Source organism: Arachis stenosperma, chromosome 6 (genome assembly GCF_014773155.1).
Source record: "Arachis stenosperma cultivar V10309 chromosome 6, arast.V10309.gnm1.PFL2, whole genome shotgun sequence".
In the NCBI taxonomy this organism is placed as follows: domain Eukaryota; kingdom Viridiplantae; phylum Streptophyta; class Magnoliopsida; order Fabales; family Fabaceae; genus Arachis; species Arachis stenosperma.
The window spans coordinates 31,066,131-31,138,219 of NC_080382.1; the positions used below are offsets into that span (position 1 = coordinate 31,066,131).

Sequence of the window (72,089 nt, forward strand, 5' to 3'; positions counted from 1 at the left end):
TTAGTAAGTTCAAGCTACTTTTAGGGATGTTTTCATTAGTTTTTATGTTAAATTCACATTTCTGGACTTTACTATGAGTTTGTGTGTTTTTCTGTGATTTCAGATAAATTCTGACTGAAATTGAAGGATTTGAGCAAAACTCTGAAAAAGGCTGACAAAAGGACTGCTGATGCTGTTGGAATCTGACCTCCCTGCACTCAAAATGGATTTTCTGGAGCTACAGAACTCCAATTGGCGCGCTCTCAACAGCGTTGGAAAGTAGATATCCAGAGCTTTCCAGCAATATATAATAGTCCATACTTTATTCGGAAATTAACGACGCAACTTGGCGTTGAACGCCAAGTTCATGCTGCTGTCTGGAGTTAAACGCCAGAAAAACGTCATGATCCGGAGTTGAACGCCCAAAACACGTCATAACTCGGAGTTCAACTCCAAGAGAAGCCTCAGCTCGTGGATTGATCAAGCTCAGCCCAAACATACACCAAGTGGGCCCCGGAAGTGGATTTATGCATCAATTACTTACTCATGTAAACCCTAGGAGCTAGTTTATTATAAATAGGATGATTTACTAATGTATTGGACATCTTTGGTCTCAGTTTTGTTTTATTCTTCATCCTAAGAGGCTATTGATCACATTTAGGGGGCTGGCCATTCGGCCATGCCTGAACCTTTTACTTATGTATTTTCAACGGTGGAGTTTCTGCACACCATAGATTAAGGGTGTGGAGCTCTGCTGTACCTCAAGTATCAATGCAATTCTATTTTCTTTTATTCAATTCTCTTTTATTCTTATTCCAAGATATTCATTCGCACCCAAGAATATGATGAATGTGATGATTAGATAACCCTCATTATCATTCTCACTTATGAACGCACGTGATTGACAACCACTTCCGTTCTACATGCAACAGAGCTTGAATGCGTATCTCTTAGATTCCCCAACAGAATCTTCGTGGTATAAGTTAGATAGATGGCGGCATTCATGAGAATCCGGAAAGTCTAAACCTTGTCTATGGTATTCCGAGTAGGATTCTAGGATTGAATGACTGTGACGAGCTTCAAACTTCTGAAGGCTGGGCGTGATGACAAGCGCAAAAGAATCAATGGATTCTATTCCAACCTGATTGAGAACCGACAGATGATTAGCCATGCGAGTGACAGCCGCAGTGGACCATTTTCACTGAGAGGATGGGATGTAGCCACTGACAACGGTGATGCCCTACATACAGCTTGCCATGGAGAGGAGTAAGAAGAATTGAGTTGAGGCAATAGGAGAGCAGGCGTCCTTGAGCCATACAGTATCTCCATATGCTTATCTGAAATTCCCACCAATGAATCTGCATAAGTGTTCTATCCCTTTTTATTATTTCATTTATTTCTTATTATTATTAATTTCCGAAACCATAAACAATTTTAATCTGCCTAACTGAGATTTGCAAGGTGACCATAGCTTGCTTCATACCAACAATCTCTGTGGGATCGACCCTTACTCACGTAAGGTTTATGATGAGCGGATAATTTATACGCTTTTTGGCATTGTTTTTAGGTAGTTTTTAGTAAGTTCAAGCTACTTTTAGGGATGTTTTCATTAGTTTTTATGTTAAATTCACATTTCTGGACTTTACTATGAGTTTGTGTATTTTTCTGTGATTTCAGGTAAATTCTGACTGAAATTGAGGGATTTGAGCAAAACTCTGAAAAAGGCTGACAAAAGGACTGCTGATGCTGTTGGATTCTGACCTCCCTGCACTCAAAATGGATTTTCTGGAGCTACAGAACTCCAAATGGCGCGCTCTCAACGGCGTTGGAAAGTAGACATCCGGGGCTTTCCAGCAATATCTAATAGTCCATACTTTATTTGGAAATTGACGACGTAACTTGGCGTTGAACGCCAAGTTCATGCTGCTGTCTGGAGTTAAACGCCAGAAAAACGTCATGATCCGGAGTTGAACGCCCAAAACACGTCATAACTCGGAGTTCAATTCCAAGAGAAGCCTCAGCTCGTGGAATGATCAAGCTCAGCCCAAACATACACCAAGTGGGCCCCGGAAGTGGATTTATGCATCAATTACTTACTCATGTAAACCCTAGTAGCTAGTCTAGTATATATAGGACCTCTTACTATTGTATTAGACATCTTTGGTCTCAGTTTTGTTTTATTCTTCATCCTAAGAGGCTATTGATCACGTTTTAGGGGGCTGGCCATTCGGCCATGCCTGAACCTTTTACTTATGTATTTTCAACGGTGGAGTTTCTGCACACCATAGATTAAGGGTGTGGAGCTCTGCTGTACCTCAAGTATTAATGCAGTTCTATTTTCTTTTATTCAATTCTCTTTTATTCTTATTCCAAGATATTCATTCGCACCCAAGAACATGATGAATGTGATGATTAGATAACCCTCATCATCATTCTCACTTATGAACGCACGTGATTGACAACCACTTCCGTTCTACATGCAACAGAGCTTGAATGCGTATCTCTTAGATTCCCCAACAGAATCTTCGTGGTATAAGCTAGATAGATGGCGACATTTATGAGGATCCGGAAAGTCTCACCTTGTCTGTGGTATTCCGAGTAGGATCCTGGGAATCCGGAAAGTCTAACCTTGTCTGTGGTATTCCGAGTAGGATTCCGGTAATGAATGACTGTGACGTGCTTCAAACTCGCAAGTACTGGGCGTTAGTGACAAACGCAAAAGAATCAAGGGATTCTATTCCAGTAGGAGCGGGAACCAACCAGTGATTAGCCGTGCTGTGACAGAGTGCGTGAGCGTAGTTGTCACTGCGAGGATGGGATGTAGCCATCAACCATGGGTGATGCCTCCAGACGATTAGCCATGCGAGTGACAGCCACAGAGGACCATTTTCCCGAGAGGATTGAAAGTAGCCACCGCTGATGGTGAACCCCTATACACAGCTTGCCATGGAAAGGAGTAAGAAGGATTGAGTTGAAGCAAGTAGGAGAGCAGGCGTGCTTGAGCCCTACAGTACCTCCATATGCTTATCTGAAATTCCCACCAATGAATCTGCATAAGTGTTCTATCCCTTTTATTATTTCTTTTTATTATTTTCTATTTATTCCATTAATCAAATTTAAACTAATAATCCAATTATTCTTGAATCCGCCTGACTGAGATTTGCAAGGTGACCATAGCTTGCTTCATACCAACAATCTCTGTGGGATCGACCCTTACTCACGTAAGGTTTATTACTTGGACGACCCAGTACACTTGCTGGTTAGTTGAACGGAGTTGTGGATTCAACCAGTGCCATAATAGAAGCCTTCATCTCAAAATAGTTAGAACATGGATCACAATTTCGTCCACCAAGTTTTTGGCGCCGTTGCCGGGGATTGTTCGAGTATGGACAACTGACGGTTTATCTTGTTGCTCAGATTAGGTAATTTTCTTTTCAAAAAAATCTTTTTCAAAATTTTTTCTTTTTATTTTTCGTTTTTCTAATAATGTCTTTCGAAAAAAATTAAAGAAAATACAAAAAAATCATAAAATCATAAAAACCAAAAATATTTTGTGTTTCTTGTTTGAGTCTTGTGTTAATTTTTAAGTTTGGTGTCAAGTGCATGCTTCTAAAATTTTTCTTGCATTTTTTTTCGAAATTCCCATGCATTCATAGTGTTCTTCATGATCTTCAAGTTGTTCTTGATAAGTCCTCTTGTTTGATCTTGATGATTTCTTGTTTTATGTTGTTTGTTGTTTTTCATATGCATTTTTGGTTTGTTAGAGTCCATGCATTAAAGATTTCAAGTTTGGTGTATTGCATGTTTTCTTTGCATTAAAAATTTTTCAAAAATATGTTCTTGATGTTCATCATGATCTTCAAAGTGTTCTTGGTGTTCATCTTGACATTCATAGCATTCTTGCATACATTCATTGTTTTGATCTAAAAATTTCATGCATTGAGTATTTTTGTTGTTTTTCTCTCTCATAATTAAAAAATTCAAAAATCAAAAAAATATCTTTTCCTTATTTCCCTCCAAATTTTTGAAAATTTGAGTTGACTTGGTGAAAAATTTTTAAAATTAGTTGTTTCTTACAAGTCAAGTCAAAATTTCAATTTTAAAAATCTTATCTTTCTAAAATCTTTTTCAAAAATCACATCTTTTTCATTTTTTCTATTTTTTCGAAAATTTCAAAAATCTTTTTCAAAATATTTTCAAAATCTTTTTCTTATCTTTACATCTAATTTTCGAAAATTCACTAATAATTAATGTGATTAGTTCAAAAATTTGAAGTTTGTTACTTTCTTGTTAAGAAAGGTTCAATCTTTAAGTTCTAGAATCTTATCTTGTAGTTTCTTGTTAGTGAAGTAAATAATTTTAAAATTTTTGAATTAAATCTTTTTATCTTTTATTTTATCTTTTTCAAAAATTTTATATTTTTCAAAATTTAATTTCAAAATATCTTATCTAACTTCTTATCGTCTTATCTTTTTAAATTTTGATTTCAAATCTTTTTCAATCAACTAACTAACTTTTTGTTTGTTTCTTATCCTTTTCAAAACCACCTAACTACTTCTCTCTCTTCTATTTTCGAAAATATCTTTCTCTTTTTCAAAAATTCTTTTTAATTAACTAATTGTTTCAAATTTTAATTTCAATTACATTTATCTCTAATTTTCGAAAATCACTAACTCTTTTTCAAAATTATTTTCGAATTCTCCCTCCTCTTTTCTTCTTCTATCTAATTATTTAATTACTAACACTTCTCTCCACCTCTCTTCATCCAAAATCCGAACCCTCTTCTTCATTCTTCTACCCCCTTCTTCTTCTACTAACATCAAGGAATCTCTATACTGTGACATAGAGGATTCCTCTTTCCTTTCTTGTTTTCTTCTCTTTCATATGAGCAGGAACAAGGATAAAGGCACTCTTGTTGAGATTGATCCAGAACCTGAAAGGACTCTGAAGAGAAAATTAAGAGAAGCTAAATTACAACAATCCAGAAACAACCTTTCAGAAATTTTCGAACAAGAGAAGGAGATGGCAGCCGAAAATAATAATAATAATGCAAGGAGAATGCTTGGTGACTTCACAAAGCCAACGTCCAAGTTTGATGGAAGAAGCATCTCCATTCCTGCCATTGGAGCCAATAACTTTGAGCTGAAACCTCAGCTAGTTGCTTTAATGCAACAAAACTGCAAGTTTTATGGACTTCCATCTGAAGATCCTTACCAGTTTTTAACTGAGTTTTTGCAGATCTGTGAGACTGTAAAGACGAATGGAGTTAATCCTGAAGTCTACAGACTCATGCTTTTCCCTTTTGCTGTAAGAGACAGAGCTAGAATATGGTTGGATTCACAACCCAAGGATAGCCTGGACTCATGGGATAAGCTGGTCACTGCCTTCTTGGATAAATTCTTTCCTCCTCAAAAGCTGAGCAAGCTGAGAGTGGATGTTCAAACCTTCAAACAAAAAGATGGTGAATCCCTCTATGAAGCTTGGGAAAGATACAAGCAGCTGACCAAGAGATGTCCATCTGACATGTTTTCAGAATGGACCATATTAGACATATTCTATTATGGTCTCTCTGAATTTTCGAAAATGTCATTGGATCATTCTGCAGGTGGATCTATTCACCTGAAGAAAATGCCTGAAGAGGCTCAAGAGCTCATTGACATGGTTGCAAATAACCAGTTCATGTACACTTCTGAGAGGAATTCCGTGAACAATGGGATACCTCAGAAGAAAGGAGTTCTTGAAATTGATACTCTGAATGCCATATTGGCTCAGAACAAAGTGTTGACTCAACAGGTCAACATGATCTCTCAAAATCTGAATGGATTGCAACATTCATCCAACAGTACTAGAGAGGCAGCTTCTGAAGAAGCTTATGATCCTGAGAACCCTGCCATGGCAGAGGTTAATTACATGGGTGAACCTTATGGAAATACCTATAACTCATCATGGAGAAATCATCCAAGTTTCTCATGGAAGGATCAACAAAAGCCGCAACAAGGCTTTAACAATGGTGGACGTAATAGGCTGGGCAATAGCAAGCCATATCCATCATCTTCTCAGCAACAGACAGAGAATTCCGAACAAAACACTTCTAATTTAGCCAATGTAGTCTCTGATCTGTCAAAGGCCACTTTCAGTTTCATGAATGAAACAAGATCCTCCATTAGAAATCTGGAGGCACAAGTGGGCCAGCTGAGTAAGAAAGTCATTGAAACTCCTCTCAGTATTCTCCCAAGCAATACAGAAGAGAATCCAAAAGGAGAGTGCAAGGCCATTGACATAGTCAATATGGCCGAATGCACAAGGGAGGAGAAGGACGAAAATCCTAGTGAGGAAGACCTCCTGGGACGTCCCTCAAGCAAGAAGGAGTTTCCTATTAAAGATCCAAAGGAATCTGAGGCTCATATAGAGACCATAGAGATTCCATTGAATCTCCTTCTGCCATTCATGAGCTTTGAAGACTATTCATCCTCTGAAGAGGATGAAGATGTGACTGGAGAGCAGGTTGCTCAATATCTAGGAGCTATCATGAAGCTGAATGCCAAGTTATTTGATAATGAGACTTGGGAAAGTGAACCTCCCTTGCTCATTAATGAACTAGATACTTGGATTCAGAGAATCCTACCTCAAAAGAAACAAGATCCTGGCAAGTTCTTAATACCTTGTACCATAGGCACCATGATCTTTGAAAAAGCTCTGTGTGACCTGGGGTCAGGGATAAATCTAATGCCACTCTCTGTAATGGAGAAGCTGGGGATCATTGAGGTACAACCTGCCTTGTTCTCATTACAACTGGCAGACAAGTCATTGAGACAAGCTTATGGAATAGTAGAGGACGTGTTAGTAAAGGTTGAAGGCCTTTACATCCCTGCTGATTTCATAATCTTAGACACTAGGAAGAAAGAGGATGATTGCATCATCCTTGGAAGACCTTTCCTAGCCACAGCAGGAGCTGTGATAGATGTCAACAGAGGTGAGTTAGTCCTTCAATTGAATGGGGACTACCTTGTGTTTAAGGCACATGGCCATCCCTCTGTGACAGAAGAGAGTAAGCATGAAGAGCTTCTCTCAGTTCAGAGTCAAGAAGAGGAGCCCCCACAGTCAAACTCTAAGTTTGGTGTTGTGAGGCCACAACCAAACTCTAAGTTTGGTGTTAAGATCCCATATCCAAACTCTAAGTTTGGTGTGGACAACTATACAACATTGACCTGATCACCTTGTGGCTCCATGAGAGCCACTGTCAAGCTATTGACATTAAAGAAGCGCTTGTTGGGAGGCAACCCAATTTTATTTATCTAATTACTATTTTATACTATTTTATTGTTATTTTGTGTTTTATTAGGTACATGATCATGAGGAGTCACAAAAAAAAATCAAAAAAACTAAAAACAGAGTCAAAAACAGAAGAAAAAAATTTTCACCCTGGAGGACGCACAGGCTGGCGTTCAACGCCAGTAAGATGCATCTGGCTGGCGTTCAACGCCAGAACAGAGCACCATTCTGGCGCTGAACGCCAGAAACAAGCAACATTCTGGCGCTGAACGCCAGGAATGTGCCCAGAAAGGAAAAGCTGGCGCTGAACACCAGTAACAAGCATGAAACTGGCGTTCAACGCCAGAAACATGCTTTACATGGGCGTTGAACGCCCAGAATGTGCACCAATGGGCTTTTAAACGCCAGAATGATGCACGAAGGCATTTTACATGCCTATTTGGTGCAGGGATGGAATTCCTTGACACCTCAGGATCTGTGGACCTCACAGGATCCCCACCTACCTCGCCCTCTCTCTTTTCATTCAAGATCATCCCTTCTATTTTTCATTCATCACCCACATTTATCCACTCTTCCCCATACACCCCACCTACCTTTACAATTCAACTTATCTTTCCCACCCATATAGCCGAATCCATTTCCCCTCACTCACCTCCATTTTCTTCTTCTTCCTCTCTTCTTTCTTCTCTTGCTCGAGGGCGAGCAATATTTTAAGTTTGGTGTGGTAAAAGCATAGCTTTTTTGCTTTTCCATTACCATCAATGGCACCTAAGGCCAGAAAAACCTCAAAGGGAAGACAAAAGCTTCCACCTCTGAGTCTTGGGAGATAAAATATAAGCCGTCATAGCTCAGTGGTAGAACATGTGGCTGCAAATCAAGAGATCCCTGAGATACCTCAGGGGATAAGTTGTCCTCCACACAAACATTGGGAGCAACTCAACACTTCTTTAGAAGGTTTGAGTCACAATGTGGAACAATTAAGGGTGGAACATCATGAGCACTCCATCATTCTCCAAGAAATAAGAGAAGATCAAAGAGCAATGAGGGAGGAGCAACAAAGGCAAGGAAGGGACATAGAAGAGCTAAAGAACATCATTGGTCCTTCAAGAAGAAGACGCCACTAAAGGTGGATTCATTCCTTGTTCTTTATTTCTTTCTGTTTTTCGGTTTTTAATATTGTGTTTATTTATGTTTTGTGTCTTTATTTCATGATCATTAGTGTGTAACCATGCCTTAAAGCTATGAATAAAATCCATTAATCCTTCACTTCTCTTAAAAGAAAAATGTTTTAATTCAAAAGAACAAGAAGTACATGAATTTTGAATTTATCCTTGAATTTAGTTTAATTATATTGATGTGGTGACAATACTTTTTGTTTTCTGAATGAATGCTTGAACAGTGCATATGTCTTTTGATCTTGTTGTTTATGAATGTTAAAATTGTTGGCTCTTGAAAGAATGATGAACAAAGAGAAATGTTATTGATGATCTGAAAAATCATGAATTGATTCTTGAAGCAAGAAAAAGCAGTGAAAAGTAAAAAAAAAAAAGTGGCGAAAAAAAATAGAAAAAAAAGAAGGAGCAGTAGAAAAAGCCAATAGCCCTTAAAACCAAAAGGCAAGGGTAAAAAGGATCCAAGGCTTTGAGCATCAATGGATAGGAGGGCCCAAGGAAATAAAATCCAGGCCTAAGCGGCTAAACCAAGCTGTCCCTAACCATGTGCTTGTGTCATGAAGGTCCAAGTGAAAAGCTTGAGACTGAGTGGTTAAAGTCGTGATCCAAAGCAAAAGAGTGTGCTTAAGAGCTCTGGACACCACTAACTGGGGACTCTAGCAAAGCTGAGTCACAATCTGAAAAGGTTCACCCAGTTATGTGTCTGTGGCATTTATGTATCCGGTGGTAATACCGGAAAACAAAATGCTTAGGGCCACGGCCAAGACTCATAAGTAGCTGTGTTCAAGAATCAACATGCTTAACTAGGAAAGTCAATAACACTATCCAAATTCTAAGTTCCTAGAGAAGCCAATCATTCAAAACTTCAAAGGAAAAAGTGAGATGCCAAAACTGTTCAGAAGCAAAAAGCTACAAGTCCCGCTCATCTAATTATAATTAATATTCATTGATATTTTGGAATTTATAGTATATTCTCTTCTTTTTATCCTAATTGATTTTCAGTTGCTTGGGGACAAGCAACAATTTAAGTTTGGTGTTGTGATGAGCGGATAATTTATACGCTTTTTGGCATTGTTTTTAGGTAGTTTTTAGTAAGTTCAAGCTACTTTTAGGGATGTTTTCATTAGTTTTTATGTTAAATTCACATTTTTGGACTTTACTATGAATTTGTGTGTTTTTCTGTGATTTCAGGTAAATTCTGACTGAAATTGAGGGATTTGAGCAAAACTCTGAAAAAGGCTGACAAAAGGACTGCTGATGCTGTTGGATTCTGACCTCCCTGCACTCAAAATGTATTTTCTGGAGCTACAGAACTCAAAATGGCGCGCTCTCAACGGCGTTGGAAAGTAGACATCCAGGGCTTTCCATCAATATATAATAGTCCATACTTTATTTGGAAATTGACGACGTAACTTGGCGTTGAACGCCAAGTTCATGCTGCTGTCTGGAGTTAAACGCCAGAAAAACGTCATGATCCGGAGTTGAACGCCCAAAACACGTCATAACTCGGAGTTCAACTCCAAGAAAAGCCTCAGCTCGTGGAATGATCAAGCTCAGCCCAAACATACACCAAGTGGGCCCCGGAAGTGGATTTATGCATCAATTACTTACGCATGTAAACCCTAGTAGCTAGTCTAGTATATATAGGACCTCTTACTATTGTATTAGACATCTTTGGTCTCAGTTTTGTTTTATTCTTCATCCTAAGAGGCTATTGATGACGTTTTAGGGGGCTGGCCATTCGGCCATGCCTGAACCTTTTACTTATGTATTTTCAACGGTGGAGTTTCTGCACACCATAGATTAAGGGTGTGGAGCTCTGCTGTACCTCAAGTATTAATGCAGTTCTATTTTCTTTTATTCAATTCTCTTTTATTCTTATTCCAAGATATTCATTCGCACCCAAGAACATGATGAATGTGATGATTAGATAACCCTCATCATCATTCTCACTTATGAACGCACGTGATTGACAACCACTTCCGTTCTACATGCAACAGAGCTTGAATGCGTATCTCTTAGATTCCCCAACAGAATCTTCGTGGTATAAGCTAGATAGATGGCGGCATTTATGAGGATCCGGAAAGTCTCACCTTGTCTGTGGTATTCCGAGTAGGATCCTGGGAATCCGGAAAGTCTAACCTTGTCTGTGGTATTCCGAGTAGGATTCCGGTAATGAATGACTGTGACGTGCTTCAAACTCGCAAGTACTGGGCGTTAGTGACAAACGCAAAAGAATCAAGGGATTCTATTCCAGTAGGAGCGGGAACCAACCAGTGATTAGCCGTGCTGTGACAGAGTGCGTGAGCATAGTTTTCACTGCGAGGATGGGATGTAGCCATCAACCATGGGTGATGCCTCCAGACGATTAGCCATGCGAGTGACAGCCGCAGAGGACCATTTTCCCGAGAGGATTGAAAGTAGCCACCGCTGATGGTGAACCCCTATACACAGCTTGCCATGGAAAGGAGTAAGAAGGATTGAGTTGAAGCAAGTAGGAGAGCAGGCGTCCTTGAGCCCTACAGTACCTCCATATGCTTATCTGAAATTCCCACCAATGAATCTGCATAAGTGTTCTATCCCTTTTATTATTTCTTTTTATTATTTTCTATTTATTCCATTAATCAAATTTAAACTAATAATCCAATTATTCTTGAATCCGCCTGACTGAGATTTGCAAGGTGACCATAGCTTGCTTCATACCAACAATCTCTGTGGGATCGACCCTTACTCACGTAAGGTTTATTACTTGGACGACCCAGTACACTTGCTGGTTAGTTGAACGGAGTTGTGGATTCAACCAGTGCCATAATAGAAGCCTTCATCTCAAAATAGTTAGAACATGGATCACAATTTCGTCCACCAGTTTATTACTTGGACGACCCAGTACACTTGCTGGTTAGTTGAACGGAGTTGTGGATTCAATCAGTGCCATAATAAAAGACTTCATCTCAAAATAGTTAGAACATGGATCACAATTTCGTCCACCAAGTTTTTGGCGCCGTTGCCGGGGATTGTTCGAGTATGGACAACTGACGGTTCATCTTGTTGCTCAAATTAGGTAATTTTCTTTTCAAAATCTTTTTCAAAATTTTTCTTTTATTTTTCGTTTTTCTAAACTTTATTTTCGAAAAAATTAATAAAAATTCAAAAAAAATCATAAAATCATAAAAACCAAAAATATTTTGTGTTCTTGTTTGAGTCTTGAGTCAATTTTTAAGTTTGGTGTCAATTGCATGATTAAAAAAAAATTTTTTTTCTTGCATTTTTCGAAAATCCCATGCATTCATAGTGTTCTTCATGATCTTCAAGTTGTTCTTGACAAGTCTTCTTGTTTGATCTTGATGATTTCTTGTTTTGTGTCTTTTCTTGTTTTTCATGTGCATCTTTGCATTCATATTTTTCATGCATTAAAGATTTCTAAGTTTGGTGTCTTGCATGTTTTCTTTGCATTAGAAATTTTTTCAAAAATATGTTCTTGATGTTCATCATGATCTTCAAAGTGTTCTTGGTGTTCATCTTGACATTCATAGTGTTCTTGCATGCATCTTGTGTTTTGATCCAAAATTTTCATGTTTTGGGTCATTTTTGTGTTTTTCTCTCTCATCATAAAAAAATTCAAAAATAAAAAAATATCTTTTCCTTTTTTTCTCCTAATTTTCGAAAATTTGAGTTGACTTAGTCAAAAATTTTAAAAATTAGTTGTTTCTTACAAGTCAAGTCAAAATTTCAATTTTAAAAATCTTATCTTTTTAAAATCTTTTTCAAAAATCATATCTTTTTCATTTTTCTATATAATTTTCGAAAATTTCAAATTATTTTTAAAATCTTTTTCTTATCTTTACATCTAATTTTCGAAAATTCACTAATAATTAATGTGATTGGTTCAAAAATTTGAAGTTTGTTACTTTCTTGTTAAGAAAGGTTCAATCTTTAAAGTTCTAGAATCTTATCTTGTAGTTTCTTGTTAGTGAAGTAAATAATTTTAAAATTTTTGAATTAAATCTTTTTATCTTTTATTTTATCTTTTTCAAAAATTTTATATTTTTCAAAATTTGATTTCAAAATATCTTATCTAACTTCTTATCGTCTTATCTTTTTAAATTTTGATTTCAAATCTTTTTCAATCAACTAACTAACTTTTTGTTTGTTTCTTATCTTTTTCAAAACCACCTAACTACTTCTCTCTCTTCTATTTTCGAAAATATATCTCTCTTTTTCAAAAATTCTTTTTAATTAACTAATTGTTTCAAATTTTAATTTCAATTACATTTATCTCTAATTTTCGAAAATCACTAACTCTTTTTCAAAATTATTTTCGAATTCTCCCTCCTCTTTTCTTCTTCTATTTAATTATTTAATTACTAATACTTCTCTTCACCTCTCTTCATCCAAAATTCCGAATCCCCTTCTTCATTCTTCTGCCCCTTCTTTTTCTACTAACATAAAGGGATCTCTATACTGTGACATAGAGGATTCCTCTTTCTTTTCTTGTTTTCTCCTCTTTCATATGAGCAGGAACAGGGATAAAGGCACTCTTGTTGAAATTGATCCAGAACCTGAAAGGACTTTGAAGAGAAAATTAAGAGAAGCTAAATTACAACAATCCAGAAGCAACCTTTTAGAAATTTTCGAACAAGAGAAGGAGATGGCAGCCGAAAATAATAATAATAATGCAAGGAGAATGCTTGGTGACTTCACAAAGCCAACGTCCAAGTTTGATGGAAGAAGCATCTCCTTTCCTGCCATTGGAGCCAATAACTTTGAGCTGAAACCTCAGCTAGTTGCTTTAATGCAACAAAACTGCAAGTTTTATGGACTTCCATCTGAAGATCCTTACCAGTTTTTAACTGAGTTCTTGCAGATCTGTGAGACTATAAAGACGAATGGGGTTGATCCTGAAGTCTACAGACTCATGCTTTTCCCTTTTGCTGTAAGAGACAGAGCTAGAGTATGGTTGGATTCACAACCTAAGGATAGCCTGGACTCATGGGATAAGCTGGTCACTGCCTTCTTGGACAAATTCTTTCCTCCTCAAAAGCTGAGCAAGCTAAGAGTGGATGTTCAAACCTTCAAATAAAAAGATGGTGAATCCCTCTATGAAGCTTGGGAAAGATACAAGCAGCTGACCAAAAGATGTCCATCTGACATGTTTTCAGAATGGACCATATTAGATATATTCTATTATGGTCTCTCTGAATTTTCGAAAATGTCATTGGACCATTCTGCAGGTGGATCTATTCACCTGAAGAAAACGCCTGAAGAGGCTCAAGAGCTCATTGACATGGTTGCAAATAACCAGTTCATGTACACTTCTGAGAGGAATTCCGTGAACAATGGGATACCTCAAAAGAAAGGAGTTCTTGAAATTGATACTCTGAATGCCATATTGGCTCAGAACAAAGTGTTGACTCAACAGGTCAACATGATCTCTCAAAATCTGAATGGATTGCAACATGCATCCAACAATACTAGAGAGGCAGCTTCTGAAGAAGCTTATGATCCTGAGAACCCTGCCATGGCAGAGGTTAATTACATGGGTGAACCTTATGGAAACACCTATAACTCATCATGGAGAAATCATCCAAATTTCTCATGGAAGGATCAACAAAAACCTCAACAAGGTTTTAAAAATGGTGGATGCAACAGGCTGGGAATAGCAAGCCATATCCATCATCTTCTCAGCAACAGACAGAGAATTCCGAACAAAACACTTCTAATTTAGCCAATGTAGTCTCTGATCTGTCAAAGGCCACTTTCAGTTTCATGAATGAAACAAGATCCTCCATTAGAAATCTGGAGGCACAAGTGGGCCAGCTGAGTAAGAAAGTCATTGAAACTCCTCCCAGTATTCTCCCAAGCAATACAGAAGAGAATCCAAAAGGAGAGTGCAAGGCCATTGACATAGTCAATATGGCCGAATGCACAAGGGAGGAGAAGGACGAAAATCCTAGTGAGGAAGACCTCCTGGGACGTCCCTCAAGCAAGAAGGAGTTTCCTATTAAGGATCCAAGGGAACCTGAGGGTCATATAGAGACCATAGAGATTCCATTGAATCTCCTTCTGCCATTCATGAGCTCTGAAGACTATTCTTCCTCTGAAGAGGATGAAGATGTAATTGGAGAGCAAGTTGCTCAATATTTAGGAGCTATCATGAAGCTGAATGCCAAGTTATTTGGTAATGAGACTTGGGAAAGTGAACCCCCCTTACTCATTAATGAACTGGATTCTTGGATTCAGAAAACTCTACCTCAAAAGAAACAAGATCCTGGCAAGTTCTTAATACCTTGTACCATAGGCACCATGATCTTTGAAAAAGCTCTGTGTGATCTGGGGTCAGGGATAAATCTTATGCCACTCTCTGTAATGGAGAAGCTGGGGATCATTGAGGTACAGCCTGCCTTGTTCTCATTGCAATTGGCAGACAAGTCATTGAGACAAGCTTATGGGTTAGTAGAGGACGTTCTAGTAAAGGTTGAAGGCCTTTACATCCCTACTGATTTCATAATCCTAGACACTAGGAAGGAAGATGATGAATGTATCATCCTTGGAAGACCTTTCCTAGCCACAGCAGGAGCTGTGATAGATGTCAACAGAGGTGAGTTAGTCCTTCAATTGAATGGGGACTACCTTGTGTTTAAGGCACATGGCCATCCCTCTATGACAAAAGAGAGTAAGCATGAAGAGCTTCTCTCAGTTCAGAGTCAAGAAGAGGAGCCCCCACAGTCAAACTCTAAGTTTGGTGTTGTGAGGCCACAACCAAACTCTAAGTTTGGTGTTAAGATCCCATATCCAAACTCTAAGTTTGGTGTGGACAACTATACAACATTGACCTGAGCACCTTGTGGCTCCATGAGAGCCACTGTCAAGCTATTGACATTAAAGAAGCGCTTGTTGGGAGGCTACCCAATTTTATTTATCTAATTTTATTTTATTCTATTTTATTGTTATTTTGTGTTTTATTAGGTACATGATCATGAGGAGTCACGAAAAAAATCAAAAAAATTAAAAACAGAATCAAAAATAGCAGAAAAAAATTCACACCTTGGAGGACGCACAGGCTGGCGTTCAACGCCAGTAAGATGCATCTGGCTGGCGTTCAATGCCAGAACAGAGCACCATTCTGGCACTGAACGCCAGAAACAAGCAACATCCTGGCGTTGAACGCCAGGAATGTGCCTAGAGGAGAAAAGCTGGCGCTGAACGCCAGTAACAAGCATGAAACTGGCGTTCAACGCCAGAAACATACATTACATGGGCGTTGAACGCCCAGAACGTGCACCAATGGGCGTTTAAACGCCAGAATGATGCATGAAGGCATTTTACATGCCTATATGGTGAAGGAATGGTATTTCTTTACACCTCAGGATCCTGTGGACCCACCCCACAGGATCACCTCAGGATCTGTGGATCCCACAGGATCCCCACCTACCATATTCCCACCTTACCTTTTAATCCTAATCACACTCTCCTAATCCTAAATCTCATTCTCTCTACTCTCCATGTCACACTTCCCAACACCCATCACCAATCACCTCAATTCCTCTTCCCAATTCCCCCATTCACTATTCACATCACCCCACTCTTCCCCATAAACCCCACCTACCTTCATAAAATTCAAATTCAATTTCCCTTCCATTCCCACCCAAATGGCCGAACATACCTTCCCCCCTTTCCCTATAAATACCCTTCCATTCTACTTCATTTTCACACAATACAACCCCTTCTTCTCCCACATAGCCGAACCTACCTCTCTCCCTCTCTACCATATTTTCTTCTTCTTCTACTCTTCTTTTCTTTTTTTGCTCGAGGACGAGCAACATTTTAAGTTTGGTGTGGTAAAAAGCATAAGCTTTTTATTTTTCCATTACCATCAATGGCACCTAAGACCGGAGTATCCTCTAGAAAAGGGAAAGGGAAGACAAAAGCTTCCACCTCCGAGTCATGGGAGATGGAAAGATTCATCTCCAAGAGCCATCAAGACCACTTCTATGATGTTGTGGCAAAGAAGAAGGTGATCCCTGAGGTCCCTTTCAAGCTCAAGAAAAATGAGTATCCGGAGATCCGACATGAAATTCGAAGAAGAGGTTGGGAAGTCTTAACCAACCCCATGCAACAAGTCGGGATCTTAATGGTTCAAGAGTTCTATGCCAATGCATGGATCACTAGGAACCATGACCAAGGTATGAACCCGAGTCCAAAGAATTATCTCACAATGGTTAGGGGGAAATACTTGGATTTTAGTCCGGAAAATGTGAGGTTGGCGTTTCACTTGCCTATGATGCAAGGTGATGAACGCCCCTACACTAGGAGAGTCAACTTTAATCAAAGGTTGGACCAAGTCCTTATGGACATTTGTGTGGAAGGAGCTCAGTGGAGAATAGATTCCAAGGGCAAGCCAGTCCAACTAAGAAGACTCGACCTCAAGCCTATAGCTAGAGGATGGTTGGAGTTCATTCAACGCTCTATCATTCCTACTAGCAACCGATCTGAAGTTACTGTGGATCGGGCCATCATGATCCATAGCATCATGATTGGAGAGGAAGTAGAAGTTCATGAGGTCATCTCCAATGAAATCTACAAAATAGCCGACAAGCCCTCACCTATGGCACGGCTAGCTTTTCCTCACCTTATTTGCCATCTATGTTACTCAGCTGGAGTTATCATAGAAGGAGATGTCTCTATTGAAGAAGACAAGCCCATCACCAAGAAAAGGATGGAGCAAGCAAGAGAAGCTTCTCACGGCCCTCAAGAAGTGCATGAGGAAGCTCATCATCAACAAATTCCTGAGATGCCCCAAGGGATGCACTTTTCCCCAAACAACTATTGGGAGCAACTCAACACCTCCTTAGAAGATTTAAGCCACAATGTGGAACAATTAAGGGTGGAACATCATGAGCACTCCATCATTCTCCAAGAAATAAGAGAAGATCAAAGAGCAATGAGGGAGGAGCAACAAAGGCAAGGAAGGGACATAGAAGAGCTTAAGAACATCATTGGTCCTTCAAGAAGAAGACACCACTAAAGGTGGATTCATTCCTTGTTCTTTACTACTTTCTGTTTTTCGGTTTTTAATATTGTGTTTATCTATGTTTTGTGTCTTTATTTCATGATCATTAGTATGTAACCATGCCTTAAAGCTATGAATAAATTCCATTAATCCTTCACCTCTCTTAAAAGAAAAATGTTTTAATTCAAAAGAACAAGAAGTACATGAATTTCAAATTTATCCTTGAATTTAATTTAATTATATTGATGTGGTGACAATCACTACAAGAAAAACACCCATTCAGGTACATTTGAAAAGTGTAGCCAAAAACGAAAAAAAGTGATGCCTTAGGAAAAGGCTGCGTTTTTTAGGCTTCGGAGACACTTTTGTAGGGGATGCCTATACTAGTGTTGTCTATTCTCAAAGGCTACGCTTTTCTGTATCAAAGGCTACGCTTCTGGCCTTTGAGAATAGGGTACGCTTTTTAAGTGATGCTGTTCAGGACCTAAGGCTACGCTTTTCAGCACTAATAGTTACCGTAATTCTGAAGAATAGGCTACACTTTTGAGGACTACAGCATCACTTTATAAATGTAGCAAACAGTATACCTATAGCTACTCTATATAAGTGTAGCCTTTTGTCCCTCATTTTTTTTTTAAATTTCTGTTTTTATATATATATATATATATATATATATATATATATATATAAACAGAAATTTCTAACAATTTTTTTTATTTAAACTCTAATATTTGAGAATATAATTATATATATAATCCTGTATTTTTAATTAAATTAGTTAATTATTATAAAATAAAAATGAATACATATATAATAATACTATACAATAATCTTTAAATAATAAAAATTATACTGAAACAAAATATAATTATACAATGAAACAAAAATATTGGGATGATCATAATTTTGAGTATTCATACATCTCAAACTAGAATAAGTATACTCATATAATGCACTTAGAGTTTACTGCTAATAAACTAGGAAAAACCAAAATATTATATCATATAAATGTATCTTAGCTTCTAATAAAAGATATCATCATCAACCATACATCTTTCAATTTCCATCTTTGTCACTAAACCATCATGATCAGCATCTCAATCTTCACTCGCATCTTCAGAATTATCCTGCATAATTATATAGAAAAATAATTATAATTTGAAAAAGTACAACAAGAAAAAAGTAATTATTAACATATTAATAACATATACAATATCCGAGCGGCATAGGATAATTGAAACTACTCTTCTTTTCATTTCACCAAAAACATAAAATAAGAAACAAAACCATACTATGTTTGAATAAATAATTAAATAAACCAAAGTCTTTTGCTTTAAAATAACAATCATATTCAGGGAATACTATAAATCACCATAAAGGACATAACTAAAAAACGGGGTAACACTATTGAGTAGGTTAATACTATTGAGAAGATAAAAAAAAAGTTCTCCTATATATACTTCACCTTTGCTTTGAAATGATTGAGTCTGAAAACTACTAATTCACAAAATAGCTCAATGAACTCATTTGTAGCCAAAATCATCACATGCTCAACCTATGAATTCACAACAATGATATTAGAACCATAACTTAAATAATGCCATCTGAGACATGACCACATTTAATCATTAGAAATAGTTCAAGTTAAGAGCACCAGCAGCACCTTCAATTAAAAACAGCAACACTTGGTTTGATACCATATTAGAATGCAAATTAATCAAGAAACATCAAAAAGCTACTTTCACTAATGAGTAACGCAACTCAGAAGTGTAAAGGATCAAGCATCCACCTCTAACACAATAAAAAAAACAAACATATATATCAAGAAAAAGAAAAAGAATCAGTCGGTGACATCAGTTCCAGTTGAAACAGAAAATGAAGTAATAAAATTTGACTCTTAAATCACTCACCTTTAAGAGCAGAACTGCAGATGCTATAGAATAGTGACCCTGTTAAAATCTTTGTTCATCGTCCCTTAAAGTTTTTCTATATCTGCATAATGGTATATTGATTTGAAGTCGTAAACTATAAACATTAAAAAAAGACGAATGGTTGAGTGCTAATAAATCAAACAAAACTATGGATTTCTTTATAGGAAATAGCAGAAATGGGTTCTCAAGGTAAATATTTTGTTCGATTTGAAGGAGAGGCAAGTGCAAAAACTCCCTTGAAGGAAGATCTAGTTACACTTACACGCATTTCAAGAATGAGCATGTGACAGTGACACTTTTTTCAGCTAAAAGTTAGTGATCTATTAAACACAGTATACACATGAGCTTCGTGCAGGTGAATGGAATCATTTTAAAATTGAGAGTAAAAAGTAAAATATTACCGTTAAGCACAATATAACAAATAAAAGTACACGCTCATGGTGCTACTTGCAATGCAATGTTTCCATGTAAAAGGGACAAGTAAAATTTAAGCAACTCATGGTATATACTATATAGTATACAAATGAGGGATAAAAAAAAAAGAAAATCAAATCAATGAGGAAGAAAACCTATATATTCCCTTGAGTTTCTCACAAACACATGTAGCTCCTATCAAGGCTATATATCCAAACATAACAAAAACAAAAAGCGTGAAGCAATGATATTGTACTTTATTATTTCTTGTTTTAGTCTCTGGGTGGTTACAGAACAATATAAATGTATGGGAAAAAAAAGAGACAAGATTTCACTTCACAATTGGAGTTTGAAATGATGATGATTCTTGAAGCAAAAGAGCATCCGAATACCTCATTTTCAGAAGTGCCAAGACTATGCAAATGCAAGCAAGATGAATCTGAGATTTGATATTATAAATACTCCCATTATTACTAATTAAGAAGGCCCCAAAGTTTGGAATCGATAGCAGCAAGTCTTATTAATGAATCTGAGATTTGATATTATAATTTTTAATTGTAGTTGATAAGAAGAAAGATGATTAAAAGTGCCGAAGAAAGCATAAAGCAGAAAGACAGCAAATCAGAAATCTATGAGAATCTGCAGGCTGTGTTTATAGAAATAGATAGCACTCAAGATATAAGTATAAGCCTTCAAACCTTGTCCCAATTACTACATACACAAAAACCAGATTACAATTTTTTAAAAACTGTAAATAGATTATCTTCCAAAGTTGTTAATCACATGTCACCTTATCAATTACTACATAATTTTGATTTCAAGGCATGTTTTGTTTGATGAAACTAAATTTCCTTATCATGAATTATTCAAAGCAGATTCTCCATCTCCAACTTACAATCAATTTCCTTATACTGTTTTAACTTTTCCTAATTTTACTACTATATCATCTCATAATACAAGTCAAAATTCTACACCTACTGCTACCTCAACAAATGAGATAAGGGATGCTAGAAGAGCAGAGAATTTCAAAAAATAGTGAAGCATCAACTCAAGTGAGAAGCATTACTAACAAAATGAGTATTTATAGCATGAAGACAGAAATATATTACAATTAAGAGAATAGATGAGACTTGGAATCATTGAAGATGTGAAATAATTGAGTACAAGGTTTACATGCTAGTATGAAACAATGATTACTTATACAACTATGAAGCTAAAACAAACTTAACAAGCAAGATGCAAAATCAGAAAGCAAATTCTAATGAAGCAAGCGACATAAACTCAAAAAATTAGAAAGACAATACCACAGCAAAATAACTTTAACTTCTATCATGTGCTATTCATACAGTAAAATAAAAATGTTCACTCGAACAGAATTCAGAGTAGATTCATAAGATAATACGCATTCAGAAGCTAAAACCTATTACCCTAAAAATTAGAAACAATACGCATTCAGAAGCTAAAACCCCCAAATTAAAAATCATAAAATCAGAACCCTAAACCGCAGGACACCTTCTCACAAAACCAAAGTCAATTCATCACAAATTGAATAAAGAACAAAATTAGAATTCAACACTAATAATAACAAGCAATGATCAAATGCGATTCTGCACGGGAAAGCTTCTAACACATACAGCATGGCAGAAATTGAACCAGACATAGAAAGACCCTAATTAAATATGAAATTGTGATATAGAATCCTAATTAAATTTAACCCTAATTGCATATTATAGAACAAATTTTCTTCAATTGGCAATTTTACTATGGTGGTACAGGGTGATCAGCAGAGTATATAAAAGTGCCGTTAAACATCTCAACTTACCTTATCATGTGAAAGAAGTTCAAATAAAGGACCAAAATAGCGCTCACAGAGATCTTCCATTACCTGCACAGTAAGATGGACTTCAAGTGTCAACTAATTAATCAAAACAGATGTACGTAAAAGAGAATAAAAAGAAAGATTATAACTGAGGGCTGAAAATATTATGAAGCAGGCAATGAAATTAAACAGCCTTCCCTACAGAAATTGGACCTGAGTGGCTAACCTAACACTGGGGGCCTTCTTCAAAAGGAATATTGAGCCCAGCTGCATCAACTTGAGCCGTGTGTTTTGTTCTTGACAATGGGGATTAGGAACCCTAATTGCCTAAATCAGAAACAAAAAAACTAAAAGCCTACCTATTGTGATGAAGGAAAGCGAATCGAGCAGGGATAGATGGAGCAGAGGCGGCACAAGTAGCAAAGGAGATGCGGAGCACAAGAAAGCAGCGGCGAGCAAAGAAGCAGAAGAGCACGGCGAGGTGGTGGTGCGACGTAGGAGAGTTGCGGCGTCGTTGCGTCGTAAGAGAGCCGCGGTGGTGGTGTGGTGTAGCAGAGCCGTGTGAGGATGCGGTGCAAGGAGAAGAGGAAGCTATGGACGAGGTTGAGGAAGAGTGCAAAGAACTCTCTCAGCTCTTAGCTTTCTTCGAAAGAAGAAGGAGGGCGCGGGTGTTAAAATGGGAAAAAAATTCCCAAGTGTATAGCGTGCACATATTAGGAAACGCTAATAAAGCGCACCCAAAGCCTAAGGATTTGACCACTCTTGAAAAGCGTCTTCTTTGATCAAAAAGTGAACCTATAAATATCAACCTACGGCTACGTTTTATAAATGATTTCTATAATACCTAAGGCTACACTTTTTAAATGATGCCACAATTGTGTATCCTTTTCTCTTATAAAAAGGCAACACGGAGAAAAGCGTAGCCTATTCTTAGAATAGGCTACGCTTTTCAAATGTAACTTAAAAAAAGTGTGGCTGAATGGGTATTTTTCTTGTAGTGAATACTTTTTGTTTTCGGAATGAATGCTTGAACAGTGCATATGTCTTTTGATCTTGTTGTTTATGAATGTTAAAATTATTGGCTCTTGAAAGAATGATGAACAAAGAGAAATGTTATTGAGGATCTGAAAAATCATGAAATTGATTCTTGAAGCAAGAAAAAGCAGTGAAAAAGAAAGCTTGCGAAAAAAAAAAGAAAAAAAATGGCGAAAAAAAATAGAAAAAAAAAGAAGGAGCAGTAGAAAAAGCCAATATCCCTTAAAACCAAAAGGCAAGGGTAAAAAGGATCCAAGGCTTTGAGCATCAATGGATAGGAGGGCCTAAGGAAATTAAATCCAGGCCTAAGCGGCTAAATCAAGCTGTCCCTAACCATGTGCTTGTGTCATGAAGGTCCAAGTGAAAAGCTTGAGACTGAGTGGTTAAAGTCGTGATCCAAAGAAAAAGAGTGTGCTTAAGAGCTCTGGACACCACTAACTGGGGACTCTAGCAAAGCTGAGTCACAATCTGAAAAGGTTCACCCAGCTATGTGTCTGTGGCATTTATGTATCTGGTGGTAATACTGGAAAACAAAGTGCTTAGGGCCACGGCCAAGACTCATAAGTAGCTGTGTTCAAGAATCAACATGCTTAACTAGGAAAGTCAATAACACTATCCGAAATTCTAAGTTCCTAGAGAAGCCAATCATTCATAAACTTCAAAGGAAAAAGTGAGATGCCAAAACTGTTCAGAAGCAAAAAGCTACAAGTCCCGCTCATCTAATTATAATTAATATTCATTGATATTCTGGAATTTATAGTATATTCTCTTCTTTTTATCCTAATTGATTTTCAGTTGCTTGGGGACAAGCAACAATTTAAGTTTGGTGTTGTGATGAGCGGATAATTTATACGCTTTTTGGCATTGTTTTTAGGTAGTTTTTAGTAAGTTCAAGCTACTTTTAGGGATGTTTTCATTAGTTTTTATGTTAAATTCACATTTCTGGACTTTACTATGAGTTTGTGTGTTTTTCTGTGATTTCAGGTAAATTCTGACTGAAATTGAAGGATTTGAGCAAAACTCTGAAAAAGGCTGACAAAAGGACTGCTGATGCTGTTGGAATCTGACCTCCCTGCATTCAAAATGGATTTTTTGGAGCTACAGAACTCCAATTGGCGCGCTCTCAACGGCGTTGGAAAGTAGACATCCAGAGCTTTCCAGCAATATATAATAGTCCATACTTTATTCGGCAATTGACGACGCAACTTGGCGTTGAACGCCAAGTTCATGCTGCTGTCTGGAGTTAAACGCCAGAAAAACGTCATGATCCGGAGTTGAACGCCCAAAACACGTCATAATTCGGAGTTCAACTCCAAGAGAAGCCTCAGCTCGTGGATTGATCAAGCTCAGCCCAAACATACACCAAGTGGGCCCCGGAAGTGGATTTATGCATCAATTACTTACTCATGTAAACCCTAGGAGCTAGTTTATTATAAATAGGATGATTTACTAATGTATTGGACATCTTTGGTCTCAGTTTTGTTTTATTCTTCATCCTAAGAGGCTATTGATCACATTTAGGGGGCTGGCCATTCGGCCATGCCTGAACCTTTTACTTATGTATTTTCAACGGTGGAGTTTCTGCACACCATAGATTAAGGGTGTGGAGCTCTGCTGTACCTCAAGTATCAATGCAATTCTATTTTCTTTTATTCAATTCTCTTTTATTCTTATTCCAAGATATTCATTCGCACCCAAGAACATGATGAATGTGATGATTAGATAACCCTCATTATCATTCTCACTTATGAACGCACGTGATTGACAACCACTTCTGTTCTACATGCAACAGAGCTTGAATGCGTATCTCTTAGATTCCCCAACAGAATCTTCGTGGTATAAGTTAGATAGATGGCGGCATTCATGAGAATCCGGAAAGTCTAAACCTTGTCTATGGTATTCCGAGTAGGATTCTAGGATTGAATGACTGTGACGAGCTTCAAACTCCTGAAGGCTGGGCGTGATGACAAGCGCAAAAGAATCAATGGATTCTATTCCAACCTGATTGAGAACCGACAGATGATTAGCCATGCGAGTGACAGCCGCAGAGGACCATTTTCACTGAGAGGATGGGATGTAGCCACTGACAACGGTGATGCCCTACATACAGCTTGCCATGGAGAGGAGTAAGAAGAATTGAGTTGAGGCAATATGAGAGCATGCGTCCTTGAGCCATACAGTATCTCCATATGCTTATCTGAAATTCCCACCAATGAATCTGCATAAGTGTTCTATCCCTTTTTATTATTTCATTTATTTCTTATTATTATTAATTTCCGAAACCATAAACAATTTTAATATGCCTAACTGAGATTTGCAAGGTGACCATAGCTTGCTTCATACCAACAATCTCTGTGGGATCGACCCTTACTCACGTAAGGTTTATTACTTGGACGACCCAGTACACTTGCTGGTTAGTTGAACGGAGTTGTGGATTCAATCAGTGCCATAATAAAAGACTTCATCTCAAAATAGTTAGAACATGGATCACAATTTCGTCCACCATAAGGTCCCACATCGGTTAGGGAGGGGAACGAAGCATGCCTTATAAGGGTGTGGATACCTCTCCCTAACATGATGCGTTTTGACGAGTGAGTGTGGGGGCTTTGGCTATCATCCATATCGTCAAAGGTAAAATTGTGAGGCCTTGTGTGCCAAAGCGGACAATATTGTGCTAGCGGATGGTCTGGGCTGTTACAGATATTGTAAGGTCCCACATCCATTGGAGAAGGGAACGAAGCATGCCTTATAAGAGTGTGGATACCTCTCCCTAGCATGACACGTTTTGACGTGTGAGTGTGTGGGGCTTCGACTATCATCCCTATCATCAAAGGTAAAACCATGAGGCCTTTTGTGCCAAAGCGGACAATATCGTGCTAGCGGGTGGTCTAGGCTGTTACAGATGGTATCAGAGCTAGAACCTGGATTGATGTTCCAGTGAGGGCGCTGGACTCCCTTAGGGGGTGGATTATAAGGTCCCACATCAGTTGGGGAGGAGAACGAAGCATGCCTTATAAGGGTGTGGATACCTCTTCCTAGCATGATGCATTTTGACGAGTGAGTGTGGGGGGGTTTTGGCTATCATCCCTATCATCAAAGGCAAAACCGTGAGGTCTTGTGTACCAAAATGGATAATATCGTGCTAGTGGGTGGTCTGGGCTGTTACAGATAGTATCAGAGCCAAAACCCGAATCGACGTTTTTTGCGAGGGCGCTGGACTCCCTTTAGGGGGGTGGATTGTAAGGTCCCACATCGGTTAGGGAAGGGAACGAAGCATGCCTTATAAGAGTATGGATACCTCTCCCTAGCGTGATGCGTTTTGACGAGTGAGTGTGGGGGCTTTGGCTATCATCCATATCGTCAAAGACAAAATCGTGAGGCCTTGTGTGCCAAAGTGGACAATATCGTGCTAGCGGTTGGTCTGGGCTGTTATAGATATTGTAAGGTCCTACATCGATTGGAGAAGGGAACGAAGCATGCCTTATAAGAGTGTGGATACCTCTCCCTAGCATGACGCATTTTGACGTGTGAGTGTGTGGGGCTTCGGCTATCATCCCTATCGTCAAAGGCAAAACCATGAGGCCTTTTGTGCCAAAGTGGACAATATCGTGCTAGCGGGTGGTCTAGGCTGTTACAGATGGTATCAGAGCTAGAACCCGGATCGATGTTCCAGTGAGGGCGCTGGACTCCCTTAAGGGGGTGGATTGTAAGGTCCCACATCGGTTGGGGAGAAGAATGAAGCATGCCTTATAAGGGTGTGGATACCTCTCCCTAGCATGATGCGTTTTGACGAGTGGTGCGCGAAATTGTGAACAATACTTTTCACAACTCTCATAATCCCCGGTCATGAACTCCAAGAACTTGGTAGCTCAATCCCATGGCATTACACAACTTCGCACAACTAACCAGCAAGTGCACTGGGTCGTCCAAGTAATAAACCTTACGCGAGTAAGGGTCGATCCCACGGAGATTGTTAGTATGAAGCAAGCTATGGTCATCTTGTAAATCTTAGTCAGGCAGACTCAAATGGTTATGGTGATGAACGAAAATAACATAAAAGATAAAGATAGAGATACTTATGTAATTCATTGGTAGGAACTTCAGATAAGCGCATGAAGATGCCTTCCCTTCCGTCTCTCTGCTTTCCTACTGTCTTCATCCAATCCTTCTTCTTCCTTTCCATGGCAAGCTTGTGTAGGGTTTCACCGTTGTCAATGGCTACCTCCCATCCTCTCAGTGAAAACGATTGCATATGCTCTGTCACAGAACGCGGAATTCAGCTGTCGGTTCTCGGTCAGGCCGAAATAGAATCCATTGATTCTTTTGCGTCTGTCACTAACGCCCCGCCTGCTAGGAGTTTGAAGCACGTCACAGTCATTCAATCATTGAATCCTACTCAGAATACCACAGACAAGGTTAGACCTTCCGAATTCTCTTGAATGCCGCCATCAGTTCTCGCCTATACCACGAAGACTCTGATCTCACGGAATGGTTGGCTCGTTTGTCAGGCGAGCACTCGGTTGTCAGGCGATCAACCATGCATCGTGCAATCAGGAATCCAAGAGACATTCACTAGAGCCTTGGTTGCTTGTAGAACAAAAGTGGTTGTCAGTCACCTTGTTCATAAGTGAGAATGATGATGAGTGTCACGGATCATCACATTCATCAAGTTGAAGAACAAGTGATATCTTAGAACAAGAACAAGCGGAATTGAATGGAAGAACAATAGTAATTGCATTAATACTCGAGGTACAGCAGAGCTCCACACCTTAATCTATGGTGTGTAGAAACTCCACCGTTGAAAATACATAAGCATAAGGTCTAGGCATGGCCGTGAGGCCAGCCTCCCAATGATCTAAGAACTAGATGTCCAAAGATGATCAAAGGATCAAAAACAATCCAAAGATATAAATAAAATAGCAAAAGGTCCTACTTATAGAAAACTAGTAGCCTAGAGTGTACAGAGATGAGTAAATGACATAAAAATCCACTTCCGGGCCCACTTGGTGTGTGCTTGGGCTGAGCAATGAAGCAATTTCGTGTAGAGACTCTTCTTGGAGTTAAACGCCAGCTTTTATGCCAGTTTGGGCGTTTAACTCCCATTTGGGTGCCAGTTCCAGCGTTTAACGCTCGGATTCCTGAGGGTGACTTTGAACGCCGGTTTGGGCCATCAAATCTTGGGCAAAGTATGGACTATCATATATTGCTGGAAAGCCCAGGATGTCTACTTTCCAACGCCGTTGAGAGCGCGCCAATTGGGCTTCTGTAGCTCCAGAAAATCCACTTCGAGTGCAGGGAGGTCAGAATCCAACAGCATCTGCAGTCCTTTTCAGTCTCTGAATCAGATTTTTGCTCAGGTCCCTCAATTTCAGCCAGAAAATACCTGAAATCACAGAAAAACACACAAACTCATAGTAAAGTCCAGAAAAGTGATTTTTAACTAAAAACTAATAAAAATATACTAAAAACTAACTAGATCATACCAAAAACATACTAAAAACAATGCCAAAAAGTGTATAAATTATCCGCTCATCACAACACCAAACTTAAATTGTTGCTTGTCCTCAAGCAACTGAAAATCAAATAAGATAAAAAGAAGAGAATATGCAATGAATTCCAAAAACATATATGAAGATCAGTATTAATTAGATGAGCGGGGCTTTTAGCTTTTTGCCTCTGAACAGTTTTGGCATCTCACTCTATCCTTTGCAACTCAGAATGATTGGCTTCTTTAGAAACTCAGAATCCAGATAGTGTTATTGATTCTCCTAGTTAAGTATGATGATTCTTGAACACAGCTACTTATTGAGTCTTGGCCGTGGCCCAAAGCACTCTATCTTCCAGTATTACCACCGGATACATACATGCCACAGACACATAATTGGGTGAACCTTTTTAGATTGTGACTCAGCTTTGCTAAAGTCCCCAATTAGAGGTGTCCAGGGTTCTTAAGCACACTCTTTTTGCCTTGGATCACAACTTTATTTCTTTCTTTTTCTTTCTTTTTTCTCTTTCTTTTTCGTTTTTTTTTCGCCTCTTTTTTTTTCTTTGTATTCACTGCTTTTTCTTGCTTCAAGAATCATTTTTAATGATTTTTCAGATCCTCAGTAACATGTCTCCTTTTTCATCATTCTTTCAAGAGCCAACATTCATGAACCACAAATTCAAAAGACATATGCACTGTTTAAGCATACATTCAGAAGACAAAAGTAATGCCACCACATCAAAATAATTAAACTATTATAAAATTCAAAATTCATGCAATTCTTTTTCTTATCAATTAAGCACGTTTTTATTCAATAAAGGTGATGGATTCATAGGACATTCATAACTTTAAGGCATAGACACTAAGACACTAATGATCACAAGACGCAAACATGGATAAACATAAGCATAAAATTCGAAAAACAGAAAAATAAAGAACAAGGAAATCAAAGAACGGGTCCACCTTAGTGATGGCGGCTCTTTCTTTCTCTTGAAGATCCTATGGAGTGCTTGAGCTCCTCAATGTCTCTTCCTTGCCTTTGTTGCTCCTCCCTCATGATTCTTTGATCTTCTCTAATTTCATGAAGGATGATGGAGTGTTCTTGATGCTCCACCCTTAGTTGTCCCATGTTGGAACTCAATTCTCCTAGGGAGGTGTTCAGTTGCTCCCAATAGTTTTGTGGAGGAAAGTGCATCCCTTGGGGCATCTCAGGGATCTCATGATGAGTGGGGTCTTTTGTGTGCTCCATCCTTTTCTTAGTGATGGGCTTATCCTCATCAATGGGGATGTCTCCCTCTATGTCAACTCCCACTGAATAACAGAGGTGACAAATGAGATGAGGAAAGGCTAACCTTGCTAAGGTAGAGGACTTGTCCGCCACCTTATAGAGTTCTTGGGCTATAACCTCATGAACTTCCACTTTTTCTCCAATCATGATGCTATGAATCATGATGGCCCGGTCTAGAGTAACTTCGGACCGGTTGCTAGTGGGAATGATTGAGCGTTGAATGAACTCCAACCATCCTCTAGCCACGGGTTTGAGGTCATGCCTTCTCAATTGAACCGGCTTGCCTCTTGAATCTCTCTTCCATTGTGCGCCCTCTTCACATATGACTGTGAGGACTTGGTCCAACCTTTGATCAAAGTTGACCCTTCTAGTGTAAGGGTGTTCATCTCCTTGCATCATGGGCAAATTGAATGCCAACCTTACACTTTCCGGACTAAAATCCAAGTAATTCCCCCGAACCATAGTAAGATAATTCTTTGAATTCGGGTTCACACTTTGATCATGGTTCTTGGTGATCCATGCATTGGCATAGAACTCTTGAACCATCAAGATTCTGACTTGTTGAATGGGGTTGGTAAGAACTTCCCAACCTCTTCTTCGGATCTCATGTCGGATCTCCGGATATTCACCCTTTTTGAGTGAAAAGGGGACCTCGGGGATCACCTTCTTCAAGGCCACAACTTCATAGAAGTGGTCTTGATGCACCCTTGAGATGAATCTCTCCATCTCCCATGACTCGGAGGTGAAAGCTTTTGCCTTCCCTTTCCTCTTTTTAGAGGTTTCTCCGGCCTTGGATGCCATAAATGGTTATGGAAAAACAAAAAGCACTGCTTTTACCACACCAAACTTAAAATGTTTGCTCGTCCTCGAGCAAAAGAAGAAAGAAGAGAGTAGAAGAAGAAGAAATGAGGAGAAAGGGAATGGCTTTGTATTCGGCCAAAGGGGAGAGAGATGGTGTTTAAGGTGTGTGAAAATGAAGGGGTGAAGGAGGGTTTATATAGGAGAGGGGGAGAGGGTTGTTCGGCCATTTGAGGGTGGGTTTGGGTGGGAAAGTGGTTTGAATTTGAATGGAGGGGTAGGTGGGGTTTTATGAAGGATGGATGTGAGTGGTGAAGAGAAAGAGTGGATTTGATAGGTGAGGGCTTTTTTGGGGAAGAGGTGTTGAGGTGATTGGTGAAGAAGAGAGAGAGAGTGGTAGGGTAGGTGGGGATCCTGTGGGGTCCACAGATCCTGAGGTGTCAAGGAAAAGTCATCCCTGCACCAAATGGCATGCAAAATCACGTTTTGTGCCATTTCTGGCGTTAAACGCCGGGCTGGTGCCCATTCCTGGCGTTTAACGCCAGGTTCTTGCCCTTTTCTGGCGTTTAACGCCAGTCTGGTGCCCCTTTCTGGCGTTAAACGCCCAGAATGGTGCCAGACTGGGCGTTAAACGCCCAACAGCTAACCTTACTGGCGTTTAAACGCTAGTAAGTGCGTCCTCCAGGGTGTGCTGTTTTTCTTCCTGTTTTTCATTCTGTTTTTGCTTTTTTCATTGATTTTGTGACTTCTCATGATCATCAACCTACAAAAAAGATAAAATAACAAAAGAAAATAGTTAATTATAAAACATTGGGTTGCCTCCCAACAAGCGCTTCTTTAATGTCATTAGCTTAACAGAGGACTCTCCTGGAGCCTCACAGATACTCAGAGCCATGTTGAAACCTCCCAACACCAAACTTAGAGTTTGAATGTGGGGGTTCAACACCAAACTTAGAGTTTGGTTGTGGCCTCCCAACACCAAACTTAGAGTTTGACTGTGGGGGCTCTGTTTGGCTCTGTTTTGAGAGAAGCTCTTCATGCTTCTTCTCCATGGTGATAGAGGGATATCCTTGAGCCTTAAACACAAGGGATTCTTCATTCACTTGAATGATTAACTCTCCTCTATCAACATCAATCACAGCCTTTGCTGTGGCTAGGAAGGGTCTGCCAAGGATGATGGATTCATTCATGCACTTCCCAGTCTCTAGGACTATGAAATCAGTAGGGATGTAATGGTCTTCAACTTTTACCAGAACATCCTCTACAAGTCCATGAGCTTGTTTTCTTGAGTTGTCTGCCATCTCAAGTGAGATTTTTGCAGCTTGCACCTCAAAGATCCCTAGCTTCTCCATTACAGAGAGGGGCATGAGGTTTACACTTGACCCTAAGTCACACAAGGCCTTCTTGAAGGTCATGGTGCCTATGGCACAAGGTATTGAAAACTTCCCAGGATCCTGCCTCTTTTGAGGCAGTTTCTGCCTAGACAAGTCATCCAGTTCTCTGGTGAGCAAAGGGGGTTCATCCTCCCAAGTCTTATTTCCAAATAACTTGTCATTTAGCTTCATGATTGCTCCAAGTATTTAGCAACTTGCTCTTCAGAGGAAGAATACTCATCAGAGCTCATGAATGGCAGAAGTAATTCCAATGGAATCTCTATGGTCTCATTTTGAGCCTCAGATTCCCATGGTTCCTCATTGGGGAACTCATTGGAGGCCAGTGGACGTCCAGTGAGGTCTTCCTCAGTGGCGTTCACTGCCTCTTCTTCCTCCCAGAATTCGGCCATGTTAATGGGTTTGCACTCTCCTTTTGGATTTTCTTCAATATTGCTTGGGAGAGTACTAGGAGGGAGTTCAGTAATTTTCTTGCTCAGCTGACCCACTTGTCCTTCCAAATTTCTAATGGAGGACCTTGTTTCAGTCATGAAACTTTGAGTGGTTTTGATTAGATCAGAGACCATGGTTGCTAAGTCAGAGGGATTCTGCTTAGAACTCTCTGTCTGTTGCTGAGAAGATGATGGAAAAGGCTTGCCATTGCTAAACCTGTTTCTTCCACCATTATTGTTGTTGAGACCTTGTTGAGGTCTCTGTTGATCCTTCCATGAGAAATTTGGGTGATTTCTCCATGAAGAATTATAGGTGTTTCCATAGGGTTCTCCTAGGTAATTCACCTCTTCCATTGAAGGGTTCTCAGGATCATAGGCTTCTTCCTCAGATGAAGCTTCCTTAGTACTGCTTGGTGCATTTTGCATTCCAGACAGGCTTTGAGAAATCAAATTGACTTGTTGAGTCAATATTTTGTTCTGAGCCAATATAGCATTCAGAGTATCAATCTCAAGAACTCCTTTCTTCTGACTAGTCCCATTGTTCACAGGATTTCTTTCAGAAGTGTACATGAATTGGTTATTTGCAACCATTTCAATCAGCTCTTGAGCTTCTGCAGGCGTCTTCTTCAGATGAAGGGATCCTCCAGCAGAGCTATCCAAAGACATCTTGGATAGTTCAGAGAGACCATCATAGAAAATACCTATGATGCTCCATTCAGAAAGCATGTCAGACGAACATTTTCTGATCAATTGTTTGTATCTTTCCCAAGCTTCATAGAGGGATTCTCCATCCTTCTGTCTGAAGGTTTGGACTTCCACTCTAAGCTTACTCAATTTTTGAGGTGGAAAGAACTTTGCCAAGAAGGCATTGACTAGCTTTTCCCAAGAGTCCAGGCTTTTTTTAGGTTGAGAGTCCAACCATATTCTAGCTCTGTCTCTTACAGCAAAAGGGAATAGCATCAGTCTGTAGACCTCAGGGTCAACCCCATTAGTCTTGACTGTGTCACAGATTTGCAAGAATTCAGCTAAGAACTGATGAGGATCTTCCAATGGAAGTCCATGGAACTTGCAATTCTGTTGCATTAGAGAAACTAATTGAGGCTTAAGCTCAAAGTTGTTTGCTCCAATGGCAGGGATAGAGATGCTTCTCCCATAGAAGTCGGGAGTAGGTGCAGTAAAGTCACCCAGCACCTTCCTTGCATTGTTTGCATTGTTGTTGTTTTCGGCTGCCATGTGTTCTTCTTCTTTGAAGAATTCGGTCATGTTCTCTAAAGAGAGTTGTGCTTTGGCTTCTCTTAGCTTTCTCTTCAAGGTCCTTTCAGGTTCAGGATCAGGCTCAACAAGAATGCTTTTGTCTTTGCTCCTGCTCATAAGAAAGAGAAGGGAACAAGAAAATGTGGAATCCTCTATGTCACAGTATAGAGATCCCTTGAAGTGTCAGAGGAAAAGAAGAGTAGAAGACAGAAGTAGAAAATTCGAACTTATCAAAGGAGATGGAGTTCGAATTTTGCATTAAGGAATAGTGTTAGTCCATAAATAGAAGGATGTGAGGAGAAGGGAAGTAATTTTCGAAAATTAAGTGAAAGATTTTGAAAATATTTTTGAAAAACATTTCTTAATTTTCGAAAATGAGAGTGGGAAAGAAATAAGATGATTTTTGAAAAAGATTTTGAAATTAGAAATCAAAAAGATTTGATTGAAAACTATTTTGAAAAAGATGAGGTTAAGAAGATATGATTGATTTTAAAAATATGGGATATGATTTGAAAACAATTTTAAAAAGATTTGATTTTTTTTTAAAAAAAATTAGTAACTTGGCTATCAAGAAAAGATATGATTCAAACATTAAACCTTTCTCAACAGAAAAGGCAACATACTTGAAATGTTGAATCAAATCACTAATTGATAGTAAGTATCTTTGAAAAAGGAAGGGAATTGATTTTGAAAACATTTGATTGAAAAGATATGATTTTAAAAAGATTTGATTTTGAAAAACTTTGAAAACTTGAAAAAAAAATTTGATTTGAAAACAAAATTCTCCCCCTTGTGCCATCCTGGCGTTAAACGCCCAGAATGGTGCACATTCTGGCGTTTAACGCCCAAAACTATACCCTTTTGGGCGTTAAACGCCCAACCAGGTACCCTGGCTGGCGTTTAAACGCCAGTCTGTCCTTCTTCACTGGGCATTTTGAACGCCCAGCTTTTTCTGTGCAATTCCTCTGCTGTATGTTCTGAATCTTCAATTCTCTGTATTATTGACATGAAAAGACACAAATTAAAAATATTTTTGGATTTTTAATAATCAAAATGCAACTAAAATCAAATAACAATGCATGCAAGACACCAAACTTAGCAGTTTGTGTACTACTGACACTAACAATATGAAAATGCATATGAGACACACAAAATACTTCAAGTCAATAGAATTCAAAGATTAGAGCAAGTAAATCATCAAGAACATCTTGAAGATCATTAAGACACATAACAATGCATGCAATTGACACCAAACTTAAGATGGGACACTAGACTCAAACAAGAAATTTTTTGGATTTTATGATTTTTTTGTTTTGTGTTTTTCGAAAATTAAGTGGAAAAAGATATCAAAATTCTTAATGAGAATTCTAGGAATCAGTGCAATGTTAGTCTAAGACTCCGGTCCAGGAATTAGACATGGCTTCACAGCCAGCCAAGCTTTCAAAGAAAGCTTCGGTCCAAAACACTAGACATGGCCAAAGGCCAGCCAAGCCTTAGCAGATCACTGCTCCAAAAGCAAGATTGATAAAAATCAACAAGCTCTTGTGATGATAAGTTGAAACCTCGGTCCAATGAGATTAGACATGGCTTCTCAGCCAGCCAGATTTCAACACATCATCATGAAACTCTAGAATTCATCTTCAAGAATTTCGAAAAAAAAAATACCTAATCTAAGCAACAAGATGAACCGTCAGTTGTCCAAACTGAACAATCCTTGGCATTGTTACCAAAAGCTTGCTCAAAACTTGAACAATCCCCGGCAACGGCGCTAAAAACTTGGTGCGCGAAATTGTGAACAATACTTTTCACAACTCTCATAATCCCCGGTCATGAACTCCAAGAACTTGGTAGCTCAATCCCATGGCATTACACAACTTCGCACAACTAACCAGCAAGTGCACTGGGTCGTCCAAGTAATAAACCTTACGCGAGTAAGGGTCGATCCCACGGAGATTGTTAGTATGAAGCAAGCTATGGTCATCTTGTAAATCTTAGTCAGGCAGACTCAAATGGTTATGGTGATGAACGAAAATAACATAAAAGATAAAGATAGAGATACTTATGTAATTCATTGGTAGGAACTTCAGATAAGCGCATGAAGATGCCTTCCCTTCCGTCTCTCTGCTTTCCTACTATCTTCATCCAATCCTTCTTCTTCCTTTCCATGGCAAGCTTGTGTAGGGTTTCACCGTTGTCAATGGCTACCTCCCATCCTCTCAGTGAAAACGATTGCATATGCTCTGTCACAGCACGCAGAATTCAGCTGTCGGTTCTCGGTCAGGCCGGAATAGAATCCATTGATTCTTTTGCGTCTGTCACTAACGCCCCGCCTGCTAGGAGTTTGAAGCACGACACAGTCATTCAATCATTGAATCCTACTCAGAATACCACAGACAAGGTTAGACCTTCGGGATTCTCTTGAATGCCGCCATCAGTTCTCGCCTATACCACGAAGACTCTGATCTCACGGAATGGTTGGCTCGTTTGTCAGGCGAGCACTCGGTTGTCAGGCGATCAACCATGCATCGTGCAATCAGGAATCCAAGAGACATTCACTAGAGCCTTGGTTGCTTGTAGAACAAAAGTGGTTGTCAGTCACCTTGTTCATAAGTGAGAATGATGATGAGTGTCACGGATCATCACATTCATCAAGTTGAAGAACAAGTGATATCTTAGAACAAGAACAAGCGGAATTGAATGGAAGAACAATAGTAATTGCATTAATACTCGAGGTACAGCAGAGCTCCACACCTTAATCTATGGTGTGTAGAAACTCCACCGTTGAAAATACATAAGCATAAGGTCTAGGCATGGCCGTGAGGCCAGCCTCCCAATGATCTAAGAACTAGATGTCCAAAGATGATCAAAGGATCAAAAACAATCCAAAGATATAATAAAATAGCAAAAGGTCCTACTTATAGAAAACTAGTAGCCTAGAGTGTACAGAGATGAGTAAATGACATAAAAATCCACTTCCGGGCCCACTTGGTGTGTGCTTGGGCTGAGCAATGAAGCAATTTCGTGTAGAGACTCTTCTTGGAGTTAAACGCCAGCTTTTATGCCAATTTGGGCGTTTAACTCCCATTTGGGTGCCAGTTCCAGCGTTTAACGCTCGGATTCCTGAGGGTGACTTTGAACGCCGGTTTGGGCCATCAAATCTTGGGCAAAGTATGGACTATCATATATTGCTGGAAAGCCCAGGATGTCTACTTTCCAACGCCGTTAAGAGCGCGCCAATTGGGCTTCTGTAGCTCCAGAAAATCCACTTCGAGTGCAGGGAGGTCAGAATCCAACAGCATCTGCAGTCCTTTTCAGTCTCTGAATCAGATTTTTGCTCAGGTCCCTCAATTTCAGCCAGAAAATACCTGAAATCACAGAAAAACACACAAACTCATAGTAAAGTCCAAAAAGTGATTTTTAACTAAAAACTAATAAAAATATACTAAAAACTAACTAGATCATACCAAAAACATACTAAAAACAATGCCAAAAAGTGTATAAATTATCCGCTCATCAACGAGTGAGTGTGGGGGGCTTCGACTATCATCCCTATCGTCAAAGGCAAAACCGTGAGGCCTTGTGTGCCAAAGCGGACAATATCGTGCTAGCGGGTGGTCTGTGCTGTTACACAACAAACATCAACGAGCAACAAGCCAACCTTGTATATCAATTAATTCATAATTTTAACCGATTAAAGAGTCAAATCCTACCTCTGTGAAGCACAGAACACACACAAGATATCAGAGGAGGTTTCTGATTGGTCAAACGGAGCGAAAACATCGAATACTCAGTGGTTCCTCTCCTCCCTTGGTTCGGCCTAATTGGTTGCTGGCAGGGGCAGCTCCACTTCGTGATTCCATCGATAAAACACAAGTCACAGCGTAGAGGATGAAGATACAGCCACTTCTATCAGATCAAAATTTTTGTGTGGGTCACGGATCTCAAGAAATCAAGCTCGAAAAGTCAAAAAATTAAGAAAATCTCCCATTCCTCCCATGCATGGCTTCAACTATTTTGTGAGGAGAGAGAGAGAGAGAGAGAAGATTTGTGCTTTTTATATCATCTGATTAGTGACTAAGTGTCACTTAATCAAAGGGGACGAGGCATGTGTCACGACACGTGGCACATTAAGTGTTGCATGTCGCAATTTTGAGCCGTAGAGTCAGTGATGTTAATTTATAAATATCTTGGAAGGTAATTGGGTATGGTAAAAATGCAAATAATTATCTCAAATGATGGTATTTAATTAGAATAAAGATTGGATAAATTACTAATGTAAATGACACTAATAAAGCCGAGCTTTTTAAATTTTCCATACCCAATATCAAGTGACTGTCCTTCGTCAAATAAAATTAAATAACATAATTTTCAATATTACATTATTATTCATTTTAATTAAATATCGCAGAAAAACTTATCATAGACGTTATGTGAACAAAACGTAAAACTCGCATATGAAACTCTAACAAAAAAACAGGATGTTAGATTCTACCCTCCTTAAAGGAAATTTTGCCCTCAAAATTTTTTATACCTGTAAACAGGTGAGGATAGTCTGCTCGCATCTTATCTTCTAGCTCCCAGGTATGCCAGCTTCAGCATTGCGTCCCTATACTGCTTTGACCAAAGAAAATGTTTTGCTTCGTAGCTGCTTATCACTCTTATCGACGATCTCGACTGGGGTTGCCGGGTATGTTAGATCGTTCAGCAATTGTATTGTCTTAGATCACAAGACATTACTTTCGTCGGGATTATATTTCTTAAGTTGAGAGACATGAAAAATATCATGAAGGTTGGACAAGGAAGGTGGAAGAGCTATTTGATACGTGACTAGGCCGACTCTCCTAAGAATCTGAAAAGGACCCATGTACATAGGGTTTAGCTTTTTGGTTCTAAGGGTGTGACCTATACCGATGGTAGGACTTGCTTTTAAGAGAACATGTTCATTTTTTCGTAAATTTCAAAGGATTACGTCTATTATTGACATAGCTTTTTTGTTGACTCTGTGCCGTTCGAATCTTCTCACGAATCTTCTTTATCTGAGCGGTTGTTTTCTACACCAAATCCGGACCAAACACACTATATTTTTTTTCAATGCCAACACAGTGGAGATTGACACCTTCATCCATAAAGATCTTTATATGGGGTAATTCCAATACTCTGTTGATAACTGTTGTTTTAGTTAAATTCCACCAACGGTAATTTCTTGTTCCAGTTTCTCTGAGGTTCCATTACTCATGATCTTAGCATATATTCTAATGTCTAAATAGTTTGTTCTGACTGTCCATCTGTCTGTGGGTGATAAGCCGTACTTAGACGTAACTCACTGCCAAAAGATTTCTGAAAAACTCTCTAAAACATTGATGTAAACCTCAGATCTCTGTCGGAAACAATTGAAGAAGGTATTCCATGTAGTCACACCACTTCTTGAATGTACAAATACGCAAGCTTTTCCAATGTATAGTTAGTTTTGATCAGAAGAAAATGAGCCGAATTTGTAAATCTATCTACTATAACCCATTCTCGGTAATCCAATGACAAAATTCATAGTGATTCTCTTCTATTTCCATTGATGCAATTCTGAAGGTTGTAGACTTCCTGAGGGTTTTTGTTCTGTATTAATCTTCTAACAAGTCAGGCATTTAGATACATATTCCGTCATATCCCTTTTTAGTCCTGGCCACCAGAACATACTTTTCAAATCTTGGTACATCTTGGTCATGCCCGATCATGGGCCCCCGTCAAAATTTCTTGACACAATCTTTCTTGGTCAGGTACACAAACTCTATTCTTGAACCTCCACAATCTATCACTGTCTTGTTGCACTTCTTCTGGTTTATCTACCTCTAATCTGGCCAACAGTTCTGACATTTCTGAATTTATGAATTGTGCTTATCGAATGGATCTCTTGAAATCTGAAGTCAAGTGTAAATGTGCCATGACGACTCCTTCTGATGTGTCCTTCATTCCTAGCCTCAAATTTGTAAAAGGTGAAATTAACTCGTCTTCCTTCATCATCATCCATGAGCACAACCACTGCTGCCAACTCAAGATCATGAGTATGGTAATTCTTCTCGTGGAGTTTTAACTGCCTTGACACATATGCCACCACATTCTTGTGTTGCATCAGTACGCATCCCAATCCTTTCAAAGAAGCATCACAATATACCTCAAAAGGTTCCTGTGAATCTGGTAGTATTAATATTAATGCAGTTGTTAGTTTCCCCTTCAGTGTCTCTAAACTTCTTTCACACTTTCTTGTCCATTCGAATGATACTTCTTTTCGAGTGAGGTGGGTGAGTGGTAGGGCTATCTGAGCAAAACCCTTTATGAATCGTTGGTTGTAACACCCTAATTATCAAAAGTCACACTTCCAGCTGTGCCACTCTGATAGCTTGGGTATTACGACAACTCTTAAAATATTTAGTACTAAAATATGAGCCTGTTTAAAGCTAAAACCGAATATTCAAAACATACATCCATACATTACAATACAGATTACAACACTTTCAAATACGACACACACACACACACACACACACACACACACACACACATATATATATATATATCATACTAATATACAAACTTCACATATCAAAACTCCTATCGTTCTTGCAAAAATTGCTAAAAATAAAGGTGAAGGAAAAATAATAACTAAGATAATACAAAATAATATCGAATAAACAGAAAATGAATATAACTCTTTTGAAGCTTCTTCGCCCATATCCTGAAAAGGGAAAAACCTGTAGGGGAGTGAGAACATCGTACTCAAAAGGGTTCTCACCATAGGGTCACAGAATTGCTATAATATGATACAAAAATAAGACCATTTTTAAAGTACAGTAATTAATAACCGCCCTATGCATCTTTCATAACCAAAGATTTAATATTCAAAATCCAAAATCCTTTCTGAAAGGGAAAACTCTTAACTTCTAAAAAATCCAAAAGCCTTATTAAAATTTTTCCTAAACAGCATGAATGACCAAACTGTTCCAAGCATAGGTTCATTAAGTCTATGCTGAACCGGTTTAGTTTTTCATACTTTTCCAAACCGAAAACTCAAATCAAACACGGCCTTTGACCCATCTCGTAATCAACCATGGTCCTAGGCCCAAACAAATTAATCCACAGCCAATTCACCACCAATTCAACCAATTTCAGTCACAAACACAAGTAGAAGGTTCAAGCACAATCAAGCAGTTACATCAAGTTGAGCAATTAACAATTAAGCGTAATTATTCACATAGGCAAACCGCATATAAAATAATCACACCCAATCAATGTCACATAGATGCAAATGATGCATGCCTGTCCTACTGGCCATGAGCTCACGCATCGGTTATGTTGTCGGACCCGACTCAGATAAGCGGGATTAAACCACCATCTATGCTCGGAACACACAAGCGGGATTAAACCACCGTCCTTGCTTCCACAATAAGCGGGATTAAACCACTATCCTTATTGGACACACAAAACAATATGCAAGTAGGATCATACCACTGTCCTTGCTAAACAAATTATCAATACGTGAGCGGGATAAAATCACCACCCTCACTGCAGGCGGGATAAAACCACCATCCTTGCACAACGGTTTACGCACTGAGCAAGCGGGATTATACCACCATCCTTGCCAGGCCAGAAACCCTCATCATATTCTCAGTAATATCCGCAATCAATTAGGCTTAATATCTTATCTTCAAAAATCATTCTTGGCCAATTTATTTTCAAATAACAAACGTATTCAATTCACCTATTGCCAAGAATTAGTTTTCAAAATGGTGCCACTTTCCACATCTGTTCAAAACTTCCAAACAATTTCAAAACCATGCCAAATTCAAAATCTCTTTTGAAAGACTCAAAATCACTCATTTTAAATAAGGGTTTGGTGATAAAATTTCTCAGCAGAATCTCAAGACTTTAGGAGAGAATAACCTAACTCATTTCCTTAAGTTCATTGAAAACCTCTAAAACTTTAACTTCTTGACTTGAATAAATAAAGTAAAATTCAAATCCAAAACCAAGTAATGTATCCAAATATTCCGACCCAATTTTAAAACAACTTACTTATTCCAAAACCAAATCATTTGAATCCAAGAACCAATTTCAATTTCATTCCAAAATCTGAAGTGTTTCCAAAGGGTTTGAAAATTGTTTTAGTTTTTCTAAATCAAGATTTCAAAGAGTACTTCAAACTTTTTCTAAAACGTCATAAAGTGAAATCAATCAATCAAAATTTGGCTTCTTTTAAATCCAATAAAACTTCTCCAAATCTGTTTACTTAAATCAAATTCCAAAACATAAGAATTTTCATATTTAAATCGACTTTAAAACATAATTCTTTTCTTAAATAAATTACATTCAAAATATAATAATTTTCTTAATAAGGTAAGTTTAAATATAATTCATTTATCAGACATTCAATTCAAAACATAATTCATTATTTTTAAAATAATGCTTTAAACAAAATCTCAGATTTTATAGAAATTTCGGCAGCATCTCCCCTTAAACTTGGACTTTGCCACCTTTTTCGGGTCTCAACCAAACCAATCCTCAACTCTTTTCTAATGGATTCAAGACCAAATTAGTTTCCAATAAGTAAAATTCAGACTTTCAATTCAAAACAACCAAAGATCTCCATTTTGGACAAAATCAGACATTATTTCAATCAAACAGGCAACTATATTCATCTAATACAAATAAGACAACTCATAAGACTTACATAATCACCAACAATGAATTTCGCACATCATATCTATTTATAACAATTCCATTTTAAAATAAATTAGTTTTTATAGACATCCCCTACCTCGACAAGTTGAAACCATAACCCAAAACGCGCCAACGAAACCTTTTCTCTCAACTCGAAACCAATAGCAACTGCAAACTCAATCCCTGATCACTTTCACAACACTCACAACAACTTAAAAGCGACATTCAACGCTCAGAACACGACCCTATGTTACCAAAACCTCAGTGTTTATAACTAAACATAAAAGAATACTAACGTAGGGATTTCAAAAACATAAACACTTACCAAAATAAGAAAAATGAAATAGAAACGACTCTGAACTGATCTAAGGTAGCCCCGGTAGCCATCCTAAACGACAACGGTGACTAGAACTCCGGTGACGGTGACTATAACAACCACGCAGCGTCAAAAACCTTCCCAAAACCCAAAGGAACTGAAACCAAACTTAAAATTCCTTACCGGCGGTGGTCATCAGCGACCGCAACGGGTTTCTTCGGCGGCAAGAGCTTGGCGGCGCACCAGAATCAGCGGCAATGAGGCTCGCGATAGCAACTGGGCGCAATGGCAGGGACAGCTCCGCGACGGTTCTTCTCTTCCAGCGTGGCTCTCTCTCTTTTTCGTGACAACACCGACAATATTGGTGGCGTGCAGACCGACGACGACTTCCCACAGGCGGCGACTGGGTAGCCCGACTCCTTCCCCCATCGCAGTCCTCTCCCTCATCTCAGATATGATTTGCAACGGCGCATGGACGGTAGCGCGACTCCCTCTCCTCATGGCTATGGTTCACGCTCCTCCTCCTTCGACGGCAACACACGACGGCAGCAATGGGTTGTGTGCTGGACGCAGCTGGGCGGTGATGCGACAAATTCAAGCTTCTTAATTTTTTTTAAATATTCTTTAATAAAATAATTTCTAAAATTGAAGCTACAAATAAATAATTGATTTTGAAATTAGTTTGTAATAAACTTTTTCAAAACAAGGTTGGTCAATGCTTTATGTGAGTTTGATGTATTGACAATTAGGTGAAAACTCAATTAAGAGAAAACTAAACCCAACTCACGTGCGACAGTTAATGAAATAAAAGAATGTGATGCACCAAACTCATACAGTACTGTTAAGCAACAAGTCTTGATATAACACTGACCTTGGAGCAAGGAGTCAGAACCAGTAGCATCATCAGCAGACATTACGAGCACTTGCCCTTGTGGTAATGCTATAGCAAGATCTCGATTAGGCTTCTTTGGACAATCCTTCACAATGTGCCCTATTTCTCTATAAACAAAACAAGCGTATGCTCTAAACTGACACGGCCTTTTGAGGTGATCCTTTCCACACTACCTACATAATTGATCCATGCGGCCTTGCTGAGGTTGCTTGCCAAGGTTCTGCCTTGGTCGACCTCTGTTTGCAAAATTAGATCTACCAGAGGTGTTCCCAACTCGTTGATTACCGCGCTGAGGTACTTTAGAATTCATGAAAGGCACCCTCTGTTGAAACGTAGGTTGGTGAAAGTTGCTAGCATTCCTTTGTGGCAAGTTTTGATGACCCATCCTCGTTGCCGCCATCTTTTTCTCACAATCTTCCATAAGTTTCCTCTTGTTAACAAGTTCTGCAAAATTTCGAAGCTCCAAAGACTTTAAAGTGTGTATCAGCTCATCACGAAGTCCTCCTTCATACTTTAGACATTTCCATTCTTCAAAACTATCAGGATCTCGTTGGCAGATCTTCGAAAAACAACTCAGATCTTCGAACTTCCGAGTATATTCAGCTATTGACATGTTTCCTTGACTCGGCAGCATCAACTCTATCTCCTTAGCTTCGCAAATAGACTTTGGAAAGCATTTCTTATAAAACTCCTCCTTGAAATCTTCCCAAAGAATCTCCCTCGTATCTTGCTGCCACAACCTCTGCACTCCATGCCACCAGTGCTCAACCACTCCTTCTAATATATATGTCGCAAACTCAACAAACTGTACTTCGGGTACTTGCTGGGCCCTCAACGACTTTTCTATTCCCTAAAACCAGTTGTTTGCCTCGGTTGCCAGAAGAGTCCTTTGAAATTTGGCGGGTTCACCTTCAGGAATGTCGTCAGAGTCATCGGCTTGTCATTGTTTTCAACACCTCCAGCACCGTTACCATCCTTTGTACATACCCTACTGCCAGACCTGTTACGGTCACCGTTCCTATCTCGTAAATAGTCAGTTGCTTGAACTATAGCAGTCGTCATTTCATGCATAGCCTCAGCTATGGTGTTCACTACCGCTAAAGGTATCGGAATCGTGCGTTGGAACACCTCTTGGAACCTCACGTCATTTACCACGACCTCATCCCCGCGTAGCCATCTAGACCCTGTTCACACCCAACAATCAACGGTACGGTGATCAGTCTTAACATCTCAAGTTAAAGTATGAATAATTCCTAAAATGGATACAAAGTGATAGTCATATAGTCTATATCACAAGAATATTCTATTAGAATGAGACACAACACATAGTATGCAATGACGAATGATTGAGTACATTCTTCATGCTCTAACAGGAACGAACTACTCTGATACCAAATTGTAATGACCCAATTTCCAGTATGGTATGCTCATACCGAAACATTGAGTGTTACCAACTTGAAACTACACTGACATTGTTATTAATAATATCAAGCCTATAATTGAGTTAACGCAACTTGATTTTTTTATGAAAAACCGTCCTTAAAGAAAATAGAATCTCTACCAGAACGATAAACAGATACATACACAAACAAGATAATAAACTATATATATATATATATATATATACATATATATATATATACGTACAACACTCAAAAGATGAAAAGTTAGTTACTCCATCATAGTTATTTACATATACAAAACTCAAAAACATATCCGGGGTCTGTCCCATATAGGAAGTCCTTAATCTAACCTTGTCTCTCGAAAAACAAAAGTGAGAGTGTAAAACATAAGAAACACTAAACTGGAGAGATGCCAAAAGAAGATGCTGATGTCGCTACCTAATTGCTGTCAGAAGTTAAGTCCATGATCTCTATATCCATCTCAGGATCTTCATCGTCTGAAATAACGATGACTTCTGATGTACTCTGGGGACTACCATCATTGTTGTCGCCTGTAGAAGCTATACCACTAAAAGAAATCTACTCAACTTCTGAGGGCTGACTAAAAGCTGCAGCAGAAGTCCTGATAGGCTCTATGGTGAAAGGGTTAGAGGAGCGAGTAGAAAGAGACTCTATTGACATATCAAATTCTACTGGAGAAAACTCAGGGATATAGTCATCGATGACAGGGCTAGGCTTGAGCACTGCCTGACCATCCTGCTGTGCTGGAATAGGACCTCTATGCACATGATCAAAAGGATAATGAATAGAATCGGGATGTAACTAAGATAGCAGAAAAGTATACGGTGCATCAGGATCAAAGAGGGATGAAGCTAGCGAGTAATGAAATGGATGATCTCTAACTGCATACTTACGGACTCAAAAATCCGTAGGCATCACATGGAAGCTGTGAAGGACAGGATCCTCGTACACGAAAAGCTGTTTGAGCTCATAGAAAATGACACTCATCTCTATCTGGAGGGGATAGAAAGATAGGGGGTAAGAACTGGGGAGTTCTTAATAGGGTCGGGGTGAAACAAGTTAAGTTACTATATATATATATATATATATATATATATATATATATATATATATCGGTTACGTGTCCCAGATCAATCAGACCACAACAAAAGAATATAGAGCAAACAACAATCAAGAGTAAAAAACATATAACATATAACCACAAGAACGAATTCAAGACACACAAGAAATATGCGCAAACAAGTATGATGCATGTCTAACCCTAGTGCAGGTAATGAGCTCATCTGTCGGTTTTTGACCCGCGCCCGACATTACATCCTTACGGACATTGTCTCTCATTGCCATCGCTTCGAGGTATAGTGCTCGGTACACTATTGGGTTATAGCACCCGCATGCTCTTGGGCTATAGTGCCCGTACTGCTCCAAAGATTAAAGTGACGAGTCACACTCTTGAGCTATAGCCCTATATTGCTCTTTGGCAATCCGCCTGATAAATTGATGACAAAAAGAGTCATTGGTGTAGCACTTCAAACCTCAACATCTCATCACATAATTAAATACCTTTCAAGATATAATAATTCTTTATTCATAATACCACAATTTCTCTAAAATAATAAACTGAAACAGAGCGGGTAATGAGATTTAACTTTAGTATCATTTTTTCTAAATATCTCAGAATTCTATAAATACTTTTTAAAAATATGCATAAACATGCCACGGGAATAAGATAGATAAATATGCTTAAACTTTGGAAATTAGCATGTTCTACAAGTTACTTTAATTAAATTGACGTATTTTAAATTACTCTAAATAACTTTGAACTTCTATAAAAGAGACTCAATCTTCACTGTTTACTTTATAAATTATTTAAAATATTTTATAAATTTTGAAACACTCAAAACTTCATTAAAATAAGTAAATTGGACACAGTTTTTCTGTTTTCAAATAAAATCTTTTTCGTTCAATTAAAATCATATTTCTCCCAAAACCATCTTCCACTTTAAACCCTTTATTTCAAACCCAATATTTTTCTTCAAAAACTAAATTTAATTAATTTCAATAAATTCATATGTTTATAAATAAATATTTTATTCATTGAATGTTTTTCAAAAGTCAAGCCTCTGCTCCTTTTTACTCGAATTCTCTGTTCAAAATACTCATTTAGTTATAATTAATTCCAAATCAAAATTTGACCATCAGAACTCAGTTACATACTATTTTATAATTCAGATTCCAGCCAATTATTCAACAAAAACTTCTCAGTGCCTTATTCCTCAATATGGTCGAAACACAACAATAAATCCAGTAGCAATTCAATTAAAATTTCAACAGCCAACAATCACAGATTTGAGCAACAGACAAATAACAATCCCACCTCATATATCAATTCATTCATAATTTTAACTAATTAAATAGTCAAACCCTACCTTTGTGAAGCGTATAAAATACACAAGATATTGGAGGAGGTTTCTAATCGGTCAAACGGAGCGAAAAGGTTGAAAACTCAGTGGTTCTTCCCCTCCTTTGGTTTGGCCAAACTGGTTCCTGGCAGGGACAGCTCCACTTCGCGATTTTACCGAACAAAACACACATCACTGCGTAGAGGATGAAGATACTATCACTTCTATCGGATCAGAATTTTTATGAGGATCACGAATCTCAAGGAATCAAGTTCGGAAAGTCCGAAAATCAACAAAATCTTCCATTTTTCCCATGCATGGCTTCGTCTATTTTGTGAAGAGAAAGAAAAATTGTGTTTTTTATATCATGTGATTAGTGACTAAGTATCACTTAATCAAAGGAGAGGAGGCATGCGTTGCAACACGTGACGTATTAAGTACTGTGTGTCGCGATTTTGAATCATTGAGTCAACAAAATTAATTTTTAAATATTTTAAAAGATAATTACAGTAATTGAGTATGGTAAAAATTTAAATAATTATTTTAAGTAATAATATTTAATTAAAACAAAAATTAAATAAATTATTAATATAAATAACACTAATAAAATTAAACTTTTTGAATCTTCTGAACTTAATATAAAATAATCGTCTTTTATTAAATAAAATTAAATAATAACATAATTTTAATATTATATTATTATTTATTTTATTTAAAGATTGCAGAAAAGCTTATCATAAATATTCGGCAAATAAAACATAATACTCACATTCTAACGGAAAAAATAAAAACAGGATGTTACCGCTTTCATTTTGTTTTGTATATAAACGAATGGCGTAGAATCCTGCGGTGGGTTTTAAATTTCTTTTCAAAAATACAAAGTGTTGTGTGTGAACACTGCGAATTGTTTTCTATGGTCGTTTGTCATCATAGAGAGTTGACTTTAAAATCCTCTATAATATCACGTAAACCGCGTTCAGGTTCAGGTTTTCCCGTGTAATCCAAGTTTGAATTTGTAGCTCGTCTAAAATAAGAAAAATTAAGTGGCTTTAAGGGTATTATTGGTTGAGCTCACAATTATGAGAGCAAATTTTAATTTTTTTTTAATGCATTCAATGTATAAAAATTTAATAAAATTTATATTTAATTTATTATTTTTATTCAAGAAGAATATTAAAGAACTAATACTTTTAGTGAAAAAAATAGGAAAATTGGCAACTGTTGATTGAAATATAAGACAAAAATAAAGAAAAAATATTGATCACCAAAAATTTTTAGTACTTAATGTAACAAGGTGTACAATATTAAATTTATATTTTATCATATTATCTTTAAATACAACAACAAAGATTTATCCTTCTAAAGAGCATCAACTACATATATCAAATAATGTCATTGCATTCTAGTTATCATTATCGTATGTAGCTTTAAGATCATTCACTAAAAGAAATTGCTTGACTACCTCATGGTGAGTCCTTTTCACTACAAGAAAACAGTTCTATTGCTACGCTTTTAAAACGTGACAAAAAGCTGAAAAAAGCGTGGCGATAGCTTTTCGCCATATTTTTTAAGCTACGGCCACGTTTTTGAAAGGGTGACTTCTGAAAGGGTGGCGGTTTCATTATCACCATGTTTTTGGTGACCTATCGCCACACTTTTTTCCGCCACGCTTTTTATAGATTGCCACTTTTAAAAGCGTGGCCGTATGTGAGAGGTATGACCACGCTTTTAAACATGACCATATGTGAGATACGGCTACGCTTGCAAAGCGTGCCAATAGAGAGAGATGTGGCCACGCTTTTAAATCGTGGCAATAGCGAGATATGGCCACGCTTTTAAAGCGTAGTAATAGCGAGATACGGCCACGCTTTTAAAGCGTGGCGATAGCCTAATTAAGTTTTTAAAAAAATCATTATTTTGACTTTACCTTCATCGCTGCACTATAAATTTTTAGTCCTTTTTTATTACCAAACCTATAAATATAGTATGCAATTTTTATTACAAGAAAAATCAAATAGTAATTAGTGTCATATATAATTTTTGCTATAGTTATTTTATACATTAAAAAACTAATACTCAAATACAAAATAAATCTTGAATTCAAATTCGAAAACTAAAAACTGAAGAAAAATACAAAAACAATACCACTTAAACCCTAAGTCCTTTGTTGTTCCTCCTTTCTCTAGCCGTGTCAAACTTCTTTCCCTTGGATCGTACATAAGGCTTGGGGATTTTACAAGCCTTGTGTTGTTGAACTGGAAGTCATAGAAGGCCTTCCCCCTTTGCATAAACAATACAGAGCATCTAATGCAGAAAATAAAAAAGAACAATAAGCTCATACAACAATCAAAATATGCAATTCAGAAATAGCAAAATTAACAAGGGAACACAAAACATGTTTAGAAATTTTCTTAACTGGCAACTAAAATTCACTCTCTCAACTAGAATTACATAGCATTTCTTTGATTATCATAGTAGAAATCCACCTCACATGAACTTAAAGCTAATTAAATACCACGTTCAATTAATTTTGAATTCTGCATCTTTAATCCAAGTTTTGGAAGAAATGGTGAATCACTTCATTTAGAATTTGGAATAAAATGAAATAGTTTGGAGGAATTTTTTTCACTAAATTTATGTTAATTAAATGAAACATCGAAGAAGTGGTATGAAAGGCAAAGGTTTACCTGTCGTAAAGGCCAGCTCCAGCATAACCTTCTAGGTCTTCACCATTGGAATCAGATCGAAAAATAATTGACCATCTAATAAACAGGCCAATAGGTTTGCTAGGATATTCGAAGATCTAGAGAAGCCCAAAACCATCAGCAAAATAACAAAAAATTCATGCAACAGATGTAATACTGGTACAGGTAATTTCCCATGTTTACTCTGATTTTCTTTTACTTGATTCATACAATAATGTGATTGTGTTGGTGCTAGGTTATTTCCCCATATGCAACATGTTCAAAATGATCTATGTAGTCAATAATGGGAAATGCTTGATTGTAGTAGTTGTCGTTGTGACATAATCTTAAAAAAGAATGATAACTAAGGATACGGATTTTTCCGAAAAAGAGGGGTCATTAAAAAATTACTTGAGGGGAGTTCAAATCATGTTTTTTGCTTATAAAACTCAAAGCACGTCTAGGATAAGCTCCGATGAGTGTTTCTCCGAGCCCCTTTACCACCTATGTCAAAAAATTTTGACACTTAATGTCTTGCTGCTTTTGTCCTTTCAATTCTTTCTTCAAATAAATTCGTATCTCAAAGTGTGTGGAGGCATACGCTTAAAAACATAAAATCAATTAATTATACCTCAACATATATTTCTGATGCGTCTCCAGAAGACGGATTGGTTGTGTGGATGACAAAAGCATAGTCCGTATTTATCACTTCCTGTACAAGGACAGCCATGGAAAGACACTCGTGGTCGAGTTTTACTTTTCTTGTTCTGAAGTATGATCTTTCGTTCCACTTTGAGCCCCAGACCTTTTTGGAGAAACAAGAAAAAAAATCACAGAGGAGCATTACAAAGATAATTTTTCCTAAAATTTTAAATCAAGTTGAACAAATCATCTTCAATTATAGTCGACATTTGTTTGATCATACATTGCCAAAACATTCAACTGCAACAATTTGGGAAAATTTAAGTAATTCAATGAGGAAAGAGAAAAATCAACAGAGCAGATTGCTCGTAAAATTGTACTAGGGCTGAGTTGAGCCTAACCAACCTAAAAGCAAACTCTAAGGAAGGGTTGGCAAATACTTAAGTCTATCTTGTCCTTATCTCTAGGCAAGGTGGGACTAATGACTTGGAGCATGAAATTTAATTGACTAGACATATAAAGGGTAGACCAATAAGGCAATAACAAAAATTAAACATACTTTGATACCATATTACGGAATATACTTAACCCCAAAAGCTACCTATAGGGGAAAGTTACACATGACTTATAAAAGCTACCTATTACAATGATATTTAATTATATATTAACATATCAGCGAAAGTATGTGATATAATCGATTATATAGTAAAATCTTCTTATAACGAAAATGTATTAAAATTATTCTCTTATTTGTAGTTACTAAAGCTAAATATTTTTACAGTTACGAAATGTATACTAAGCATTGACTATTAACTGATATATTGTAAGAAATATTGATAGAAACTACGTTGTGAGTACAGTCTTAACCGATGAAATTCTCACTGTCAATTTAAAAGATGTCACAATTAAGGAATAAATAACTGGGAGTAGAATTTCTAGGTCGTTTCCCAAAGAGTTGACATAACAGTGTAAATTATTGATCAGGATTTTTATGAGAAATTTGTGAGGGTTGAACATGGAAAATTAAATAACTAAAAATTAAAGCAGTGAATGATAACAAGATGTGTTGTGTATTTAAAATAAGAAAGCATTGGCTAGGAGAAGATTAATTGGAGTTTCTATCCTTGTTGGTTTTCCCAAGTAACATAGTAAAAGTTATTGCCTCCAATTAATTATCCTCTTGCAGTTGCAAAGGAAGGTCAATTGGGTACACTAACTCTGACTCACAAGTCCTAGCCCCTTCCTAGGGAAGGACTAGAGTTAGTGAAAATAGAGTTAGGCAACAATTTCAAAGTTCAAATTAACACTTGAGTTTTCCAACTTAAGGGGTTCCAATTAATCAACTCCCAAACCAAGTTGAGAGCTCTACTCCATTAACATGAATGTCATTTTCACAAACATGAGAAAGGAGTAGATCGGAGACATAATAATTAAAATTAAATTAATAAAAGCAAAATTGGAATTGATAATTGATTAAACAAAATCAAACAGGCAACGGAATTAAACATGAAAATGGTTCATTATATCAATACATTTAAAATTAAGAAAATTCAAACATGAATTCAAGTAACTAAATGGAAAAATAAAGGAGTAGAGTAACAGAAAAGCAAACTATAATGATGGAGGCTTCAACCGAAGGTAGTAGCAACTCTCTCAAGATCCAATCCAAGCAAAACTAAGAAAAAGCTAAGAACCCTATGAGAGCTAGTGTTTTCTCTAGAATTCAAAACTAAAACTAAAAACTAAGTGAGAATGAGAAGTGTCTAAGTTTCAGCTACAACCCTGGCTCTAATCTGGACTTTCGGCCCTGAATCTAGGTTAAAAAGGGCCCAGAAATCGCCCCCGGTGATTTCTGATATGCAGCAGGTGACGGCTATCATGCGTACGCATTGTCCACGTGTACGCGTCGATGCGCATTTTCCTAATCACGCGTACGCGTGCTTCACGCGTGCGCGTCGCTGCTCGCCCATGAAATCTTTAATTCCTTGTGTTCTGGTGCACGAAATTGTGATCAATACTTTTCAAAACATAAACAATCCCTAGTAATGGCTCCAAAGACTTGGTGCTCAATACCATGGCATAAACACAACTTCGCACAACTAACCAGCAAGTGCACTGGGTCGTCCAAGTAATAAACCTTACGCGAGTAAGGGTCGATCCCACGGAGATTGGTGGTATGAAGCAAGCTATGGTCATCTTGTAAATCTCAGTCAGGCAGACTCGAATGGGTATAGTGATAAACGAAAAAAGCATAAAGATAGAGATAGAGATACTTATGTATATCATTGGTGTAAGAGCTTCAGACAAGCGTATGAAGATGCCTTCCCTTCCGTCTCTCTGCTTTCCTACTGCCTTCATCCAATCCTTCTTACTCCTTTCCATGGCAAGCTCGTGTAGGGTTTCACTGTTGTCAGCAGCTACCTCCCATCCTCTCAGTGAAAATACGTCCCTGATGCTCTGTCACAGCATAGGCTAATCATCTGTCGGTTCTCGTTCAGGCCGGAATAATATCCATTGATACTTTTGCGTCTGTCACTAACGCCCTAGCCTGCTAGGAGTTTGAAGCACGTCACAGTCATTCAATCATTGAATCCTACTCAGAATACCACAGACAAGGTGAGACCTTCCGGATTCTCTTGAATGCGGCCATCAGTTCTTGCCTATACCACGAAGACTCTGATCTCACGGAATGGCTGGCTCGTTTGTCAGGCGAGCACTCGGTTGTCAGGCGATCAACCATGCATCGTGCAATCAGAAATCCAAGAGATATTCACTAAGCCTCGCATGCTTGTAGAACAAGAATGGTTGTCAGTCACCTTGTTCATAGGTGAGAATGGTGATGATCCGTGACAATCATCACCTTCATTAAGTTGAAGAACAAGTGATATCTTGGAACAAGAACAAGTGGAATTGAATGGAAGAACAATAGTAATTGCATTAATACTGGAGGTACAGTAGAGCTCCACACCTTAATCTATGGTGTGTAGAAACTCCACCGTTGAAAATACATAAGAACAAGGTCTAGGCATGGCCGAATGGCCAGCCTCCCAAAGAGGGTTCAATCATCAAAACATGATCTCCCAATTTAAATACAATAGTAAAAGGTCCTACTTATAGAAAACTAGTAGCCTAAGGTATACAGAGATGAGTAAATGACATAAAAATCCACTTCCGGGCCCACTTGGTGTGTGCTTGGGCTGAGCAAATGAAGCATTTTCGTGTAGAGACTCCTCTTGGAGTTAAACGCCAGCTTTTATGCCAGTTTGGGCGTTTAACTCCCATTTGGGTGCCAGTTCCGGCGTTTAACGCTGGAATTTCTTGAGGTGACTTTGAACGCCGGTTTGGGCCATCAAATCTTGGGCAAAGTATGGACTATCATATATTGCTGGAAAGCCCAGGATGTCTACTTTCCAACGCCGTTGAGAGCGCGCCAATTGGGCTTCTGTAGCTCCAGAAAATCCACTTCAAGTGCAGGGAGGTCAGAATCCAACAGCATCTGCAGTCCTTTTGAGTCTCTGGATCAGATTTTTGCTCAGATCCCTCAATTTCAGCCAGAAAATACCTGAAATCACAGAAAAACACACAAACTCATAGTAAAGTCCAGAAAAGTGAATTTTAATTAAAAACTAATAAAAATATACTTAAAACTAACTAAAAGATACTAAAAACATACTAAAAACAATGCCAAAAAGAGTATAAATTATCCGCTCATCACAACACCAAACTTAAATTGTTGCTTGTCCCCAAGCAACTGAAAATCAAATAAGATAAAAAGAAGAGAATATGCAATGAACTCCAAAAACATCTATGAAGATCAGTATTAATTAGATGAGCGGGGCTTTCAGCTTTTTGCCTCTGAATAGTCTTGGCATCTCACTTTATCCTTTGGAATTCAGAATGATTGGCTTCTTTAGGAACTCAGAATCCAGATAGTGTTATTGATTCTCCTAGTTAAGTATGATGATTCTTGAACACAGCTACTTTATGAGTCTTGGCCGTGGCCCAAAGCACTCTGTCTTCCAGTATCACCACCGGATACATACATGCCACAGACACATAATTGGGTGAACCTTTTCAGATTGTGACTCAGCTTTGCTAGAGTCCCCAATTAGAGGTGTCCAGGGTTCTTAAGCACACTCTTATTTGCCTTGGATCACAACTCTTATTCTTTTCTTTTTCTTCCTTTTTCTCTTTTTTTTTTCTTTTTTTTTCGGTTTTTTTTTCGCTTGCTTTCTTTCTTTTTTTTTTTGTATTCACTGCTTTTTCTTGCTTCAAGAATCATTTTTATGATTTTTCAGATCCTCAGTAATATGTCTCCTTTTTCATCATTCTTTCAAGAGCCAACATTCATGAACCACAAATTCAAAAGACATATGCACTGTTTAAGCATACATTCAGAGAACAAAAGTGTTGCCACCACATCAATATAATTAAACTGTTATAAAATTTAAAATTCATGCAATTCTTCTCCTTTTCAATTAAGCACGTTTTTATTAAGAGAGGTGATGGATTCATAGGACATTCATAACTTTAAGGCATAGACACTAAGACACTAAGACACTAATGATCATAAGACACAAACATGGACAAACATAAGCATTAATTTTCGAAAAACAAAAGATTAAAGAACAAGGAAATTAAAGAACGGGTCCACCTTAGTGATGGCGGCTCTTTCTTCCTCTTGAAGATCCTATGGAGTGCTTGAGCTCCTCAATGTCTCTTCCTTGTCTTTGTTGCTCCTCTCTCATGATTCTTTGGTCTTCTCTAATTTCATGGAGGAGAATGGAGTGTTCTTGGTGCTCCACCCTTAGTTGTCCCATGTTGGAACTTAGTTCTCCTAGGGAGGTGTTTAGTTGCTCCCAATAGTCTTGTGGAGGAAAGTGCATCCCTTGAGGCATCTCAGGGATCTCTTGATGAGAGGGGTCTCTTGTGTGCTCCATCCTTTTCTTGGTGATGGGCTTGCCCTCATCAATGGGGGTATCTCCTTCCATGTCAACTCCAACTGAATAACAGAGGTGACAAATGAGATGAGGAAAGGCTAGCCTTGCTAAGGTGGAAGACTTGTCCGCCACTTTATAGAGTTCTTGGGCTATAACCTCATGAACTTCCACTTCTTCTCCAATCATGATGCTATGAATCATGATGGCCCGGTCTAGAGTAACTTCGGACCGGTTGCTAGTGGGAATGATTGAGCATTGAATGAACTCTAACCATCCTCTAGCCACGGGCTTGAGGTCATGCCTTCTCAATTGGACCGGCTTGCCTCTTGAATCTCTCTTCCATTGTGCGCCCTCTTCATATATAACTGTGAGGACTTGGTCCAACCTTTGATCAAAGTTGACCCTTCTTGTGTAAGGGTGTTCATCTCCTTGCATCATAGGCAAGTTGAATGCTACCCTCACACTTTCCGGACTAAAATCCAAGTATTTCCCCCGAACCATAGTAAGATAATTCTTTGGATCCGGGTTCACACTTTGATCATGGTTCTTGGTGATCCATGCATTGGCATAGAACTCTTGAACCATCAAGATTCCGACTTGTTGAATGGGGTTGGTAAGTACTTCCCAACCTCTTCTTTGAATCTCATGTCGGATCTCCGGATATTCACCCTTTTTGAGTGAAAAGGGGACCTCGGGGATCACCTTCTTCAAGGCCACAACTTCATAGAAGTGGTCTTGATGCACCCTTGAGATGAATCTATCCATCTCCCATGACTCGGATGTGGAAGCTTTTGCCTTCCCTTTCCTCTTCTAGAGGTTTCTCCGGCCTTGGATGCCATAATGGTTATGGAAAAAAACGAAAAAAGCAACGCTTTTACCACACCAAACTTAAAATGTTGCTCGTCTCGAGCAAAAGAAGAAGAAGAGAGTAGAAGAAGAAGAAATGAGGAAGAGGGGAGATGGTAGTGTGTTCGGCCAAAGAGGAGGAAGTGGTGTTAGGTTGTGTGAAAATGAAGAAGGGAAGAAAGGTATTTATAGGAGAGAGGGGAGAAGGAGTTCGGCCATGTATGGGGGGTTTGGAGGGAAAGTGGTTGAATTTGAAGGGTGAGGTTGGTGGGGATTTATGAAGGATGGATGTGAGTGGTGAAGAGAAGATGGGATTTGATAGGTGAAGGGTTTTTTTGGGGAAGAGGTATGAGGTGATTGGTGAATGGGGGAAGAAGAGAGAGAGTGGTGGTGGGGTCCTGTGGGGTCCACAGATCCTGTGGTGTCAAGGAAAAGTCATCCCTGCACCAAATGGCATCAAAATTCACGTTTGAGCCATTCTGGCGTTAAACGCGGGCTGGTGCCCATTCCTGGCGTTTAACGCCAGGTTCTAGCCCTTTTCTGGCGTTTAACGCCAGTCTGGTGCCCCTTTCTGGCGTTAAACGCCCAGAATGGTGCCAGACTGGGCGTTAAACGCCCAACTGCTAGGCTTACTGGCGTTTGAACGCCAGCAGCATCTTCCTCCAGGGTGTGCTATTTTTCTTCCTGTTTTTCATTTTATTTTTGCTTTTTTCATTGATTTTGTGACTTCTCATGATCATCAACCTACAAAATAACAAGAAATAACAAAGGAAATTATATAAAATATAACATTGGGTTGCCTCCCAACAAGCGCTTCTTTAATGTCAGTAGCTTGACAGATGGCTCTCATTGAGCCTTACAAATGATCAGAGTAATGTGGGAACCTCCCAACACCAAACTTAGAGTTTGAATGTGGGGGTTCATCACCAAACTTAGAGTTTGGTTGTGGCCTCCCAACACCAAACTTAGAGTTTGACTTTGGGGGCTCTATTTGTCTCTGATTTGAGGGAAGCTCTTCAAGCTTCATCTCCATGGTGACAGAGGGATATCCTTGAGCCTTAAACACAAAGGATTCTTCATTCACTTGAATGATTAGTTCACCTCTATCAACATCAATCACAGCCTTTGCTGTGGCTAGGAAGGGTCTGCCAAGGATGATGGATTCATCCATGCACTTCCCAGTCTCTAGGACTATGAAATCAGTAGGGATGTAATGGTCTTCAACTTTTACCAAAACATTCTCTACAAGTCCATGAGCTTGTTTTCTTGAGTTGTCTGCCATCTCCAATGAGATTCTTGCAGCTTGTACCTCAAAGATCCCTAGCTTCTCCATTACAGAGAGAGGCATGAGGTTCACACTTGACCCTAAGTCACACAAGGCCTTCTTGAAGGTCATGGTGCCTATGGTACAAGGTATTGAAAACTTCCCAGGATCTTGTCTCTTTTGAGGTAATTTCTGCCTAGACAAGTCATCCAGTTCTTTGGTGAGCAAGGGAGATTCATCTTCCCAAGTCTCATTTCCAAATAACTTGTCATTTAGCTTCATGATTGCTCCAAGATATTTAGCAACTTACTCTTCAGTGACATACTCATCCTCTTCAGAGGAAGAATATTCATTAGAGCTCATGAAAGGCAGAAGTAAGTCTAATGGAATCTCTATGGTCTCATCTTGATCCTCAGATTCCCATGGTTCCTCATTGGGGAACTCAGTGGAGGTTAGTGCACGCCCATTGAGGCCTTCCTCAGTGGCGTCCACTTCCTCTCTTTCCTCTCCAAATTCGGCCATGTTTATGGCTTTGCACTCTCCTTTTGGATTTTCTTCTGTATTGCTTGGGAGAGTACTAGGAGGGAGTTCAGTAATTTTCTTGCTCAGCTGTCCCACTTGTCCTTCCAAATTTCTGATGGAGGACCTTGTTTCATTCATGAAGCTTTGAGTGGTTTTGATTAGATCAGAGACTATTGTTGCTAAGTCAGAGGTATTCTGCTTAGAACTCTCTGTCTGTTGCTGAGAAGATGATGGAAAAGGCTTGTTATTGCTAAACCTGTTTCTTCCACCATTATTATTATTGAAACCTTGTTGAGGTCTCTCTTGATTCTTCCATGAGAAATTTGGGTGATTTCCATGAAGAATATAGGGTTTCCATAGGGTTCTCCTAGGTAATTCACCTCTTCCATTGAAGGGTTCTCAGGATCATAAGCTTCTTCTTCAGATGAAGCATCCTTAGTACTGCTTGGTGCATTTTGCATTCCAGACAGACTTTGAGAAATCAAATTGACTTGTTGAGTCAATATTTTATTCTGAGCCAAAATGGCGTTCAGAGTGTCAATCTCAAGAACTCCTTTCTTCTGATTCCCATTGTTCACAGGATTCCTTTCAGAAGTGTACATGAATTGGTTATTGCAACCATTTCAATTAGCTCTTGAGCCTCTGTAGGCGTCTTCTTCAAATGAAGAGATCCTCCAGCAGAGCTATCCAAAGACATCTTAGATAGTTCAGAGAGACCATCATAGAAAATGCCTATGATGCTCCATTCAGAAAGCATGTCAGAAGGACACTTTTGATTAATTGTTTGAAAGCATGTCAGAAGGACACTTTCTGATTAATTGTTTGTATCTTTCCCAAGCTTCATAGAGGGATTCTCCATCCTTCTGTCTGAAGGTTTGGACTTCCACTCTAAGCTTACTCCATTTTTGAGGTGGAAAGAACTTTGCCAAGAAGGCATTGACTAGCTTTTCCCAAGAGTCCAGGCTGTCTTTAGGTGTGAGTCCAACCATATTCTAGCTCTGTCTCTTACAGCAAAAGGGAATAGCATCAGTCTGTAGACCTCAGGGTCAACCCATTAGTCTTGAAGTTGTTTTCGGCTGCCATGTGTTCTTCTTCTTTGAAGAATTCGGTCAGGTCCTCTAAAGAGAGTTGTGCTTTGGCTTCTCTTAGCTTTCTCTTCAAGGTCCTTTCAGGTTCAGGATCAGCTTCAACAAGAATGCCTTTGTCTTTATTCCTGCTCATATGAAAGAGAAGAGAACAAGAAAATATGGAATCCTCTATGTCACAGTATAGAGATTCCTTGAAGTGTCAGAGGAAAAGAAAAATAGAAGAAGAGAAGGTAGAAGAATTCGAACTTGATTAGATAGAGTTCGAATTGTGCATTAGGAAGGAGTAGTACTCCATAAATAGAAGGATGTGGAAAGGAGGGAAGAGAATTTTCGAAAATTCAATAAAAAAGATGTTGATAATTTTCGAAAATTGAAAGTGGAAAAGAAATCAAGTGATTTTTGAAAAAGATTTTGAAATTAGAAATTAGAAAGATTTGATTGAAAACTATTTTTGAAAAAGATGTAGTTAAAAAGATTTGATTGAAAAGTTATGGTTTTAAAAAGATGTGATTGAGAAGATATGATTTGAAAACAATTTTAAAAGATATGTTTTGAAAACAATTTTAAAAGATTTGATTTTGAAAATTAGTGACTTGCCTAACAAGAAAAGATATGATTCAAACATTAAACCTTTCTCAACAGAAAAGGCAACAAATTTGAGATGTTCAATCAAATCATTAATTGTTAGTAAGTATTTTTGAAAAAGGAAAGAAATTGATTTTGAAAACATTTGATTGAAAAGATATGATTTGAAAAAGATTTGATTTTGAAAATCTTTGAAAACTTGAAAAAAAATTGATTTGAAAACAAAATTCTTCCCCTAGCACCATCCTGGCGTTAAACGCCCAGAATGGTATACATTCTGGCGTTTAACGCCCAAAATGCACCCTTTTTGGGCGTTAAACGCCCAACCAGGTACCCTGGCTGGCGTTTAAACGCCAGTCTGTCTTCTTCATTGGGCATTTTTGAATGCCCAGCTTTTTCTGTATAATTCCTCTGCAGTATGTTCTGAATCTTCAATTCTTTGTATTATTGACTTGAAAAGACACAAATTAAAAATATTTTTGGATTTTTAATAATCAAAATGCAACAAGAATCAAATAACAATGCATGCAAGACACCAAACTTAGCAGTTTGTATACTACTGACACTATATGAGACACATAAACACTCAAGCCAAAAGAATTCAAAGATCAGAGTAAGAAATCATCAAGAATTACTTGAAGATCCTTAAGACACATGAATGAATGCATGCAATTGACACCAAACTTAAGATGGGACACTAGACTTAAGCAAGAAACATCAAATATTTTTGGTTTTTTATGATTTTGTGATTTTTTTTTGTGTTTTTCGAAAATTAAGTGGAAAAGATATCAAAATTCTTAATGAGAATTCCAGGAATCAGTGCAATGCTAGTCTAAGACTCCGGTCCAGGAATTAGACATGGCTTCACAGCCAGCCAAGCTTTCAAAGAAAGCTTCGGTCCAAAACACTAGGCATGGCCAATGGCCAGCCAAGCCTTAGCAGATCATTGCTCCAATAGCAAGATTGATAGAGATCAATAAGCTATTGTGATGATCAGTTGAAACCTCGGTCCAATAAGATTAGACATGGCTTTTCAGCCAGCCAGATTTCAACAAATCATCATGAAACTCTAGAAGTCACCTTCAAGAATTTCGAAAAAAAATAAATGCCTAATCTAAGCAACAAGATGAACCGTCAGTTGTCCATACACAAGAACAATCCCCGGCAACAGCGCCAAAAACTTGGTGCTGTTGCCGGATTTTGGCACTGATGTTACCGGACCAAAAGCTTGCTCAAAACTCGAACAATCCCCGGCAACGGCGCCAAAAACTTGGTGCATGAAATTGTGATCAATACTTTTCAAAACATAAACAATCCCTAGTAATGGCTCCAAAGACTTGGTGCTCAATACCATGGCATAAACACAACTTCGCACAACTAACCAGCAAGTGCACTGGGTCGTCCAAGTAATAAACCTTACGCGAGTAAGGGTCGATCCCACGGAGATTGGTGGTATGAAGCAAGCTATGGTCATCTTGTAAATCTCAGTCAGGCAGACTCGAATGGGTATAGTGATAAACGAATAAAGCATAAAGATAGAGATAGAGATACTTATGTATATCATTGGTGTAAGAGCTTCAGACAAGCGTATGAAGATGCCTTCCCTTCCATCTCTCTGCTTTCCTACTGCCTTCATCCAATCCTTCTTACTCCTTTCCATGGCAAGCTCGTGTAGGGTTTCACTGTTGTCAGCAGCTACCTCCCATCCTCTCAGTGAAAATACGTCCCTGATGCTCTGTCACAGCATAGGCTAATCATCTGTCGGTTCTCGTTTAGGCCGGAATAATATCCATTGATACTTTTGCGTCTGTCACTAACGCCCTAGCCTGCTAGGAGTTTGAAGCACGTCACAGTCATTCAATCATTGAATCCTACTCAGAATACCACAGACAAGGTGAGACCTTCCGGATTCTCTTGAATGCCGCCATCAGTTCTTGCCTATACCACGAAGACTCTGATCTCACGGAATGGCTGGCTCGTTTGTCAGGCGAGCACTCGGTTGTCAGGCGATCAACCATGCATCGTGCAATCAGAAATCCAAGAGATATTCACTAAGCCTCGCATGCTTGTAGAACAAGAATGGTTGTCAGTCACCTTGTTCATAGGTGAGAATGGTGATGATCCGTGACAATCATCACCTTCATTAAGTTGAAGAACAAGTGATATCTTGGAACAAGAACAAGTGGAATTGAATGGAAGAACAATAGTAATTGCATTAATACTCGAGGTACAGCAGAGCTCCACACCTTAATCTATGGTGTGTAGAAACTCCACCGTTGAAAATACATAAGAACAAGGTCTAGGCATGGCCGAATGGCCAGCCTCCCAAAGAGGGTTCAATCATCAAAACATGATCTCCCAATTTAAATACAATAGTAAAAGGTCCTACTTATAGAAAACTAGTAGCCTAAGGTGTACAGAGATGAGTAAATGACATAAAAATCCACTTCCGGGCCCACTTGGTGTGTGCTTGGGCTGAGCAAATGAAGCATTTTCGTGTAGAGACTCCTCTTGGAGTTAAACGCCAGCTTTTATGCCAGTTTGGGCGTTTAACTCCCATTTGGGTGCCAGTTCCGGCGTTTAACGCTGGAATTTCTTGAGGTGACTTTGAACGCCGGTTTGGGCCATCAAATCTTGGGCAAAGTATGGACTATCATATATTGCTGGAAAGCCCAGGATGTCTACTTTCCAACGCCGTTGAGAGCGCGCCAATTGGGCTTCTTTAGCTCCAGAAAATCCACTTCAAGTGCAGGGAGGTCAGAATCCAACAGCATCTGCAGTCCTTTTGAGTCTCTGGATCAGATTTTTGCTCAGATCCCTCAATTTCAGCCAGAAAATACCTGAAATCACAGAAAAACACACAAACTCATAGTAAAGTCCAGAAAAGTGAATTTTAATTAAAAACTAATAAAAATATACTAAAAACTAACTAAAAGATACTAAAAACATACTAAAAACAATGCCAAAAAGCGTATAAATTATCCGCTCATCATGTTCCTTCCTCTTTTGCATGCTTCTTTTCCATCCTCTAAGCCATTCCTGCCCTGTAATCTCTGAAAACACTTAACACACACATCACGGCACCGAATTGGAATAAGAGAGGATTAAAAATAGTAAATTTAAGGCCAAAGACGCATGTTGTCAATCATAGCATCAATTGAGAAGGAAAATGTAACACCATGCATTTCATATGAATAAGTGTATAAAAGATTGATAAAATCCACTCTATTTAGCACAAGATAAACCATAAAATAGTGGTTTATCAATCTCCCCATACTTAAACACTAGCATGTCCTCATGCTAAGGTCAAGGAAACCAAAAGAGTAACGGGGGAAAAGTGAGACTTATACAATGCAACCTATCTATATGAATGCAACTACATGCTAAAATGTTCTACCTACTTGGTTAAAAGCAAACAAACTCTCCAAGACAAACATAAATAGATTCCACTAATTCAAATTGCACAGTAAGATACAAGTAAACTTGTAAGAAGAAAACTCATAAAAGCCGAGAACATAGAGTTGAGCATTGAACCCTCAGTGCAAGTGTATATGCACTCTAATCGCTCAAGTATCTAGGGTCATTCCACTCTAGACTCCTCTAGTCATGCTTTCTAAAACTTTGTTCTTCATCTAACCAATCAACAAATATTTAGTGTACAAATGCAAACATCATGAGGGCTTTTCAAGGTTATAATGGGGCTAAGGTAAGGGTGAGGATATATGTATGGCCAAGTGAGCTATGATTTGAATCTTTGACTAACCTAAGTTCGCACCTAACACATACACACACTCTATGTAATTCTCAAATCATGCTTGGTGATAAACCCCTATTTTATGAGTCATCTTGTGCTTAAATTGAGTGTTTTTTATTAAATCTTCACCCACTTATTCATGTAAATTGCATGGTTTTACTATTCCTTCCTCATTTTATGATATATGTAAAAACATGTTTCCTATGCTTTAAAAATATTAAATTTAATTATCCTTTATTACCATTCGATGTCGTGATTTATGTGTTAAGTATTTTCAGGTTTCATAGGGCAGGAATGACTTAGAGGACAAAAAGGAGACATACAAAACTAGAAGGAAAGCACAAAAATGGAGTTTTGAAGAAAATGCAGTGACGCGAACACATGGACGACGCGGACGCATGCTTAGCGCAAAATACAAATGACGTGGACGCGTGACTGACGCGGACGCGCGGAAGAGCAAAACTCCAAATGATGTGAACGCGTGACCCACGCGTACGCGTGATAGACGCCACGTGCAGAAATTGCAGAAAATGCTCCTAGCGATTTCTAAACCCTCTTTTGGCCCAGATCCAAGTCCAGAAGCACAAATTAGAGGCTATAAAGTGGGGAATCCGTCCATTCATCAAGGATTCATTCATAATTCACAATTTTAGTTTTTAGATGTAGTTTTTAGAGAGAGAGGTTCTCTCCTCTCTTTTAGGTTTTAGGATTTAGGATTTCTTTTAGGATTAGGATTTCTACTTCTCGACTTCCAGGTTCAATGTTCCTTTTATTTATTTTCCCAATTTAATTTAAGAATTTTTCCATGTTAGATTCGATTTCTTTTATTAATGCACTTTGAGGTATTTCAGATATATGATTTTTATTTAGCTTTCTATATTCTTGGTTTTGGTTGAGTAATTAGAGACTCTTGAGTTGTCAAACTCTTTTATTGATTGATAATTGGAAGTTGCTAATTGACTTGAATTCCACTAACTCTAGTCTTTCTTTAGGAATTGACTAGGACTTGAGGATTCATATTGATTTATCCACTTAACATACCTTCATAGTTAGAGGTTGACCAAGTGGGAGCAAAAGCCAATTCTCATCATAATTGATAAGGATAACTAGGATATAACTTCCAATTCTCATACCTTGCCAAGAGATTTTTATAATTATTAATTTATTTTTCTTGCCATTTAAATTACCTGTTCCATATTTCAAAAACCAAAAAATATACCTTTTCCATAACTAATAATAAATCATACTTCCCTGCAATTCCTTGAGAAGACGACCCGAGGTTTGAATACTTCGGTTATTTATTTTTATTGGGTTTGCTTAAGTGACAAACAAAACTTTTGTACGAAAGGATTTTCTGTTGGTTTAGAAACTATACTTACAACGCGATTATATTTGTGAATTTCTTTACTGATAGAAAATCCGATCGTCACTTGGCTACCCAAATTCCCATTTTGCAAACTTTCACACACTCATGTATCAGTTTTAATTCCATCACATATGCATTGATCTTTTTATTGAACTTAACATTGGGGTAATTTTGTCCCCCATCCATTTATTCCCCCTTTTTTTTATTATTATTTTTTATAATTGAAAGCATAATATATCAATGCATATGGTTTCTCTAATTTTATACGAGTGAACACCTAAATTCCCAATATTTGTCAATTAGAGTAAAAAATACATTCTCATTAACTATAGTTCCCACAATTTCCCACACTTAGTTGACACACAATCTCTATCTTAAGCTAATCAAAGATTCAAATAGGGTGATTAATTATTTTTCCGCTTAAGGCTAGTGATGTGGTAATATAAAGAACAAATGGGGATTAAAAAGGCTCAAAGTGGCAAACAAAGGTAAATAAAATGGTAGGCTATTTGGGATAAGTGAGCTAATATCAAATGATGGCCTCAATCACATGTATGCATGAAAATACACTAAACAATGGACATATAGAATGGAACAAAGCAAAGATTGCAATCAAAAAGAAGGAAACACACAAGAAGAAAAATCATGGTTAATTAATGTAACCATATAATTAAGCTCAAAATCTCACGCGTTGTGTGTTCTTAGCTCTAAACTATGTTCCAAATTAAAATCTTCAAACAAGTTTAATATAAATTTTTATTTAAATTAGTGAAATACCATGAAATAGTGTCTTGAGAAAGAATATATCAGTCAACCAAATAGTACCTAAATGCAAACAACTACTACTAGTCATGCAAGTTATTCCATGTAACAAAAGAAAAATAGAATATTGGTGTTAAACGAGAGAGAGATGTTACCTCCAGAAGTCATTTCGACCTCCCCACACTTAAGGGTTAGCACGGTCCTCCGTGCCGTCAATGATGAAAAGAGTGGTGTTGGGAGCATCGCTTCCACGGTTCGGCTCATCATGGTTCTCCATGCTACCAGGCGAAGTGGAGTCCGGGGTGTCTATCTCTTCTCTAGGTTGGTGAGTGCTAACAATCAGCTCCTTCAGATAGTGATATCGGCACTTGTTACAGTGCTCCATTCGTGTAGCCCGCCGGTCTTGTCGGTCCAACCTCTCAAGGATCTGAAAGAGCAGCTGATTGGTTGAGGGTGCATGTGGTGTGGATGTTGGTGGAGTGGAGGCAGAAGGAACGTTGAGGGCCAGGCCATCTGTCCGGCTTGCAGTAGGTGCAGGAGGCCTGATGTACTTCCCACTCGGGACATGCTGGTCATCTTGAGAAATCATGGCCTTCGTGTCTCCTGCCCGATAGGGAACTCCCGCCGCAGAGACCAAATATGTAACTAATGTGGGGAAGGGTAGGTTGCCCACTATGTGTACATGCTCCATGGCATGCCTGATGAGTCAGGACAAGTTCAGTGGTTGCTCTGTCAGAATGCACCAGATTAGGACAGCCATGTCAGTAGTGAAGGTTGACTCGTGGGTGCTCGAAAGGACGTAATGAGACAGAATCTGAGCCCACACACGGGCCTCGAAAGTAAGTGCAGAGGCAGAGATGCCCTTGGGTTTAACCCGGTGTTGTCCACAGATCCAGTTACTACCAGGTGGGGCGATGACACTTAGGACATTTTTCCAGTCAAAGGTGTATGCCTGGCATTCTAACTGGGCTGCTTGATAAGCATCCAATCCCTCTGGGCTAGGTGGAAGATCCAATACGCTCTGAATGGCACCTTTGAAAATAGAGACTTACTTTTGGCAAACATAGAGAGACTGCAAGGTGGACGAGTGAAAGTTTGAGTAGAATTTAACTACCCAAGATAAGTTGGCCTACTTGCGGTTACCGTCTTAAGAATCCCCACTGTCTCCTTTCGATGCGGGACTCCACAAAGTCAACAAAATGTGTCTGAAGGATGAGGAGGTGTTCATTATTGTATTTTCTTTCTGCCAAAAGGGGGAACATCCGCTCACAGTAACAGTTGGTGAACTGTGCGGAATCCCGTGTAGGAAATGTTTTCTCTACCTCATCCACTCGGATGATCCTCTTCACCCTCTTAGTAGGTGGTTTGACTGTTCTGGAGGGTTGTTCCTTAGCCGGTGCTCTTTTAGTTCCTCTCCTCATCGGTGTTTTGTTTGAAGCTTTCTCTTTTCCCTTTTTGGTGGCCATCCTGAAAAAGGAAGAAAGAAAAGGGATATTAAATTTAAATAGCTAAAACTGGGAGGAGGGAGGTCCAAGTGATAATCAATGCCAAAGGAGAAGATAGTGTTTTAAATACATGGTCGCGACAACATGCAAGTAAGACCTAAAGTAATATCATGAAGGCATATTATAACAACTAGATACAAGAGGATTAAAAGCATGCAAGTAAAAGCATGAGAAGCAGAGCTCAAGCATCAATAGCAAAATGATTATCACATGTAACAAAATAATGAGCACTTTCATGTTGAAAATTAATGACTAATATACTCAATACACAATGGATTGCAAGATTTTGTGAAAAAGAGGCATTAAAGTATAGGAATAAAATAGGGGAGAGAGCAAAATACCATGAGAGCTTTTTCACAAACACTTAGTATGCAATTTAAAAGTTCAAAATAAGATAATTAATCCAAGAATGTATAAGACCTAGAACAAAATGTCAATTGTCAAATCACTCCTCATAATATCCACAAGCAAATATATAGCAAAAGAATCACCTAAATAAATATCTAACACCAACATAATCCTGCAAAAATAGGGAGGAGAAGGGAGAAAGAAAAAGAACCTTAAGAAGAAGATGATGAAAATAGGGAGGTAATTGAGAGTGAGAGTGAGAGAAGAGTATTAAGAATGGAGGAAGAAGAAATTAAGAAATAGGGAAGAAGAAGAATGAAGAAGAGAGTAAGAAGAAGAAGAAGAGAGAATTAGGATTTGAAAAGAAAAGAAAAGAAAAAGGGGTTGGAAAGAAAATAGAACAAGGTAGCGCGCTGAATAAGTGACGCGGTGCATACGATGCGCATGCGTCGCCCACGCGTACGTGTGGGTGAGCTAAAAGGTGAGGGACGCGTAAGCGTCGGTCACGCGTACGCGTGACCAGGATTCATGCCAAACGCGGGAATCTAGCCTCACTACCGCATATTAACTCTCTGTTCAATTACCCTTTTACGCTGTTTTGCACATCCACGCATACGCGTATATCATGCGTGCGTGCAGGTTGTGAAAACTACAGGCGACGCGTAAGCATCGGTCACGCGTACACGTGACCACTGGTCATGCTAGACGCACAATTCCAGCACCATGGCATCACAACTCTCTGTCAAAAACTCTATTTTTCGCCAATTTTCAGACCACGCGTATGCGTCAGTGACGCTTACGCATGGATTGGTGAAATTGCAGGGGACGCGTACGTGTCAGTGCACGCGTATGCGTGGGTAGCTTGTGCGTCAAGCACCCCTCCTGCATGCTTCCAGCCTAACTCTCTGTAACTTTTTATAAAATTTGAACCTCAAAGGGATGCGGGCGCGTCATAGACGCGTATGCGTCGAAGGTTTTTTTATTACTATATATATATATGCCGAAGTAAATATGCAAGACTGAGAAATAATATTAGTATGAATGAAATGAAACTAATAAAAAGGGAAGATCATACCATGGTGGGTTGCCTCCCACCTAGCACTTTTTTTTAACATCCTTAAGTTGGACGGTCCATGAGCTCAGTTCTCTTCTTGTTATGGATCTTTCAAAAGGAAGATCTCTAGCTCCTTGTTGCTATTCGTTTTCTCACCATGATATAGCTTCAATCGGTGGCCATTTACCTTAAAAAAGGTGGGGCTTGACAGATGACTCAGGTGGAAGACTCTATAAGGCTCAGCCTTCTCCACCTTATAGGGTCATTCCCACCTTGATCTCAACTTTTCTGGCATGAGTCTTAGCCTTGAGTTGTAAAGGAGGACCAAATCCCCAGCTCTAAACTATTCTCTTGATATTCTTGTCTTGTACCACCTTTACCTTTTGCTTGTAGAGCCGTGAGTTCTCATAGGCCTCTAGTCGAAGGCACTCTAATTTCTGAAGTTGCAGCTTCCATTCAATGCCGGCTCCCCCCAATCCTAAGTTGCATTCCTTCACCGTCCAGTATGCCTTGTGTTCCACCTGCACTGGAAGGTGACATGCCTTTCCGTAGACAAAGCGGAATGGACTCATTTCGGTAGGTGTCTTGTATGCAATCCTATAAGCCCAAAGCGCATCTGCCAATCGAGCACTCTAGTCCTTCCTGTGAGGCTTCACAATCTTCTCTAATATGCGCTTGATTTTCCTATTTGACACCTCGGCTTGCCCATTGATTTGGGGATGGTAAACTGTCACCACTTTGTGGATGATGCCTTATTTCTTCAACAGTCCTGTCATTCTTCTATTACAAAAGTGAGTGACTTGGTCACTCATTATTGCTCGTGGTGATTCAAAGCGACAAATTATATTATTCCTAACAAAAGAAACAACAATGTTAGCATCATCAGTATGGGTAGGAATTGCTTCTACCCATTTAGAAACATAATCGACAGCTAACAAAATGTATAAAAAACCATTAGAATTTTGAAATGGACCCATGAAGTCAATATCCCAAACATAAAAAATCTCACAGAACAACATAAGTTGTTGGGGCATCTGATCCCTCTTGGATATATTTCCAAACCTTTAGCAATGGGGGCAAGAGTCACAAAAAATGCTAGCATTCTTAAAAAGTGTGGGCCACAAAAATCCACAGTCCAAAATTTTTCTAGAAGTTCTTTGAGGTCCAAAGTGTCCACTACTCTCAGAAGAGTGGCAGGCCTCTAAAATTAACTGGAATTCTGATTGTGGCACACATCTTCTAATTTTTTGGTCAGCACCACATCTTCACAAATATGGGTCATCCCATATATAATACTTGGACTCGCTTTTGAGCTTGTCCTTTTGATACTTAGTAAAATTAGGAGGAAAGGTATGACTAACCAAATAATTAGCTATAGGTGTATACCAAGGAACCACCTTAGATACTGCTTGCAAGCTATCAAGTGGAAAAGCATCATTGATAGGAGTGGAGTCACTTCTACTATGCTCAAGGTGACTCAAGTGGTCAGCCACTAAATTTTAGGAACCACTCCTATCTTTGATTTCTGTTCATACCCTGGGTCAAGCTGTCCGACCCAGGATGTTTAGCGACAAGCCGACCGACCTCTTCAGGTCAGACTATCCGACCTCTTCTCAAAGAGCTCGGCCAATGCCCGACCTCTTCTCAAAGAGCTCAGCCAACTCGCCAAAGGAGCCCAAACCAGGCCCAAAACAAAGGAACACAGCCCAATCTAAAGGCAGCCAAAGCCCAGAAAGATAAAGGTGGTTCCCCTAAAGATAAGATGATCTCACTCAAAGATAAAGATAAGATAAGATCTTATCTCCAGAAAGGTCACTCCTCACCATTATAAATACACTGGAGCACCCAGGTATAACTCATACTCTGATTCTACTCAATACCTGCTTAATACCCTTGCTAACTTAAGCATCGGAGTCCCTTGCAGGTACCCCCCACCTTCCGGGGACGAAGGATCAGCACCACCACCAAGTCCAACAAGTCGGACACACCAGCTCCGGCCGCCGTACACCTGCCGAACACGTCGGCTCCGACCAACACAGAAGATCTCATCCGAGATCGACCTACAGTTTCAGGTAACCCTCGGAACATTGGCGCTGTTGCCGGGGAACCTGGAAATCATCCCACCACCATGGCGAATAACCATGACAACGACCACGATTCAGATCTAAAGGATAGAACGCCGCATAAAAACGTGGACGCCACCCCCAAAAGCACACCCCAAAACGGGGAAGATAAATAACCTGCAAACATAGAAATTATGGAAGCACTACAAGCTCAACAAAACCACCTCCAACAACTCGAAAAAGAAGACGAGCATCAACGGGAAGCCAAGAAGGACCTCCGAAGGGAAATTAGGCGACGCCGAGAGTTAAAAGATAAGCTCTTAAAACTCGAAGCTGATCTCAAAACCGAGACGGCTCGATCCAGTCACGAAGATAGCCCCCCACAAAGATCAAGACCCATTCACCAGAGAGATCATGAAAGCTAAAGGTCCCAAAGGACTTCAAAGCTCCCAACATGACTCCGTACGACGGCACATCAGATCCAAGCTATCATCTTAGCAATTTCAGAAGCAAGATGTATCTCACGGAGGCCTCAAATGTAATCCGTTATTCTCCATCCAGAAGGACAAAGCCAAACACGCATCAAGCCTATTAGGGATCAAGCAAGGAGATCGAGAGAGCCTTCGCAACTACATGGAAAGATTCAACAAAACATGTCTGGACATACAAAGTCTGCCAACAGAAGCAGCTATCAGGGGTCTCATCAATGGTCTACGAGAAAGACCTTTTAGCCACTCAATATCCAAGAAGCACCCAAACATCTCGGAACGAGGTACAGGAACGGGCAGAGAAGTACATCAACATGGAGGAACACTCTCGACTAGGGGATAGATCTCAAAAACCATTCCTACTCCTCTCGGGATAAGGATAAAGAGTCCAAGAAAAAAGAAGATCAACATGGAGAGAAGCCTAGAAAATACCACAATTACACCCCCTTCGGGTGTCTGTTGTGGATATCTACCGAGAAATATGTAACACCGAGAAGATCCCATCAACTCGCCCAATCAAAAACAAAAGAGGTCCGATGCGTTGAAGGTCCACCTCACACCAAAGAGGTCGGACAAAGTTGAAGGTCCACCTCACACCAAAGTGGTCGGACGAGTTGGAGGTCCACCTCACACCAAAGAGGTCGGACAAGTTAGAGGTCCACCTCACACCAAAGAGGTTGGACATGTTGAAGGTCCACCTCACACCAAAGAGGTCGGACGCGTTGAAGGTCAACCTCACACCAAAGAGGTCGGACAAGTTGAAGGTCAACCTCACACCAAAGAGGTTGGACAAGTCGAAGGTTTACCTCACACCAAAGAGGTCGGGCAAGTCGAACGTCTCACACCAAAGAGGTCGGACGAGTTAGAGGTCCACCTCACACCAAAGAGGTCGGACATGTTGAAGGTCCACCTCACACCAAAGAGGTCGGATGCGTTGAAGGTCCACCTCACACCAAAGAGGTCGGACAAGTTGAAGGTCAACCTCACACCAAAGAGGTCGGACAAGTCGAAGGTCTACCTCACACCAAAGAGGTCGGGCAAGTCGAACGTCTCACACCAAAGAGGTCGAACGAGTTGAACGTCCACCTCACACCCCTGAGAGACATGTTCATGGAGGATTCGCAGGAGGAAGGATCTCTAAATCATCCCACAAGGGACA

The 72,089-nt window shown here is 38.9% G+C and overlaps 1 protein-coding gene and 1 non-coding gene across 7 annotated transcripts; one reads left to right on the forward strand and one right to left on the reverse strand.

Moving 5' to 3' along the window:
- Positions 1 to 49,029: 49,029 nt before the first annotated feature.
- On the reverse strand, positions 49,030 to 50,824 carry LOC130936324 (alpha-glucan water dikinase, chloroplastic-like). Of its 6 annotated transcripts, none has more exons than XM_057866376.1 (5): positions 50,751 to 50,824; positions 50,335 to 50,508; positions 50,115 to 50,207; positions 49,707 to 49,822; positions 49,030 to 49,323 (listed from the first exon to the last, which is right to left on the reverse strand). In XM_057866376.1, exons 2-5 carry the CDS (start codon positions 50,431 to 50,433, stop codon positions 49,089 to 49,091), a joined length of 543 nt encoding a protein of 180 aa, XP_057722359.1. In that variant the 5' UTR covers positions 50,434 to 50,508; positions 50,751 to 50,824; the 3' UTR covers positions 49,030 to 49,088. The 6 variants fall into 6 exon arrangements, with proteins under 6 accessions (XP_057722359.1, XP_057722358.1, XP_057722361.1 ...); XM_057866375.1 differs by having other exon boundaries at positions 50,629 to 50,810; XM_057866378.1 differs by lacking the exon at positions 50,115 to 50,207.
- Positions 50,825 to 58,705: 7,881 nt separating this feature from the next.
- On the forward strand, positions 58,706 to 58,813 carry LOC130937698 (small nucleolar RNA R71). The gene has a single exon (XR_009068903.1). It is a non-coding gene; the product is annotated as a small nucleolar RNA R71 (small nucleolar RNA).
- Positions 58,814 to 72,089: the final 13,276 nt, after the last annotated feature.

Bases quoted from the DNA above. Each gene is read 5' to 3' on its own strand.
- LOC130936324 (XM_057866373.1), bottom strand. From the start codon at position 50,547: ATGCTCCTCTGTGATTTTTTTTCTTGTTTCTCCAAAAAGGTCTGGGGC. The intron at 50,208-50,334 runs GTATAATTAATT...TTTTTGACATAG, and splicing joins CATCAGAAATATATGTTGAG to GTGGTAAAGGGGCTCGGAGA. The intron at 49,324-49,706 runs GTAAACCTTTGC...TTTCTGCATTAG, and splicing joins GGAGCTGGCCTTTACGACAG to ATGCTCTGTATTGTTTATGC.